Source organism: Ruditapes philippinarum, unplaced genomic scaffold (genome assembly GCF_026571515.1).
Source record: "Ruditapes philippinarum isolate M1 unplaced genomic scaffold, ASM2657151v2 ctg1863_1_1_1_1, whole genome shotgun sequence".
Taxonomy (NCBI): domain Eukaryota; kingdom Metazoa; phylum Mollusca; class Bivalvia; order Venerida; family Veneridae; genus Ruditapes; species Ruditapes philippinarum.
In genome coordinates this window covers 3,690-75,778 of record NW_026858358.1, presented here as the reverse complement: position 1 = coordinate 75,778, position 72,089 = coordinate 3,690, and the positions used below count along the sequence as shown (strand labels likewise).

Here is a 72,089-nt window from a genome sequence, read left to right as displayed (position 1 = left end):
AAAAATGATAAAACACAAGTTATTGTTATCGATTACTCTATAAAGGGCATACTCAAAGTGAACAAATACAACGCTGTTTGTTAACAAAGAGGTACAGTGCCTTTTGTTGTGTATACATTCTAATTTTACCGAATGGATATGTAAAATTATGACTACGTTATTTTAATTCAGCATCTGTTTCATCTAGCCCTAAGAATTCATTTGGATTAAGTTACATTTGTAATTAGCCAAGTGCGTTCATATAACACGAGTACATTATTAAATAGAAAAAGTCACAAAAAGGTATCTAATGTGGGATCATTGCCATTTGCTATAAAAGTTAATTTGATCGTTTTATGAATTTTAAATACAAAACATTTAGCAATAAACCGTTCTAGGAAAGCACAAAATCATTGCAATTAGTGTTCATCAATACTTGCAGTTAATTAATCATTACAGAAACTCGTTTCAGTAAATTTTACAAGAAAAGCATTGATGCAAAGCATCAAAGGGCGACGCCAAAAGAATTTGATCCAGGTTTGCACCTAAATACTTAACAAAAGATGTGTACTTTATAGCTGTACCATTACATGTGACCTGGACTCTAGGCCCAGTTTAAGTTGAAACTTCAACCAAAAAGAATAGACCAAAAAGAATAGACTCTGTCTTGCCAAGATGCAAAGACAATTTATAGTCAATTAACCAATCTTATAATAAGAAAGATTTTTTTCAGATTCATTTTACCAGACACATTAGGATTCCTGAGTCATCAGCATATAATCACAGGCACAGTATCGGACCTGGGAAGAAAAAATATGACCAAATTGAGAAAACAAACTGTGTTCATAAAAACCGAAAAAAAAATGTAAATAATGACCCCCTTTTAAAATATACTTAGAATAATTAACTTAAAGTATATTTTTAAAGGGAGTCATTATTTACATTTTATTTTGGTTTTTGACACTTTTAAGATGAACACAGGTTTTTTATCAATCTGGTCATATTTTTCCGTCCCAGGTCTGATACTCGTGCCTGTGCATATAATAAAAGCTTATTGCTTAGGGTTGCAGACATGTCATTGACATGTATTAGATATAAAAGAGGACCTAAAATGAACATCAGGGGGACACCATAGGTACTCAAAGCAGTAGTAGAATGAGTACCAGCCACATCCACCAGCTGCTGTCTATCAGAGATAAGACTTAAATCATGTAAGAATGTCATTACATATGGCTGATGCTTGAAGTTTCATGAAGAAGAAGAAAAAAAAACTTCTTCATGTGCAGTATAGTGTGATCAACTGCATCAAAAGTCTTTTGTAGATCTAAAAGTATCATGTAATACTGCCTTTGTCTATTTCAAATTTAATGCAATCTGTTAAATGAATCAAACATGTGTCAGTTGAAAAACACTTCTAAACCCTGACTGAAACTGCCTAACCATGACCTGAAACAATGACTTTCAGAAGACCAACTGAGCTATCCGGCCGGCTACACATTTTCTCTTTAATAACGAAACAGTTCTAAACCACAACATATTTCCTCACTATATTGATTTGTGTCCTTGAATTTCTGGTGTATACAGAGCATAGTGAATTGAACTCATGCTTATATGCAGTCAAAGGATGAGAAAAACTTTCAGCTTGAACAGAACTCGAACCTGTGACCCACAGTATAATGTATCGCAGCTGTAGCGATTAAGCTATCTGGCCGCTTACACATTTTCTCCCCTAAATAGTGAACAGTTCTAAACCGTGACAGATACTTTTAGATTTTTTAATTAACAGATAATTAATTCTTAATTAATAAATAAGAAAAAAAACTTTACATACTCATAGTCTTAATTAAAATAACAATTTATATATTATTGTATAATTATTTTTACTAAAAAGGGCTTAGACAGTTATTGGTTGTGCCATTATTTCTAACAGGTCGATTTGAAAATGAACATAACTGTGCTAATACAAGTACAATATCTTTTTTTGTACAGATAAAGAAACTAACCTTTTTTCTATGATAATAAATTTTATGAAGGCTGATTTGTATTTTGCATCAAGGGCACCGGGCGAAAACTTGAAAATGCAACAAACGAAACAGTTTGTGGTAGATTGTATTTTCATGTTTTCATGTTTGCGCCCAGTTACTTTTTGTACTATGTTGGTTTTCATGTGGCACAAATCACCCACTATAAATTTAGTGCACAAATCTATTCAAGGGCAAGTAACAATCTACTCTATGTAAAGTCTGTTGTCGGGTTGACTCAGGAGACCTGGAGGTTGAGACCGGTGTCCCTCCATTACAAATAGATAAGACAGAAGCTGTCTTTTTCAAACTATGCACATGTTAGAAAAAATTTAAAATAACTATTCAGAATATGATTTTTTGAGACTTTATTAATTATATTGCTTGGTCGAAGTTTAAGGTCATTTTCAATCAATACATGTATTATCATTTATAACTTTAAATGAAAGCCTCATCCCTTTAATAATAATGACATAACTGTGACTCTTTAAATTCAGAAATATTATAAGTCTCATCATATCAATATACTTTTAAGATATACATGTATGCACATAACATAAATAATTCCCAGTTTCTATTAAATAAATATGAAATTCTAACATTAACATGAAACCCAAAAGAACACCCTAAACAGCAAAATTATGAAATGTTGCAGGTTCAGTTTTATTAAGCCATGCAAATTAATGGTAAAGTATTCATAAAAGAATAGATGGCCATGTGACAGCAGTAATTGCAGAAAATCGGATAGCTTTCAACATCCGGATACTGGTACACTTTGTAAAAACAACCATTCTGCGCAACAGATAAACGTAATAAGGATAAAACAATAGGATAATCGTTTACAACAGTTCCATTACCTATCCTTATACTCATTTACAGGTGAACTTTCTTCTTGTAGGAGAATTTTGAAAATATATAAATGAATGAATGAAGGATACGGCATCAATGTTGACCACAACGATATTCGAAATCCGGGTTTTAGTATTGTCAAAAAACTAAGGGACAAGCTGTTAAACTTAACCTGCAATTTCGTAAAAATGAGATCACAATGCACATGCTTTTTACATAAAGTTATTGAATACAAATATAACAACATATTTGTTTACTTGATTTTTACGCATCAAAATAAAACTAATTAACACAACATGACATTAACTGCTAATAATAACAGTTCCTTCCATAGGCCAAAATAAAAAGCATTCCATAAGAGACGACGCCGCTCACCGGCGTCGCCAATAACAGGATCATGTCTAGAATAATGGCGTCTCTGTAAGAGGGTAAATAAATCATAATTATCAAGTTACGACAAGCTTAAGAGAATTAAATCTTTAAATGATCAGAAAAGAAAATTTTTAGATATTGATACATATTGATCAAACTATGTAAACCATTACAGATGCAAGAATATGAATGCATTTCCAATCACTACTAATGATCAAACTGTATATTTCCTGCAAATAGAAAATCAATACACAAATATAACAAATATAATTTTATTTACAATTTGTGAAAGTTATTTTCAAATACAAAATAATTGTCAGGGAAAAAAGAATAGTTTTTATCAAACATGTTATATCTCAAAATATCATTATTTATTAAATGAAATATGAAATATTTAGAGGATGAAAGGTGAAGCAACAATATATTTATTGTAAACACAAACAACATGAATTTGAAATCTACAAACACCTATTTTTGTACACATAATAATTAAATGTAACAACTGGCTTAACTTAACTCACTGTTAGATTGTATGCACATGCTAATATGACTGCGATATAATATAAGAAAAAAGCGCACGACATTACGGGACAAAACATTATTAATAGCATATTGGGTAAAATAACACGGATAAAATTATTCTTGGTCGAGCGGTTACAGCGAGCGATTTTTCTGGGTCAATAGGAACTTGAAAACCGAGACACCGGTATAAAAATACAATTCGGAAATAATCTATTATTTTGTTTGCTACCAAACGAAAGATGTTAAGATAGAGGTTATATTCTTCATAAGTGTTTTACATGTACGATCAAATTAAATTTCTCTAATGCGTATTGTTATATATTTACTAAATGTAAAACGTATTCACTATATGCTTGCATTTATGAGTCAGCATATGAATTGGTCTACATTGACACATTTTTCAGAAGCATTTCAAATAAATATATAGCCATTTGGATGTTTTTAATAATATTTCTTTTGAAACTGTAAAGTTCTTTGTGATTTAGTATGAACGTTTATTTGATGAAAAATAATATATCGTATTAGCTGCTTTATATAGAAGTGTAATATCGGACCATGGATCTTAGACTTATCAACGACATTAATGTATATACTGATCGTGGTTTGTTGCCATATTTTACATAAATAGAAATAATGAACGATGTCACTGGTCAAAATATTAATGCTAACACTTACATGAACAAGTTTTAAAATGTAATACAATTTTTAAGAAATCTGATTGTATGAACCACTCATTACAAGCATGCATCATGTTATGAATGTTAAAGAAGTATTGAAAAAATAACACAATGAGAAACAATTAAAAAACGAATAACATAAGCAACTACTTTACATAGTAGAAAAAGAAGATACAAGCAATTTAAAGATAAAAAAGTACATTAAAGAAATAAGACATTAAAGATATATAATGCTCAAATTTGATATATAAAAAAGAGATAAATACAGTCTCTCTTGAAATGTAAAATAAACACTTTCGAAAACACACAGCCAAAATATGTTATGTTTTAAGCTCTAGACAGCAGTCAGGTAATCACAGAATGATTGCATAGTGTCATTAACAACCTGGTAGTTTTTTTAAGAATAGACCAAAAGAATTGACAATTAACTCCCTGAACATAGTTTTGACATTCACTTATTTAAATAAGATATATACTCATGAAGAATTATCCAGATTGCAATTAATTTCTATAAAAAAGTATTTGGCCCAAAGATGAGCATACTATATCATAAAGTATTAAAAACTCTTACGTACTTTACACGTGAAAAAATCGTAAGGATTAAAACAGGAAGCTTAAAACTTACTATTATTTAAAGATTTGGAAAACGTTTTTGATACAATAAATGTTTCAGATGTATCTTATGTGACTAACTTGGTAAAACTAATTATTTCTTAATAGTTGTTCAAATATGTGAGGAAAAACAAGGTGCATGGGCAATTATGGTATATGATAACACATAATTTTGTATATAAATTTTCAGTGGACAGGTAAAATTAAAAATAACTTGGCGTTTTGCAAAAGAAATACTGATCAATATTCCTCATGACCAATGGAAGTTTCCCTTAATATCGTTCACAATGTATCGGTCACGCTGAGTAGGGTAGTCTTTATATAAATTGGGTAGTTTTTATATTGTACATCATAAGCACCCTTTTATAAATTATTGCTCATTCACCATCATTATAGCCAATCTTTTGAAATATTTTACAGTTTTCTAAGGATATAAATGGTAATTATGAAAAGTTTATAGATATCGTAAGTATTTTCAAAAGAAAAGGATGTTAAGTCAGTCTTATTTCAAGGCTTATTTTAATTTTAAAAGTTTACAGATTCGAAATTTTGTTCAGGAAGATTTTGAAAAAAACATTTTAAAGTAGAGTATGTTGAAGTGAAGCAGGTTTGTGCAGCATTTGATGAAGGTCTTGACCAATAACGTGTGTGCAATTTTTCAGATCATATCCTTACCCAGATATTTCTAGAACAACTTTTTTTGTGCAAATTGACCGTAACTGAAAAGCTTTCCAATCAAATTAGACTAAAAATCGCCCAAAAACCAAAAAAAAAAAAAAGGAAATAAGAATGAATGTGATTTTGATTATTTTTCATTGTTATCCTTTGCAGATTTCTTTTTCTTTGGATACTTCAATTGCTTTCATGATACAAATAATTCAAGGTATTCCAAATTGAGTTTTCTATGCAGAAGTATAAATCCTTGTCTATGCTTTTTTGTACCTTAGTCCTTAAATTGATTTTATAATTTGAAAAAACTTTGTAATTAAATCACCCTAAGTCTCCCTCCATCCCCGCCCTTGTACCCTCTCCAAATTGTGTGCAGTGTCCTGCTTGTTAACACATCGGTTTTGTTTCTGGGTTATGTCAAAAAATGGGTTAAGTGAAAAACGCCTTGTCTAGTTGATCTCGATTATTATTTCTATTCAAAACATTATTCTCATTCCGTAATAGTAATCAATATTTTATATTTATTCAGCATTTCGTAACTTCAGTTAAACTGAAAGTACAATGCAATTTTTATACTTAAGAAAAAGTGCAAAATTATTATACATATTATTACTGGCTTAGTGTTAAATGCTGTGTTTTTTATGTATACATGTACATCAATATATTCTTACTTACATGAGTGCTTAATTCCTATCACTATAAAGAAAACTGCATAAGAAGCAAAGATTGCATTATGATTTGTTCAAAGGTTTTTTACAAAACGCACATAATCTTAAAACATATTTGAACAGAAACAAAGGATATAGATGGTAATTATGAGAGGTATCCAGAAATATAGGAAGTAGTTTCGAAAAAAAATATGAATTCAGTGTTATCTTAAAGTGACATACCTTCATATTTAAGCTAATTTTCAGGAAACTTTGGAGAATATATATATAAGTAGAATATTTGTTGTTGATTTTTTTTTTATACAATTGAACATTGCGTTAATGCAAAGATCCCTGACTTATCTAATCAGTGGATATAATAACAATTTCACCAACACCTATTTGTTAAGAAAAGAGCACATGTCAAATATGTTATTCAAGTAAAGGATCAGAGAAAGGATCTATCGATGTAGTTAAGACTAGTGAATTTGGTGGGGAAGGTCATATTTCACATGACCTATATGACCTATAAATGATATTATATAGCAAATATATTACCTTCAGACAAGAAGATCTTTAAAGATTTTATTATAAGTACATGATGAAAATCACAATCGCAACTACTCGGTCCTTTCCGTCAGTCTTCGGATAAGAACCTCGAACACAATAGTATGAATACACAGAACGGATGCGGTATTTCGGTCTAAGCTACGCTAAGAAAGTAAACATGTAAACAAATAGTAATTTAATGCTGGGAGTTGTTGACAAGTTTATTTTAAATATATGTTGTTAAAGTCCTTCTAAAATAAGTGATTTCATAGGTACAAAAGCAAACGATACATTATTTATATATTTATTATTATGGTTGTGTAATGCGAAAGTACAAAAAACCAACCTGTTGACATTTAGTTGGATTTGTTTAAAATTGAACATCAGTGGGCATATTTAAATTACAAATTGTTGTCAGGCATATTTTTAAGTATAAGACTACCGGAACGGACATTATATTATCTCTGTTCCTATTTACATCTGAAACCACGTGGTAGAACTAGTTTCAATCCGTATTGTTTCCGAGGTTATTATAGATAATAGCCGAGGTAGTTCCGAATGTGAAAATGAATGATACCCCCGCCCGATGGGACCAATTTTGACCCCATGACTATAACTTTGACAATCTCTGTAGAGGCTCACTACGCAATGTTTCATGCCAAATATCTAACCTCTAGCCATCCTCTTGTCAATTCAGAGAAAAATTTTCAAGTTTTTACTATATACATACATGTATAAGGAAAACCTATCGTCCCTGGGGCATGGTAATTTTTACACTAGGGGCAAAATTTAAACAATTTTGGTAGAGTACCTATAGATGACATTATATACCAAATATCAAAGCTCTAAGCCCTGAACCTTAAAACAGGAAGATCTTTTTAACTTTGACAATCTCTATAGAGGTTTACTACGCAATATTTCATGCCAAATATCTTACCTCTAGCCAACCTCTTGTCAATTCAGAGAAGAATTTTCAAGTTTTTATTATATACATACATGTATAAGGAAAACCTATCGTCCCTGGGGCAGGGCAATTTTTACACTAGGGGCAAAATTTAAACAATTTTGGTAAGGTACCTATAGATGATATTACATACCAAATATCAAAGCTCTAAGCCTTGAACCTTCAGACACGAAGATCTTTTTAATTTTTTACTATAGAGGTAAATAGTGAAAATCAATGACCTACGGGGCGGGGACAATTTTGACCCTAGGGCTATAATTTAAAAAATCTTTGTAGAGGTTCACTACACAATATTTCATGCTAAATATCTAACCTCTAGCCTTTGTCAATTTTATGAGAGAAGATGAGTTTTTATGGGTTTTTTTTTACTATATACATAAGGAAAACCTATGATTCAGGGGCGGAGCTAATTTTAACAATAGATGCAAAATTTGAATAACTTTGGTAGAGTTCTATAGATGATATCATTTACCAAATATTAAAGCTCTAAGCCTTGTACCTTCAGACAAGTATATATTTTAAGTTTTTTTTCACCCAAGAATCAATCAGGACCAATGGTTTTTCACAAGAAGTTGTTTTAAATTCACTATATAATCCATATAACATCCGCACACGCACACGCACACGCACACACACACGCACACACACACACACACACACACACACATACATACATACATACATACATACATACATACATACATACATACATACAAACATACATACATACAATTAGCAAGTTTTTGTTTTATTTACAGCTCAATAACAAAATGTCATGTGAAATAACTGTTTATATAAAAAAGGTGAAGAAAAGCTTTTACTAATAGTATTCTACACATGAAAATAACACACAGACCTTTTGAAATTCTTATGCGTTTTGATGCAATAAATTGTAACAATATTGGTCACAATCACTGTTTTTATAATTCCATAGTTCAAAGTCGGCAATTATGGTACAAGTCTAGCCATAATTTTGGAATAATCATAGATTTAACTATGTACAATAAATGATATGCAAATCAAAGACAGGATCAAAGAGTATTATCACAAAGATTACGAATAAGAACTTTATATACACACATTTATTTTATGTTAATATGTTTATTTTATATCTACTCAAAAGCTTACTGTGCTATAATTTAAGAGGATGATTTTACAAACAAAAATATATTTTACTCGGTTATTAACCATTTTCAGTCCGGGGGGATTTTTTTAACAATTTAGGATGAATGTTATACAAATGCTTCAAAAATACAAATTCCAATCAGTTATTCAATATAACCTGCAGCAGATGAAATTTTGTAATAGTTTTGGTATAAGTAAAATTGTAAACTGTAACATGCATTGTACAGTATGCCGTTTCGCAACTTTAAAATGTGATTTCACAGATCTATGACAAAACATATATCAAGTACATTGCCAGTGACAAATAAACGATGAATATTGTGAAAATAATTTCCAAATTATTTATAAAACTACAATCACGAGAGAATTATCCCAATTACAGTTTTAGTAATCCTTTGCTTTGTACAATTTAAATGTCTGACAAGGCCTAAAATGTCAATGCACTTTTTAAAATTGAATATCAAAATGTAATACTAAAATGATGAAATCAGTAACATATTTAGATTTTTCTCTGTCTCTAATAATTTTAGGTAAAGATGTAAAATATCCATATCACACTTATTGGTTTCCTCTTCTTCATCTGAAAACAACAAAGCAAAGATGTGAGGAAAAAGATAAAGTAAGTAAAGACTTTTAAAGATATTCTTTTATAAAAATTGCACAAGTAGGTATTTTTAAACAGAAAAGTAAACGGACATTTACAGATAAAATCACACGAGCACGCACCGTTGTTGCAGGTTTTTAACATGCATGACTCAGGGTGCATTTTTGAATAAAGTTGATGAAACTGACGGACCTGATTGTTTTATTATTAAAACAAAACTTTCAAGTGATATCGCGCTAACAGACAAAATTGATTTCTTTATATAAAAAAATAACAACATTTTCTTTAATCTTACGCTAGATAAGCGCAAATACACATCATTTGATTCGTGGATTTACATCAGATGTACATAGCGCTTGTACTAAATTAACTTCACCTCGTTGGTTCGAGCTTTAAATGAGTCTTCGTGCTTTAACAGATATTGATGCACGAAATTATCTAAATTAATACATTCATGAAAGTAAATGGCAGTTTTGAGTTTGAAAAATTAAATTAAATTTAGAAAATAAAGTATAATTTTACCCAAACAATGTAAATTGAAATTAAGCTAAAGTTTATAAATGTAACTTACAACTCTAAATTCTCATACACGACACGCAATTCTGTGGGTTTACGATTATCTGTAAAATGCCAAAATATTTATTATTATAATCGTTAATAAGAAACGGATAAAAACAACACAATCTGTTTCACAGGGTCTTGTCTCTTTTCTAAACAATGTTTACCTTCAACATTATATGTTTACTGTTAGATTCAGTACTTAAGTTAGTTTTTACAATACTCTTTAGACATTTGGCACATTATGCAAGTTTTATTTTCCAGCATCATATACTTCATCATATATTGTATAAGACAATTATGCAATAATCAGAAGCTTAGGTCAACTGCCTTAAAAATATCACTAGAGCAAACTTTGAGGATACTAGTAACAAAACGCTGCAACAGACCGAATAGTGCTTTGTGCAGCTACATGATGAAAGAAGCTTGACATACGTACATAATTTACATTCTTGGCAGCTGGATGTTTTATGTTATCTTTATTTTTTTCCACATTTGAAAGTACTTTAAATATACATATAGAGCTATTTTGTCCATGTCCAGTAGATAAAAATGAGCTAAAGTGTTATACAATTTGCCACGGTCATCTAACCGCTATTATTGGATTAATTTTACACTAATTGGGTTAAAAAGATAAAGGAGCCGAAGATTAACAAAGCACCTGACACTGGTTAGATTTCAACTGCAGCATTTAAGGCAGTTGCTACAACAATCGCCAAGCTCCTATATATGCTCCTAAATGACATATAGGAACATGAAGGTTTATCAATAGAAAGATGCAGAGGTATCATCTTGAACTGCCAACGGAGGGACAGCTATGGTTAAGGATACACATGTTAGGGGGAAACGAGTAATACGGTGAACATTTGCCAAACAGATGGAGGACTTTTACTTTGATCAATAAATCTCTGTTGGCAAAGGGGTTGTCAACGCTATGAGATATCAGAATTGCAGCAACCAGCGTGATCGAATGAATCAACTTAATAAGTTCGAATTATTGAAATCTATGCATCTCTTAGCTTCAGCAGATTAGTTGGTTTTGACGCCTGGCGCTGCTTAAAGTTTAGTCAAATCGGTGGATAGCCAAAATCATTGTTCCTGTTTTGGCGCCATATTACCCAACCAACCAACATACCAACCAAACAAACAAACAAACAAACAAAATCTTGAATCAACGATTAATCGAAATTCGAGTTGATTTGATTTTGCCCATGTTTTTTAAAATTTTATTTACGATACACACACACACACACACACACACACACACACACACACACACACACACATGTTATTTTGGGATTATACAACGTATAAAAAGAAATAGCGCGAACGTGTCCTGTCGATGGTTTCATGGTCGCCGACGTATAAACACATCTGTGGATGTTCAATATTCATAATTTCACCATTGCCATGTTTCTTTGTATCCCAGTATTATATGGACTATAACTTTCACTTACCATCAATTAACTTGTTCAAAAAAACATACCCTGCAACCGAATCTTTTAAATATGTCGTTTATGGCGTTCCTTTGGCAGCCGTATTTTTGTCTATTTTAGAAGTGAAGAATATAAAAGTCATGACATATCCAATACAGTTTGGAACGTACACATTTCCAACAACACCAGAAAAAGGGAAAGGACGTGCACTAAGACTACCCACAAATCATTCAAAGTCCAAGAAGACCAACCTCAGCGTGTGTCTCAGGAAGCCGTCATTCTAGTGACAGCACCATTATAAACTTATTTAATATTGACGAGCGATATAATGTTTTGAAACCAATTAGATCCATAGTATCTTAAAAACATGAAGACAGATATGTATTATGAAAAAGACAGGAAGAAACAAAATATTCTGTTTTAAACTGATTGACTAGTTGTATGTCTGTTCATTCCAAAAAAAAGTAATGGTATTCATTAAGAGCAAACTATCTGATATTGTCAGATTATTTTAATTTCTTCAGTCAGATTGAGATCAAACATTGAATTCTCAAATGACAAAGTATTTTGTGACTTTATTTGATATATATTATCATCATCAAAAATTTAAATAATCCGAAATATTTGATTGAAGGGGCGTCATGTTTTGTGCTCTAAACATTTTTTTTTTATTTTTTAAGTAATTCCAGATATGCGTACGGATATAAAACTTGATTGCTACAAAATGTTAATGAAATTATTTTAACAACAAAGACCTGTTTTGTAATGCAAATCAATAGTCACTGTGGTAAAAAATTTACAAACCTAGTTGTGTATACATTTCTACCTCCGTGGAAGTGTCCTGTCTTGCCAACGACTCATACCCGGCCTGTAAGTCAGTATCTACAATATAGAAGATTGATTAGCATACAAACATGGCATACGTCTAGAAATAGAACGTAAGATACACAACAACAAAAATGTGTTCATGAATTGAGTATGTTATCATTACACGTGTCATCAAACAATTGTTGATGATCATAACTTATGCAAAACAAGAATTTCAGCTTCAGACACTATATGCTTCCCAAATCTTAACAATTGTCAATGAATTCAAATGCCTATCAGTCAATAAATTTAACTACCGAAATTAAGAACATCTGTAAAGAAATGATTATATTCAAAGGCTTGGTATGAATTTTAAAGCATAATAAAGTGAGATAATCGCGATAGTCGCGATAGCAGGCGATAGTCGCGATAGCAGAATACTAAATCAAATGCATTTTATCATTAGTGTTATCAATTTGTATTTTTTGTTATAAAATTAACTTATGTGATAGAATAGTTGTTAACATTTTAGCATTCCTGCGACCTTAAGCTTATCAGATTTTTCAATATGAATTTACTTTTTTAAAAATATCAACCAAATGAGTGGTTAATGATTGGTAAAAATGATGAGTCTATTTCAATTCCTGTATGCATTTGTATAAGGTAAGACAAAATGAATGACCAAATAAGTGTTATTTCAAGTAAGACAAATTTCTTTGATTAGGCTACCGCCACATCAATTTACTTTCACAATGGGACGTAATCTGAGAATGAAACTGAAATATAAGAGATAACGATTTAAATAGAAAATGAAATAAATAACTTACAGATAGTTATATCACAATAACGTTTACTACATTGAAAGCAAAAACAAACAAAAACAAAATTATCGATCTTGATGTGCAATAACAAATGAGAAGACAAAGATATTATCACTAGCATGCTAACATAAGATTTAGTTCAGAAATATATATCAAAATAAATTTGAAGCCAAAAGCACATCTGAAACATTGTGACTGAATACAACGACAGTTATAATAATTTTGTAAGCCATAATGCATGCATTGCCATCGGTTACATTTGTGGAGACAAATACAGAACTATTCAAATCTTTAAAATGTAAGCGAAAACTTAGTGATAAAAATGATCAAAATAGAAATGTACATTCCCAAGAAGCCTATAATGAGCTTGCTTATTCGATTTGTTTCGTACTAAGAGAAATAAAACAAATATATAAAGCTGAAAGTAACGGAGAAAAATCAGTGCAATGTAATTAATGTCATTTTTTACGTCAACGTTTAATGTTTAGATGTGTTCCGTCATAAAATATTTTATTGCAAATTGATAAATTCCTTTTTTAACACTCCTCCTAAATAAAGGGAAATGTGCACGAGATAGTGCTAACACTAAATATATTTTACATCAATATAATATTATGACCTTATTAAGTTGAAGAGAAATTGTTAACATTGTTATCTGTCTTTTCCTTTATAAAACAATTGCCGTTATATTTTCATATACATGGTGTTATTTATGCGAGTTCAATGCTCAGGAGACTTGATTTAAGAACATAACACTGTGTAATACTGTGACACACTATGTCAAACGCAAGGTGTATCACTTTCATATTGTAATTGATTTATAAAATTGACAGATCCATTGGTTATGCTTTTATAAGGTGCATTGTAACGCTTCAACATATATGACATACATATTGTTACAGTTATGCTTTAATAAAACACATATGGTAATGCTTTCATGAAACAAAAAATGTAAAGCCTTCATAAAGGTAAAAACAGCTTCACAATAACTGCTTTGTTCTTTTTCTTACCGTCGTTTCTGCTTCCATTATACCTTGAAAAGAGTATCAAAAATACGATTGCCGGGATATAAAATATTTTGTGATATTATTAGAAACATTATTTAATGTAAAACTATATATAAGCACAAGTCAATATAAACCTGTTGTACACTATTCATGGACATTTTAACACGCTTATTTCATATATTCTTTGGTATTCAGAATATTCCGTAATGGTTTGGCCCAAACTCGTCTGTACATCGTAAAACACAGTAAAAACAACAATATTCCAGTCTAATAGTCAACATTATAGCAACATTATAGCAACAAACATTTGAATATAGATAAGTTTTCCTTTTAGAAGTTTTTTATCGTCAATCTCTAAATGTTGGTATAGTGTACATGTATAACATACATTTTTAGATTTCGAAAACAATAATTATTGTACCTGTAAGATATTTCTTTCTAGATATCGTAGTTCTAACAAATTTTGAAGATGAGTGATACGAATGTCACATTTTATATCATGAATGAATATCACATTTTATGTCATGAATGAATATCACATTTTATGTCCTGAATGAATATAACAATTTATATCATGAATGAATATCACATATTATGTCATAAATGATTCTATTGAATGAAAGTTTAATACGTATCAGATACCTTTCACGGACATGCCGTAATAGAAAAAAGCAAGAAACTCGATGTTAGCGTTTTACAATAATAACTAACACTGACCATTTCTACAACACAATGGCTATAAAATATTTACATAACATCTGAATAAGGACATACTCATTGTCATTCCCGTCTGTTCTGGTCACCAACAATGCACCTCTTCTTCTTTTATAAAACATAATGAAAGATATGACTATGGCAGAGGTCACAACCGCAGTTATAAGTATACCTATAGCCAGACCCAAAACATTGCTGTGAACCATAGCTTTTCTTGATTCTGAATAAGACAAAATGTACAAATTTTGATAGAAAACAAGCAAAAAGTAGGAAGATAATATTTGTTTTCAACCGATCACTGATATGTTCGCTCAAGATAAAATACATTCACTTATTTGTAAAAAGTTAAAATTGATAAAATTATTCGACAAACTTTAGACAATGTCAAATAAACTCATACAATAGGGAGAGAGCTCCACAATTGCTGTTTTGTCTTTAAATATAACCATAGCAAGTGGTTAACAGACAATACCTTTTACAATAAGTGATATACTTTTTGATGTTATCCCACCTATACCATTGTGTGCCGTGCAGGTGTATGTACCGGAATAGTCTGTCGAGACGCTTGTTAAATTGATATCAAAACTTTTTGTTTCGTAAACCACTAAAAGAGAAAATGATAATAGTTACTTCATATATCACTTTGGACATCTTTTAATCTAGCATGACATTGTGAGAAAGACATATTTTACCAGTAAATGTTGAATTTCTCATAATTTGCAAAGGTATCTTAAAATGATTCATATCATTAGGGTTTGACAGAAGGACAAATATATAACGTATACAATATAACAACTAGTAAAGTAACTAAAATCAAGGAAACAGTTGTTGGTTTTTTATTGATAATTCTGATTGATTACATAAAGTGTAGCATTTTGTCAATGATTTACAGATTTCTGTATTATACTCGCCTTGAATTAAACCAGACTGTTTGTACCAAGATAGTGTTGACGGTGGATTACTTTCCACGTGGCATGTCAAGTGAACGTCATCACCGACAAATATATCTTTGTTTTCTTGCTACGATATGTTAACTATTGGTGAATCTATAAACAATTCAGGTTATAGCAAAATAACATATTTAAACACGAAATGCTAATATGCAATAATTTGAAAACATCTGCAAATTTTGCTAATATTAATGGCACAACAAATTTGAAAGGACATCGATCGAACCAGGAGTACTTAGCTCATCAACTTTTCAAACATAACTAATACAATGTGGCGATTATTCGCTTGGACATCACGTGATACTTTTATCCTGTTCAACGTCTCAGTTCTTAGACTCTTAAACAGCTTTGATACATTTCATGGTGATATATGTAATTTAGGCAAATATTATATGAAATCAAAAACCCATATACAATACGTAGAATATAAATAATGTTAAAGAATCTTAATAAATCTCGATCGAAATAGTTTAATAATCATTTCGGTTTGAGACCATAAACACCTGAACAACATTATGAAAACAAAATTACGATTTAAGTGTCTTTGTATCATGAAACGACTATGGTCTCTTGGAATTAGCACGACATTGTTTTCAAGTATTCTATTTTTAATGTTTGCGACACCTAATTGATCGTTATTCCAATGTTATCTTATTGTCGTGGGATCATCTATATAGCTATAAATTAAATTTCTTGTTAGATTGATATGACTGTTGGCAATATTAACTGTAAATCTTGAAATCGATGATTTTCACTGATTTTCACTGTTCGGGAAATAAATTGATCGTTAGTATTACTGACTTAAATATCAAAACCGCCAACGGTGAAACAGATATAAAAAACGAGAATAGATAGTAATGAAATACAACGCACATGTAATATTCAGCTTGTATATGTGTTCTAAATTTAGTTCTGGAAACCCGTCAGTTCTTACTTGACATTTTATCTCTCGCTTATCATCAAATCTTGTAAAATTGAAAGTCCAAATCTGAAAAAGGAAATTTATTCGTTTCAGAAAGAGAACAATTAAATAATATTACTTTACCTTTGGTTATGAATTTTCATGATAGAGCAGTATTCTTATAATGTTATATTAAATTTTCAGGTATAGTTGTTATTATAAAGAATATTATCTTGAACATTCTAAACAGTAGATATAGACAATGTAGAAAATATTGCATGAATGTGCTGTTTTGATGGTTTGTATCAATCGAGATATTTTTGTATAGTTGTATTCATACAAGCCCGTATGACGAGCTGTAATACACCTTTATGCGATCAAAGGTCCGATTCAGTATTGGGACATATTAAACAGTAATTATAGAAAATGAAAAGAATATTGCATGAATGTGATATTATGATGGTTTGTATCAGTCGAGAGAATTGTGTAAAGTCGTATTCGCACTAGCCCGAAGGGCGAGCGGTAAAACAAGGTTATGCAATCAACAATCCCATTCAGTCTGTGAATCGCATAATAAATGTATTTTTGTCATCAATCATAAAATAAGTTATGTTGTTGGACTCTCATACTTAACATAAGTCTCTTTTCCGTTTTTACTCTTTTCTTCCCTTTTTGATGTTTTTGTTACACATTCTTTACTTACAAAGATCCTAAATCACATAGGCTATACACAATTTAGTACTTGCAAGAAACTACTTTTACTGTTACAACTTCTGGATTTATTTCAACATTGTTTAATATAATGTATTTATTCCTAACATGTTTGCGTGTTATAAGCAATATTTACGTCATACTTGTTGAAATATTTATAACTGTTTACCTTAGAAAGACTTTTTATGGAAATTCTGTCTGAACTATTTTCTTGGGTCTGACGACCAAACAAATAAAACAGGAAAGCTATCAAATATGACATGGCATACTTTCTTCTGTTAATAACCCGTACCAAAAGGAAAGGTTTGCCGTAAACTCGCTGCAACTTTGCCGCAAATTCGCTGCAAACCTTTTAGTTCGCCGAAACACTGTGTCAAGTGTTTGCCAGATATCGCCACTAGTGGCAACTCTGTAGCAAACATTTGGCGACTTTGCGGCGAATTCACCAGAATATTAAGTTGTTCGCCAAAAGTTTGCCAGAAACTTTCAGTGGAAAACTAATTTGCCAGAGATTGCCAGAATCTTTCTATCAAAAAAAATATTCGCTGAAAGTTCACCAGAAACCTTTCTATAAAAACAAGTTTGCCAGATAATCGCCACAAACATATCAGTTCTGAAAGTTAATCCAACTTTGTTCAGTAAATAACTATTTTTCCAAGGAATTATATTATTATGCACATATAAAAAAATCCTTCATGTACCTACCTATAACCTACCTACCCACCCACCCTATTTTAATGGGTCGGGAAGTGGAAACAAACATATTTTTATTTTTTGCCTAAGAGTTATCAAATTGAAACATCATATGTATCATGGAGGGTATTGTAGTTCACAATAACAGTTAAAAAATTATAAGGTAGAAGACCCATAATGAAATCGGCAATCTTCGACAATTACCGCCATATCTCGCCATTTATCGTAACGAACTTCGTTTGTTTACGTATAAAGTCGGAATTCTAATAATAGCGGATATCCCCGGTCACGTGGTAGTATTCCCCAAGAAAATGACGTAATTTCCGTAGATATCTAACATGGCGTCTTACAGGCGTGATACGCTCGGTCGATTCAAAAAAAGTGTAAAAAGATGCAGAAAACCCAAGTATTCCGACTTAATTATAGAACATAACTATAGTGCAGGTAACCAGTATTACGGGTCAACCAAACCAGCTCTACAAAACATCAACTCTTCCTAAATCGGTTGATAATGAGGGTTGGAAAGAGGGAAGAAGAATCGTTGAGTTTGGCGTGTTACGGTCAAACCTAAGATTTTGTAAAAAATGTAGACTTGGACCAGTAGGCTACCATTAACTTTTGACAACATGTTAGTTGAATTTAAACAGGGTGTGTCTGGATATTTGTATGTGAAATGTCGAAACACAGAATGCGGTCATGTGAATTGTGTTCCCTATGGAAAAACACATAGACTCTAGTAGTCCAACTAATTGTACTGCGCGACGAGATATTGTGCTATTTTCGTGTCTGGGCAATATCTCGCCTCAACGTACAACATAAAAAGTACCTTTTCTGTGGTGAAATTTGCGCCGGGATTTTGAGCGCAAGCTTTGGACCGTCTAAAATCGTATTAGAATTCATATTTGAATAAATTTGGTACGATACATTTAAAGATTATTCATTTCTACATCAATTTCATGTTTTATTTGTAAAAATATTCCTGACATAACGATTTTGATAGAAAAGTAAACACATGCACCATCAAAATAAAGACATCGCCGCTAATGTCACGTGACAAATACACTGTTGATAACTACACTGGTGTGTATGCAGTACTGCGTTACTGAGAAACGACGAAACACTCTTAGTAAAATATCAAGTTTAATGTTGTATTTAAGACATTTATTTATGCAACAAATTAATAACTATGAAAGGGTGAAAATATTACTTTATTGGAGCAGATGCTCTACTTATTCGATTGTCAGAGCGTTTGTAGAAATATCAGAATCATCATTATCTTTTTAGAAAAGCAACTCTGTAAATGGAATCCTAACTAAACATTTTCTAGTTTATAAAAAAATATTTTGTTCAGCTTTCCCATTAAATATATGACATGGGACCTATTGGTATCTATAGAATTTTTTCCCACGATTATGATGAAAATAGGGATATGTTAAGAGCAGAAACATGAGGTTTATATGTTTAAAGAGCAACGTTCGGATTCCTAGTGCCATAGCGACTACGAGAAGACACCATTCTAAGGAATTTGACAGTCTGTTATTTATATTCAGGTTGATAAACTATTAAACGATACTTTCATTGTTCAAAATAATTTTTATCAATAATAAAACGAATAAATGTCAAACGCGGTGCCTCGACATTACACATGTATGTGCGGAAACAACATTCCATGTATTTTTTTTTAATTTCTTATCCACTCAGGTCCATAACTCTGGCTAGTTTACTCCAAAAAGCTTTCTGAAGATGTTTATAGAAAGAAACACACACACATGCGCACACACACGTAGGTATGAAAGCTGTTTTAAAATGACCGTGGTAGCAGGGGAAAATACTCGGAAATTTATTTCATGCAACAGGTGTCCGCTTCATTTGTTTGTTTTTTGTTTTGCAAAAGACTTTCATAATGTTGGTATTTAAGATTTATCCATACATTTCACTTTTATGCCGTCTAAAAAAATATTTTCTTTTATGAAATACATGCATGGCGAAGTGCGATTAGAAGAATCAACGCGGTTACATAAAAAAAAACGCTGCGCCGCTAATTTCTTTCACAGACAGGGTGTGGAGCTCAAAACGCCTTTAAAAAAATGTATATTTGTCAATCCCAGCACATGTACTGATCATATATATAAAAAAAATTAAAATAAGCCGTTTTGAAAAAAAAATCATATTTCAACGTCTATAATAATACATAAGAAAAAAATGGCCGGGCGGAAAAAATCCGCACGCCTACCGTCAAAAACACCATGTATTTTCTTCCGTTTCCAATATTTTCACATAATCCTTTGGCCCACAGACCCAGAATATATAATTCTACATGATGATGGTCAATTTTAAACTTCAACATCAATATAAACAACGCAACAACCGAAATAAACATCGAGATTATCGCCGTTTTACTCCATTTACAAAATCTTTCGACAAATTCAAACGTGGCACCCCAACTTTGACAAATATACATTTCATTTGGATTTTAAAGGCGTTTTGAGCTCCACATCCCAAATGTCTGTGATTTCTTTGATTCTTGTCCAATCATATATGATTTAAGAGTTATGCAACACGTCTACTCATTTTAAACAATAATATGATACAGATTGTTACTGCTTTGGAATACAAACTTATAAAATCGGTAAGAAATCACGGCGGCTCTTCAGTTCTTTTTTTCAATAATTTCTTCTTCTTGTGAATTTAGATAGAAAACCAGAAAATAGTTCCTAAATATTAAATGTCACAACTCAAAACTTACAAAAATGGTATATCAAAAATGGTACATCTTGCGTAAATTCAGAGCCGGGAAAATATACCGATGAAACTCGGGACCGTAACACATTTAAATTCTTACCACCGTATAAATGTATTATAGAAAATAATTTAAGCATAAGATTATCGTCTTTAAAATGAATCATCAAGTATATTTATAATTATAAATTGAAAAATAAATACATGTAATTACAATCTAAAAATAACTTTTCTTTTCAATTTGGACCGTGTCAGCATGGACAATTGTTTAACTGATTCCGGATAGGAATCACGGCTCCAATTTAATTAAATACTTATCTATGAATCAATCTATGAATCATGTTTTATTTATTTAAAACTTAATCTTATAAATTTTGAGTTGACACAAAGAATTAAAGTAAGGAAGAAACAGGATTGTGCATCAATTATTAATAGTGTCGACATTTCCGAAGTGTAAATTGGTCAGCGTTCCGGTGTCGGCGTTGTGGAATAGTTGACACGTTTCAAATATAAATATACATGGTTGAATATATTTTCTATACCGGGACAAAAACTTTTCTGGAACATCGCTTAAACAACACCCAAATATCAAGGCCATTACGGCATGCTATGATTATAGTCTTTTATTACACGGAGAAATGGTACATGTATACGCAAACAAACGAAGAATGGGCGCTCGGGGTAACGAGTTTTACTTTTCTGAAAACTATTGAGGACTGAAAAATTAACGCAAGAATTTACCATTTGAATTCAAAGAATCTTTCATAGCGTAATGCACGTTTGGAAAACAAAAAATTCCTTAGCAAGGTGTTGCTGTTTTTAATACGCAGCAAGTTGTGACTAACATAATTATGCTAACATAGATAATACTACAGAGTGGTGACAATATAAATTTTGATGAAATACAGTATTTTTTTTATCCTTTACTATACATGTTTATAAAAAAGAGGACTAAATTAAAAGTTTCTCCGCATCATTTTCAAGATTTCAATCAATTAGAAAAAAATAGTTTAAGATTATTTCCTGGCGATTTATTTTAATGTAGCAATAAATATAATTAATAATAACAACATTAAAGAATAATTTACACTTTTTAACAGTTTTTCATATTTTTTTGCCACGAAAAAAAAGAAGAAAAAAAAAAACAACAACATTTACGCACGGTATCGAACAATATCGATTTTTAGCGTACATGTTACATTACTGTAGCAACATCACAATATGGCGGCGTTGGTACACAAATGAGACGGTGAAATGAAACTAACGTGGTTTACTTTCTTCTAAGTTGATAATCTGGCACTTTTTGTGCTGTTAATTTCTTAAAATTGAATTGTTGAATAGATTCTGAATTTAAATTGTCTGCATTTTCACATTTACATCGAAATCCACGTTTCACCACAGAAAGGTCTCCTTTTGGTTTTGACGTTAAAGCGAGATTCTGCCCCAGAACGAAAATATCTCAGAATCAAGCTTTGTCACGTCAATATATTTTGACTAAGACTCTAGTAGATTGAAGACCTGGGAAAGTTGGAATGCCATGTTTCGTTGTCAACACAAAATTAGGAACAGGTAAGTGACTAATGTATTGCATCATACTTTAGATTAAGTACTATATACTGATTATGAATTCATAGATGTAAGGTCTCGTACCAACATGAATATACATTTATCAGTGTTTATCTACTTGTCTTCCAATGATGTCAAACATGTAAAATTATGAGAGAAATTATGCGGACCAAATTTATGTTTCAGATTTATAAATAATTAATTTATTATACAGAATACATGTATCTTGTTTGTGTTGAGCTGTAAAACACTACTCCTTATTGTGAAGGAAGTGGCTAGCCGTACGGGCCCGTACGGCTAGCCAAAAGTTCTAGCCGTACGTGACTCACGTACTCCATATAATTTTGAAAAGTGCCGTACGGCTAGCCAATACAGTGTTTCCTGGCTAGTCGTACGTGACTCACGTACGGCTAGAACTTTTGACTAGCCGTACGGGCCTGTACGGCTAGCCACTTCCTATTGTGAAATTTTTTATATACTTCCCTCTGAACTGTTTTAATTTCCCCAAAGTCACTGAGAAACTTGAAAAACAAATGATAAAACGTTGCTAAATTAAATCTTGCAACAATGCAATTTTTATTAAGACATTACAGAATCCTACATGTACATTATATAAAAGACACAGTTTACACTAGGCTGCCAATACACACAGTCACAGTAATATTCAACATACATGAGGCAGCTAAAAATAGCTCTATATAAATTTATGCAATGTGTTATTATCACGGTTATGTAAATTACAATCCATGTGAAGTTTTTTTTTGGACAAAATATTTGTATACTTAAATGAAATAATTTGTTTCTTTTCATTTTCTTACAGCAATGATTGATAGTGTAGGTGGGCCGGTGAGGGTCAACAATTTGTTGTCAACACTCAATATACCAACAATTGGAAATAAAAACATGAAAAGAAATGGAGAGACGTGTTGAAAATATCATTGAGACAGTGGCTTCTATGTCGACAGAATCTGCTGCGAAAGATCAAGGAAATGGAGTAAGACACATTTACATTGATATTTTCGAAATAACATGTAATTGAATTGTAAGAAATTGAAAACTTGTTTTGTAATTATATGTCTATGCAGCTTATCATGGTATAATCCTATATTGCTGGCACACTCGTGGTTTAGGGAACCAAAGAATATTATACAATCCATATATGAGAAAAGAATTTTTAAACAATGGCTTTGTTGTTTTTGCATGTTACTCTATATTCATGTACATATTTTTTTTTTCAAAATAACATGAATGTGTAATTGTTTTTTAAAAAAAGTATTTATTTCTACATGACAAACTGGGTCAGCCTGGGCTCCTTGCCATTGGTACTTGTTGCTGGGTCATATGGGGGTTGCGTTCATTGAACGCCGCCTTTCCTTGTTGATCTTGTTTATCATATTTTACCTTCATTGGTTTGAGACTAAAATTCTTATTAAATACATGCATTCTTTTTAAGGGATGTGCATCATGAAGAATTAATGGTATCAGAACACAACATCATGGAAGGTCTTATTGACAAGATCTTGGAGGATGTCCTTTGCCAGATGCCTCGCCAGCACTAAAGTGAGTACTGGTAGTTTGTTTTCTGTATTTTGTTTATTTACGAAAGTAAAGGACTATGCAAAACTGACTGGTGTTGTTGAACTGTTTGTGTTATGTCAGTTGCTTCAATATATGAATATCTCTCCATATACTGTTTGTACATATGTATTTTTTTTTTATTCAAGGTCTATTCTTCAGTCAGATGCTACAGTTACAAATGACATTGAATGGTCAGATTTATACAATTGTGATGAACAATCCTCAACAATACATCAAACAAAAATGCCTATTAAACTGTAAGTTGAAATCTATGAGGTTTTTTTATATATATTTATAATCATGGTGTAGCAATTAAATGATAATACTGTGATAATTTTGTAATGCTATTTGGGGATGTCTTCAATAGAAACAATTTGATGTATCTTCATGTGATGAATAATCGATATGCAGTCCGAATTATTTCATAAAAGTGATTACTAAAATTGGTCAGGAAAAAGTCGTGCAATCAGCATTAATAATTAACAAAACTTATTCTAGTATGAACATTGTGTTACATTAATTATAAATAAGTTATTGTCAATTCATTGGTGTAGTTTCTCAATATTTGTCAATATTACGTTTAAAGATGAATTTTAAATTACAGAAAATATTTTTGAAATATTTTTACAATTACAGTTCTCACAGACATTCAAAGGTTGAAAACAAATCAGAAGTGGTCCACATCTTGAAAAACCTCACAGCAGATTAAGACTTTCCCCGAAATTTCCCTGTAAAACCCACAGTGGTATGTCCAGTGCAGTAGATACTGCCTGGCACAAAAGAGGATTGGACAGTTTAACATGTAAGTAAAATAAGATTATTTTTATGCCCCCACAATGTGGGAGCATATAGCGTTGCACTTGTCAGTCCGTCCAAAACTCTTGTGAACGCAACTCCTCTTAAACCAGATGGCAGATTTTGCTTAAACTTCCAGAGATGAACAACCTTAATGTGTAGATGGTAGTAAAGGAAGGAATATTTGCTGCAACCAAATTTAACAGAATTATGGCCCTTTGTTGATTTTTTCACTATATACTATGTAGAAATTTTGTGAACGCAACTCCTCTTTAACCGGATGGCAGATTTTGCTTAAACTTCCAGGGATTAACAAACTTAATGTGTAGATGGTAATACAGGAAGGAATTTATGCTGCAACCAAATTTAACAGAATTATGGCCCTTTGTTGATTTTTAGTTTTCAACTTGTGGCACATGTAGTCCAAAAACTATTTGACCTAGAGTCATAAGATTGACAGAACAGTGGCGTGTGGGGGCATCCGTGTCCTATTGACATATTTCTAGTTTTTCTCAGTTATCATGTCAGTAATGATTTAGAATTTGTCAGAAAAGTATCTGTGTATATTTTAACCACTGTTATTGATGTATAATTGAAAAAGTGAGTTTTGCATACAAGTAAGACTGGTTAGTCAACATTGTTCTTTCAAACAGTGGCATTTGGAAGAAAAATCCTAATGGTTATTTGAATGACCCTGGTTTTAACTTTGAGCTCTGACCTGGCTGTCATGTTCACAGCATGCATCATTTTTGTGTCGCCTCTACGGAGTAGTGGCGACATATAGGGATCATTTCTCCGTCGTCTGTCTGTCCGTCCGTCACAAAACTTGTCCGGACTACTCCTCATAAACTACTGGTGCAATTTCATCCAAACTTTACAGGAATTACAGTACCAAGTCTAGTTGTGCATTTTGTCAGCATTTTCCGGTTCAATGATTTTTGTCAGAGTTATGGCCCTTTAATAATTTTTATTTTTAAAGTTTGTCTGGACTATTTCTCTTATACCACTAATGCAATTTCAATGAAACTTTACAGGATTGATCTGTAGCTTAGGTCCTTGTGCATATTGCACGGGTTTTCCGGTTGAATGATTTTTGGCCGAGTTATGGCCCTTTGATAAAAAGGTGTTTTTTTTTCTGTGTGTTGCCAGATACACAAAAGCTTGTCCAGACTACTCCTCATAAACTTCTGGTGCAATTTCATCCAAACTTTACAGGAATGATCAGTACCAAGTCTAGTTGTGCATATTGTCAGCATTTTCCGGTTCAATGATTTTTGTCAGAGGTATGGCCTTTTTTTAAGATTGTCCGGACTACATCTCTTATACCACAAATGCAATTTCAATGAAACTTTACAGGATTGATCTGTTGCTCAAGTCCTTGCACATATTGCACAGGTTTTCCGGTTGAATGATATTTTGGCAAGTTTGATGAAAAGGTGTTGCCAGATACACAAAAGCTTGTCCGAACTACTCCTCAAAAACTACTGGTGCAATTTCATCTAAACTTTAAAGGAATGATCAGTACCAAGTCTAGTTGTGCACTGTCTGTCTGTCTGTCCGTCTGTCACTAAACTTGTCCCAACATGAAATTGGCCATCATGAGGCCACACATGTGATCACTGATCGCTCTTGTTTGTTATTTTGGTGTGTTTTTAACATAATACCTTGATTTCTTAACTAAGTTAGATAAACTTATAATATATGAGCCACTTGTCATTTGTAAATAAATCTAGGTTTTGCAATGCAAATACATGTTCATCCCAACAGATCAAAATCAAGCCAGCACCAGTGTATTGACCAATAAATAATAATTGCCTTTGGTGTTTATTTTCTTCATTTGTAGGTGGGCTTTACTAATAGATTGCTGCCACTTTATTTCAAGGTGGGGTTTTGGGGTATCATTCACCTTCAGTGATAGTTCTAGTTTTATCCAGTATAAACATGGTAACATGTAAATGAAAAATAAACCTTGTTTTTTTTTCAGTGTACTACATCAATAAACTAAATATGGAGAGTAGCTTAGTCACCAAAGCAGTCAACACCAAAATACACACAATGGCCAGGGCACTGAAACTTGGAAGAGTGAAAGAGTAAAGTAGTGCGTTTTTAGCTTACAAAGTGACATTGCGAGCTTTTGTCTATCTTTCGTCCGTAAACTTGATCTTTAAACAACATCTCATAAATTGCCAAGCCAATTTCATGCAAACTTACGATATTTTCTAGTCAGTTTTTGTTTTGCTTGCAATCGTTATATGACATGACTAAAGACATTTAGTTTAAATCTTAAGTTATTATGTTTATGTTTGTATAAGACCCAAATATATTGTTAAGATTCTTTTTTACAAATTTGAAAGCCATTATTGCTCTAGTCTGTTTTTGTTTTGCTTGCAATCGTTATATGACATGACTAAAGACATTTAGTTTTAATCTTTAAAAATTATGTCTATATTTGTATAAGACCCAAAAATATTGTTAAGATTCATTTTTACAATTTTGAAAGCCATTATTGCTCTAGTCTGTTTTTGTTTTGCTTGCAATCGTTATATGACATGACTAAAGACATTTAGTTTAAATCTTTAGTTATTATGTCTATGAGGGGCGTCCGTGGCCGAGTGGTTAAGGTCATTGACTTCAAACCACTTGCCCCTCACCACTGTGGGTTGGAATCCCGACAGGGACTTTGGATTCTTTCATGTGAGGAAGCTATCCAGCTAGCTTAACTGAACGTCGGTGGTTCTACTCAGATACCCGTTCGTGCCTGAAATAATGCAAGGAAGGGCACCTGAACGTCACGATATGACCTATACTGTGTCGATGTGACGTAAAAACCCAAAACAAACAAACAAATAATTATGTCTATGAAATTCGTTGTTTGTATAAGACCCAAATATATTGTTGTGATTAAATTTAACAATTTTGAAAGCCATAAGTGTTCGTGTCAGATATTGTTTTGCTCACAATCATAATGTTATATGACATGAGTTTAAATCTGAAGGTATTATGTCCATGAAATATGTTGTTTGTATAAGACCAAAATATATTTTTGAGATTCATTTTTACAATTTTGAAAGCCATTATTGGTCTAGTTTGTTTTTGCATAACACATAACGCTATTGTTAGTATTTATTGTTATTAATAGTGATTTGTCTAAGTGGATGTCGAAGTATGTATGTTATTCCATGCCAGTTCATGTTTGAATGAAACTTTTTGTCCAGATAGAAGATTTCAAACTGTAACTTTTCTGATTTTTAGCTTTTACAACAATATTATATTTCCCATTTTTGGTGCTAAGAAATACTGCAACATGTGCTGAATAATAGCTATTGTCAAACATTGTTTTTATGCTCCCCGAAAAATTTCGGGGGAGCATATAGTCATCGGGTTGTCCGTCCGTCTGTCTGTACGTACATACGAACCCGAATTCGTGTCCAGCCCATAACTTTGTTATTTCAAGTTGGATTTTAAAACTATTTCACAGAAATGATCACCATATTGAGACGACGTGTCGCCCGCAACATTTGGGTCGCTACCTTGAAGGTCAAGGTCACACCATGACCTTGAACAAAAATCATGTCCGGCCCATAACTTCGTTATTTGAAGTCGGATTTTAAAGCTATTTAAAAGTAATGATCACCATATTGAGACGATGTGTCGTGCGCAACATTTGGGTCGTTACCTTGAAGGTCAAGGTCACAGCATGACCTTGAACAAAAATTGTGTCCGGCCCATATCTTGGTTATTTGATGTCGGATTTTACAACTATTTCACAGAAATGATCACCATATTAAGACGATGTGTCGCACACACCATTTGGGTCAATACCTTGAAGGTCAAGGTCGCAACATGACATTGAAGCAAAATCGTGTCCGGCCCATAAATTTGTTATTTGAAGTCGGATTTTACAACTATTTCACCGAAATTATCACCATATTGAGATGATGTGTCACACGCAACATTTGGGTCATTACCTTGAAGGTCAAGATCACAGCATGACCTTGAAGCAAAAATATGCCTGGCCCATAACGTCGTTATTTAAAGTGGGATTTTACAACTATTTTGGAATTATCACACTTTGAACTTTGTCTGGGACATAACCCTGAAACTTCAAAAGATATACTTTTCTGTGTCCAAATCCTAGTCGGGGAGGATCACCCCGGTTCAACCGGCTCTTGTTTTAATTGATTATTAAGTAATATGAACAATTCATGACAGCATCATAACTTAAGAGTGAAAATTTATGAAAGTCAAATATGTATAGAATCAGTTGCTAATAAAATGTGTGTAAAATTTATCTCTTTTTTTAACTCGGGGGAATTAATTTCTTTATTTTACAAATTTATCAAATTTCATTTTATTCTACTGATATGTTTGTAATATTTCTTTTATTTTCTATTGAAAAAATGTGTTAAACCAATATGTATTTGTTTTCTTATAATTCAGCTAGTTTTAATTATTCCAATGTTTGAAAAAATTGTTCGCCAGAACTTTACCAAAATGTTCGCCAAAATATCGCCATAACATATTTGCTGAAACTGGCAAATATGCAAATGAAGTTTGCCGCAGTGTTACCAAAAGCTTCTGGCGGACCTCCGCAAACTTACTATGCAAATGAAGTTTGCTGCAAATTTGCCGCAAACTTTTGGCGAACATCTGCAAACTTTTACCATGCAAATGAGATTTGCAGTAAATTTGCCGCAAACAGAAGCTACCTCCCCCTATAGTTAGCGGCAAATTTGCCGCTAACCTCATTAGTTGCGGCAAGTTTGCCGCAAACCTCATTTGCATGGTAAATAATTGCTGAAAGCAGTTTACTGCACACTCACCTCAATGTTTGCGGCAAACTTGCCGCAATGTTCACCAGAGAGCCTTTTTTTTTGGTAAGGGAAGGAACTCCGCTGTGGTTTTTTGACATGACTGGATTAAACTTTTTTTTTCAAATTTAAGTAACTAATATTCAATTGATGAAAGTCTAGCTAAGCTACTTGTTTGCAAAATTTCGTTGACTCCTTTTTCAATTAATCTAATTGTGAAAAAAACTTATAATAGTAGTGTTGCGACGCTTTTCACTCATAAAGGCTAGGAATAGCGATTTTTATTTATTTATTTAAATTTCTTTATTGTTCTTTTTCACATCTTTCCATTTTAAGTCTCCAGGCTGATCATGTAAGAAATTCAAATTTTATGTTTCTATGAATTTAGACCCCATCGGAGTTCCTTTCATATATTATTTTTAATGTTTCACCTACCACTGTAAGTGCCCATCCATGTGTTCCATTTTTTCGCTCGTATGTTTTATCAACCAACGTTCGTGCAACATTTTCAACTCCACTCATACCAATAGAACTATTTGGATTTGATTCTGCTACAGTATACTTTAATTCAATTCTTGTGTTGCCATTGTCTTGATTTTGTTTCAACATTTCTTCAACATGTATGTCTTTTGGTGGAACTATCAAAAAGGTAAATAAATGTTATGTCCAACAATAGAGAACTGACAAAGCTGGTGGATAGACTTTATTGTTTTTGTTCGTCGACAGCAGTGATAAATGAAAGTCATCATTCCCGTTCTTAAGAAATTCAACAATACAAAGAAGTCAAAGTATGGCAAATAATCAAAAGTACATATTTAGCAGATGTATTCTTATAACGCTTATAACTAAACAATAAATGTGACATTACTTTGGTGCATTTTTATGACACCATTTAAAAGAATTCACGTGTGGACAACAAAAACCAATAAGTAGGATATAAGAAAATATAAAAATATTCAATGATGTATTTCTATCACTTTTAAGTAATGATATCAACAAGTTCTCTTTTTATCATCTACGAATTGAATACAACGGGCCATAGTTGGACTAACTATTCAAATTAACTTTATAAAACATGTGTATTTTATGTCCTTGAACCTGTTAGTATTATGACAACGTCTTAACTGTTTTGTTTATTTAATCTACCTTAAATCGTTAAACTTTATAAAACACATAAATTGTTTTCTATTTTGCTAGCAGATATATTTTCATTTCGTAAAATTTAATCAATTTATCTTTATTCCGGGTTGAATGTGAGGCGAAACTTACACAATACATTAACTCTCTTCTCTCTGCATATTCCATTACCAATAGTACTGCAGCACATTACCTTAACCTGATTATGAAGCCGGGTAAAATGTTTCGTTATCGACGTGGTTATTGTATACATGTTTCTAGCCCCTGTTTCAATTTTGTTCATAGTGTCGGGTTCGTTTTGACCATCTATATACAAAGTCGAGTTCAGTGGTGGTCTGCCATTAATTGCAATACAGTGAAATTCACATTGTGTTCCTTCTATTATCTCGTTGAAACTGATTTCAACCTTATCTGGGGTATCTGAAAAATTAAAATACACATAATATCTCAGTATTACTAGTTTGTGAACCTTAATTAAATGCATAATATAGCTTGATTATCTCTTACATTATAACGATAACAATTTTATTGGACCAATGAAATGTTATGCATATCAAAATGGTAGAGAAACAACCTATTTAACTATCATGTATTTACCTGGTATAGGAGTTTGCAGAACAAAGATACACTTGTTCGTGCTAGCGTAATTAAATATTTTTACAATCATATAAGCCGTGACTCGACATTTCCAACACAGTTGTCAAATTTGACATTTTTTATTTTTCAAAGCTTCTCAAAATGCAATCTTTTCTAAATCATTGTCTCTTAATTATATACACTTATTATTTAGTGTCCATTAAATTAAACAATGATACCCACTTGCTGTAATATCTTCCTTATTCTGTTCGCATTAAAGTGTTAATTCTGGTTAATATAGTGTACATCAGTCCCTACATGTTACTCTATATATGGATAAAGAGAAATACTTGAAAAATATCTTGACACTGGAAATAAAATAACAATCGAAAGAATAAATGTGATTATTGTTTAATTACTTAAAGTAAGTATACCCTGAAAGTGTTCCTCATTGCAAGGACAATAAATCAAGTGTCAAAATGAAATGAGATTTGTCAACTCATAAATTTCTTTGAAATTCTCTTACTTATATACTTAAAATACAATTGAGCGAGTATCTGTCAGGGGCTGAAGGTTAAAAAAAAGTTTAACTGCGGAATAGTGTCATCATTGCACGTAGGGCACAAAATGGGCGCAATTTAATGAAACACTTGCCATTTGTTACAAGCGTAACACTAAGTAACACCTACGTAACGCATGTAAATTCAGTAACATTTGTAACAAGTTTGTTTCTTAAATTTCTTATCTGTGAAATTTTCATTTCACTCAAAACTCTTGTAACATTTGTAACAATGCTGTAACAACTATGTAACAACCTAGTAACATCTATGTAACCATATTAACTCCGTTTTCTGGTCATTTTAGTGTTTTTGCTGTAACACTTTTCATTTCATTCTCAACCTTTGTAACATTTGTAACAATGCTGTAACAACTATGTAACAACCTTGTAACATCTATGTAACCTTATTTATTCCGATTTCTGACCAATTGAAGGCTTGTGCTGTAACACTTGTAACGACCTGTAACATTTGTAACAATTATCTGTGAAATTTTCATTTCATTCTCAACTCTCGTAACACTTGTAACAATGCTGTAACAACCTTGTAACAACTTTGTAACATCTATGTAACCTTATTAATTCCGATTTCTGGCCATTTTCAAGGCTTGTGCTGTAACACTTGTAACAACCTGTAACATTTGTAACAATTATCTGTGAAATTTTCATTTCATTCTCAACCTTTGTAACATTTGTAACAATGCTGTAACAACTATGTAACAACCTTGTAACATCTATGTAACCTTATTAATTCCGATTTCTGACCAATTTGAAGGCTTGTGCTGTAACACTTGTAACAACCTGTAACATTTGTAACAATTATCTGTGAAATTTTCATTTCACTCCAAACTCTCGTAACACTTGTAACAATGCTGTAACAACTATGTAACAACCTTGTAACATCTATGTAACCTTATTAATTCCGTTTTTTTTGACCATTTTTAAGGCTTGTGCTGTAACACTTGTAACAACCTGTAACATTTGTAACAATAATGTGTGAGGATGAAGCAGAATCTATAGAAATCGAAAGAGCTTATCGTTCTGGGATTCGGAAAGGGAGTAAACCCAAAAATATTGTGGTTACCTTCAAAGACTTTAAAACCAAACAGTTTGTAAAATCGTTTAAGGAAAATGTTGACTCAAAGGCCACCGGATTATACATGCATGATCAATACCCTTCAGATGTTGTTGCACAAAGAAAGAGACTCATCCCAATTATGAAAAAGGCAAGAGATGATAAAAAGGAAGCATATATTAAGTATAATAAACTCATAATTGATGGAAAAATATATACGGATGGAAAATATGGTAGTGTTGCGTAGCATATTGAGGGGAGTGATTTATCATTTGCTGTGTGGAACTGCAATGGATTAACTAAGTATAAAATGGACGATAAAGAGTTCTGTAACCTGATTGAACATTACGATGTCATTTTCTTGCTAGAGACGTGGACTAACCAGGATAGTATAGTAGATTTCGATGGTTACAAATCTCACAATTTTTATCGCAAATTCCAGCATAAAAAGGCACGTAGATGTAGTGGTGGTATAGTGTTGTACTGTCGAGAATCAATTGCAAAAGGCATAACAGTAGTTCGTAATCACTTTGACACAATCATTTGGATTAAAATAGACAAAGACTTTTTTAGGATAGAAAGTGATATTTTTATTTGTGCAACATACATATGGGGACAAGATTCACCGGCGTATAATGTTGTCAATAGCAATCTATTTGAAATTATTGAAAGCGATATACATTATTATCAGACTTTAGGAACTGTACTGATTGCGGGAGATATGAATAGTAGAGTTGGTAGAAAAGCAGACTATATTTTATACGATAGAATAAATTCAGTCATGGATAGACAGGATTATGTTCCGGACATTCCAATCGAACGGTCGACAATGGACACTCATCATAACTCTAACGGTATCCAGCTTCTAGACATGTGCAAAGCCACTGATTTACGGATTTGTAACGGGCGTTTTAAAGACACAGAATCGTATACATTCTGCGGATACAATGGGAGCTCCGTTATAGACTATTTATTATGTAAGCAAGAGGATTACAGATTAATCCAGACATTTCACATATCTGATTTCAACATGTTCTCAGATCATGCAATCATTTGCTTCAGTATTGCCATAAACAGTTATAATACATCATGTGTTGAACAAAGTACATCAAACTTAATTAGATGGGACCCAGATAAGCGTGAAGCCTTTAGACGAGGTCTGATATCTAAATTGCCCCAGTTTAATAATGTTTTGGGCACATTAGAAACTGTAAACCAGTCTACAGTAGATAATGCTGTAGGGGAATTTGTTAATCTAATAAACTGTGTGGCGAAGCCAATATTCTCAAAGGAAATAAAAAACTGTCCTTCAAAACCGAAGCAATTTGCAAGCAAAGCCGTTATAAAACCCGCGGAATGGTTTGATATAACGTGTAGAGAATCAAAACGGGATTATATTGAAGCATTGCGTTGTTTTAATGAATTTAAAACTGATGAAAACAGGATTAATCTTATATGTAAAAAACGTTTGTATAAAAAGATTGTGAAATCAAAACGTAATAAATATAAACATGTCAAAATGAAAGAAATCGAGGATTTAAAAAAGGAAAAAACAAAAGGACTTTTGGAAATACTTTTCAAAGAAAAAAGATATGAAAGGGGGTAGTATATCTGTTGAACAATTTCATGAGTACTTCAAGAATCTTTCACAAGAAATAAATATTACTTTTTGATGAAAACAGCGAGCAATTTTGTAGTGAAAACCTGACTGCGGACAACCCTATGTTTGAGGAGCTGGATGTTGTTATTACAAGCTCTGAAGTATATCGAGCGATCAAAGGTCTTAAGCGTGGAAAGGCGGCATCGAGTGATGAAATTATAAATGAATATTTAATTGAAGGGAGTGATATTCTCACGTCACACTTGGTTGACTTATTTAACAAGATATTCTCCAGTGGCTATTTTCCTTCTGCCTGGATGGATGGGATAATAATACCGCTTTTCAAGAAAGGCGACGAAAATGACGTGAATAACTATAGGGGAATTACATTAATCAGTGTTCTAGCAAAATTGTTTACTTCTATTCTAAATGCTAGATTATCTCAGTGGTGTTTTACGCATGATGTTATTTCAGACTCACAATTTGGATTTAAAAAGGGGTTTTCCACTACAGATGCGATTTTCTGTTTAAATAGTATAATAGAAAGTAGTTTTAATAATGGGAAAAGACTTTATGCTACATTTATAGATATGAAAAAGTGTTTTGACAGCGTTTACAGAAATGCTTTATGGTTTAAAATGTATAAACTTGGAATAAATGGTAAAATGCTACGGATTATAAGATCAATGTATGAATACGTGAGATGCCGTGTCAGGCACTGTAACCAATATTCGGATTTCATGGACTTAATCGTTGGTCTAAAACAAGGAGAAATCTGTTCACCTCTTTTCTGGTCTATGTTTATTGAAGACCTAGAATTATTCCTAGGATCTAGACCAGGAAGTGGTCTTAATTATGGCGATATAACACTAATCCTTTTCCTATATGCAGACGATATGGTGCTATTATCGGATAACATCGAGGATCTTCAACTGAGTTTAAATGACTTAAACACATATTGTAATCGATGGGGTTTGAAAGTAAACACGGAAAAATCCAAAGTGATGGTATTTCGAAAGTGTGGTAGATTACAAAATGATGAGAAATGGACATACGATGGAATTACATTAGAAACAGTCGAGAACTATAACTATCTAGGTGTCGTATTTGGTTCAAATGGTGGATTCAATCTTAATTCCCAAATGTTAGTGGGTAAAGCGCTTAAAGCAATGAATACATTATTAGTTAATACGAAAGAGTTCGAGTTTTCCCCAAAAACTATGTGTAGTTTATTCGATTCGTTTGTAACCTCGATTTTAAATTATTCAGCTGAGGTGTGGGGTTTTACCAAATGTAAAGAGATGGAGCGTATACACTTGAAGTTCTGCAAACGAGTATTAAATGTTAAGATATCTACAAGTAATGCTGGTGTATATGGTGAATTAGGACGATTCCCGCTGTATATCAATCGCTACATTAAAGTGCTTAAATTTTGGTTTAAAGTGTTAAAAACTAGTAATTGTGTTTTAAAAACGGTGTATTCAATTATGCTGGAAAACGTACAAAAGAATAAAACTAATTGGTTGTCAAATGTAAAATCAATGTTATATACGTTTGGTTATGGGTATGTTTGGGAAAACCCTTTAAATTGTAATGAAGTCACATTTATTATACAATTTAAACAGCGTTTGTTAGACTGTTTCACTCAAGAATGGAAAAGTAGCTTAGAGAACAATAGAGTGTTAACTGTATATAAGCATATTAAACATGACTTCAAATATGAGAGTTACCTGAGTTCTGTTAAAAACAAATTATTTAGACAACTTATTACAAAATTTAGATTATCTGCTCACAAATTACGCATCGAAACAGGAAGGTATGGACAAAACAGAATTGAAAGAACTGAAAGACGTTGTGAATATATGTAATTCTTCTGATATTGAAGATGAGTTCCATTTTGTTATTATGTGTCCCAAGTATAAATGGATTAGGAAACGTTACATAGACAATTATTATTATGAACGACCTAGCATGTTTAAATTTCTTGAATTAATGTCAGTCACAAACATAGATGTTTTAAACAAATTAGCATGTTATCTTAATTGCGCTTTAAAAATTAGATCCAACGAACTGATATAATTTGATGTTTGTATAACCTTCACTAGTGACATTTGTTAAAAAAAAAAACAACATTAAATACGTTATATTCAGAAATTGCCAGAGTTACTGTGTCGATTTGTACTCACGAATTGCATAAGTTTCTGTTACACATAAAATGTTATTCAGAAAGTTTATTTATCTCTCTCTGTACTCATGCTGTAATTGATTGACTTTTGTATTATATGTATTGTATTTATATAGACGAGGAGCGTAGAGCTCAAGTCTACAATAAAGATTTTGTTCTGTTCTGTTCTGTTCTGTGAAATTTTCATTTCATTCTCAACCTTCGTAACATTTGTTACAACTACGTAACAACCTTGTAACATCTATGTAACCTTATTTATTCCGATTTTTGGTCATTTTAAGGCTTGTTCTGTAACATTTGTAACAACCTGCAACATTTGTAACAATAATCTGTGAAATTTTTATTTCACTCCAAATTCTTGTAACATTTGTAACAATGCTGTAACAATGCTGTAACAATCTTGTAACATCTATGTAACCTTATTTATTCCGTTTTCTGACAATTTTTAAGGCTTGTGCTGTAACACTTGTAACAACCTGTAACATTTGTAACAATTATCTGTGAAATTTGAATTTCATTCTCAACGTTCGTAACATTTGTAACAATGCTGTAACAACTACGTAACAACCTTGTAACATCTATGTAACCTTATTAATTCCGATTTTTGGTCATTTTCAAGGCTTGTTCTGTAACATTTGTAACAACCTGTAACATTTGTAACAATTATCTGTGAAATTTTCATTTCACTCCAAATTCTTGTAACATTTGTAACAATGCTGTAACAATGCTGTAACAACCTTGTAACATCTATGTAACCTTATTAATACCGTTTTCTGACCATTTTTAAGGCTTGTGCTGTAACATTCGTAACAACCTGTAACATTTGTAACAATTATCTGTGAAATTTTCATTTCATTCTCAACGTTCGTAACATTTGTAACAATGCTGTAACAACTACGTAACAACCTTGTAACATCTATGTAACCTTATTAATTCCGATTTTTGGTCATTTTCAAGGCTTGTTCTGTAACATTTGTAACAACCTGTAACATTTGTAACAATTATCTGTGAAATTTTCATTTCACTCCAAATTCTTGTAACATTTGTAACAATGCTGTAACAATGCTGTAACAATGCTGTAACAACCTTGTAACATCTATGTAACCTTATCAATTCCGTTTTCTGACCATTTTTAAGGCTTGTGCTGTAACACTTGTAACAACCTGTAACATTTGTAACAATTATCTGTGAAATTTTCATTTCATTGTCAACGTTCGTAACATTTGTAACAATGCTGTAACAACTACGTAACAACCTTGTAACATCTATGTAACCTTATTAATTCCGATTTTTGGTCATTTTCAAGGCTTGTTCTGTAACATATGTAACAACCTGTAACATTTGTAACAATTATCTGTGAAATTTTCATTTTACTCCAAATTCTTGTAACATTTGTAAAAATGCTGTAACAATGCTGTAACAATGCTGTAGCAACCTTGTAACATCTATGCAACCTTATTTATTCCGTTTTCTGACCATTTTTAAGGCTTGTGCTGTAACACTTGTAACAACCTGTAACATTTGTAACAATTATCTGTGAATTTTTTATTTCATTCTCAACCTTCGTAACATTTGTAACAATGCTGTAACAACTACGTAACAACCTTGTAACATCTATGCAACCTTATTAATTCCGATTTTGGTCATTTTCAAGGCTTGTTCTGTAACATTTGTAACAACCTGTAACATTTGTAACAATTATTTTTGACCATTAATGTAACCTTATTAATTCCGTTTTCTGACCATTTTTAAGGCTTGTGCTGTAACACTTGTAACAACCTGTAACATTTGTAACAATTATCTGTGAAATTTTCATTTCACTCCAAACTCTCGTAACACTTGTAACAATGCTGTAACAACTACGTAACAACCTTGTAACATCTAGGTAACCTTATTAATTCCGTTTTCTGACCATTTTTAAGGCTTGTGCTGTAACACTTGTAACAACCTGTAACAATTGTAACAATTATCTGTGAAATTTTCATTTCACTCCAAATTCTTGTAACATTTGTAACAACCTGTAACAATTGTAACAATTATCTGTGAAATTTTCATTTCACTCCAAATTCTTGTAACATTTGTAACATTGCTGTAACAATGCTGTAACAACCTTGTAACATCTATGTAACCTTATTTATTCCGTTTTCTGACCATTTTTAAGGCTTGTGCTGTAACACTTGTAACAACCTGTAACATTTGTAACAATTATCTGTGAAATTTTTATTTCATTCTTAACCTTCGTAACATTTGTAACAATGCTGTAACAACTACGTAACAACCTTGTAACATCTATGTAACCTTATTAATTCCGATTTTCGGTCATTTTCAAGGCTTGTTCTGTAACACTTGTAACAACCTGTAAAATTTGTGAAATTTTCATTTCACTCCAAATTCTTGTAACATTTGTAACAATGCTGTAACAATGCTGTAACAACCTTGTAACATCTATGTAACCTTATTTATTCCGTTTTCTGACCATTTTTAAGGCTTGTGCTGTAACACTTGTAACAACCTGTAACATTTGTAACAATTATCTGTGAAATTTTCATTTCACTCCAAATTCTTGTAACTTTTGTAACAATGCTGTAACAATGTTGTAACAACCTTGTAACATCTATGTAACCTTATTAATTCCGAATTTTGGCCTTTTTCAAGGCTTGTGCTGTAACACTTGTAACAACTTGTAACATTTGTAAAAATAATGTGTGGAAATTTTATTTCACTCCAAACTCTCGTAACACTTGTAACAATGCTGTAACAACTATGTAACAACCTTGTAACATATATGTAACCTTATTAATTCCGTTTTTTGACCATTTTTAAGGCTTGTGCTGTAACACTTGTAACAACTTGTAACTCAACTCTCGTAACATTTCATTAATGCTGTAACAACTATGTATCAACCTTGTAATGCCTTTGTAACCTTATTAATTCCGATTTCTAACCATTTTAAAGTCGTGTGCTGTTAAAAGATTTCCGCAAAATAAAAGGCAGCCGAAAATGCACTCGCAAAATACACCATAATTTGCCGATGATTTTAGGTGCCTAGTATAGTTATGGTAAATTAGTAATTTGACCGGAAGTTAAAATACCATTATCACATTCTGCTACTTTTATGAGAAATCATTTCACATTCATCAGAACTTTTTTCAGCTAACAGTTGACTTATCGCTTTCCATTAAACCAATTCATTCGCAGCCATTTTACGCTTTCGCAAAACCTCGCCGGTTCAGTCTCGAATTAGTATCACGTTCTTCAGTTTAAGTCTTTAAAACTGAATCCTGCTTAAGCCGACGCTAGAAAGTGTACACGGTATGTTGCACGTACATGTTCAGTCCGTGAACAACTCATCAAAACAGGGCCTGCAACATAATTTATTTTGCCTATTTGGACGATTGCTTCTGTCAAAAATTCAACGTGTTGTAGGGTTACTATTTACTCAAAATGGAGGGATTGTAATGTTATACAAATGTAAATTATATTATAATTAAATATTGAGGCTCGTGTTAGAAATTTTAAAATGACATTAAATGTATCATGTTGCAATGAAAAAATATGATGAATGAAAATAAGAAAAAAATATGTGGGGGGAAAAGAACATTTTAACGATGAAGAAACTGTATAAACACAGGGATACATAACAACGCAACATACAAAACACATGAACGTTCAATACATTATATATGTCGGTATATTACTCTCAAAGTAATTGCAATTTGTTTAAGTATCTTATAATTCATGAACCAAAACAGTTAACATTTTTTTAAATGACTGAAATTTAATGTTTTGTATTATATTTTTTACAACTTCTGTTTAACTAAGTTAAGCACTTTTTAGGGTCATTGCATTATCTCAGAGATATAAATCGCGACAGAACGATGGTAAACTGTCATCAATGTAATATATATGTAGTACTGTTATTTGTTTTGCTCTTGGTTTGGGTATTATGTCGCAACAACAGTGTAAAAGTCATATGACAACTTGGTGGAGAAAGATTGGCGTTCTGTAGCCCTGTCATCATTCTACTTAGTTTAAACATATTTATTTAAGCTCGTTGCGAACCTAGTTTTTATCACTTAAATTAAACTGCCATGCTTATTTTTTTCACTTTAGGCATAGTTTAAAAGATTGACTATATTAATGGAAATTAAATACTGCCTAAAGTATAAAATGACTGTCACTCTCCTTTATAAATTGGACATTTTTTTTTCAGAGAATTTATGTGAATTGTGGGGGTTATTAGTTACTCAAATGATGTTTATTATAAAACTGAAAGCACAAATGACAAAATGTAAAGTTAATTTTATTTTTCACCTAAAAACGCACCTTTTACTCTTGGATGGACATAGTGTCACTTTAATCACTTTCGAGTCCGCTTCTTAGACCTAAACAGTACTGGTGACATATAAAGAAACAGTGTCCAGACCCCGGTAGGGCTCGAGAATTTAGAGGCAGACACCTTAACCACTTGGCCATCGTTTTCCTTCTTAACATCATACCTAATATAATCTTGCGGTAGCCCTGAAATCATCGTACTGTAACACTATTATCTTTGTACTGTAGTAAAGTTAATCTCTTACTTTTGCACTGTCATCATCGTACTATACCACTGTCATCATCGCACTAAAGCATTGTCATCATCGTACTATACCACTATCATCATCGCACTGTATAAATGTCATCATCGCACTGAAGCACTGTGATAATACTATTATAGCACTGTCATCGTCGTACTACAGCACAGTCACCATATTACTATCACATTGCCATTATCGTACTGAAGCAATGTCATCATCGTACTAAAGCACTGTCATCCTTGTACTACGGCACTGTCATCATCATACTATCACACTGTCATAATAGTGCTACAGCACTCTATCATCGTACTATAGCAATGTCATCATCGTACTAAAGCACTATCATCCTTGTACTATAGCACTGTCATCATCATACTGCATAACTGGCGTCATCGTACTATACCACTGTCATCAACATACTATAGCACTGTCAACAGTATAATAACACAGCTATCTTCGTACTGTAGCACTGTCATCATAGTGTTATAGCACTATCATCATCGTGCTATAGGACTTTCATCAGTGTACTATATCACTGTCATCATCGCACAATAGCACTGTCAACAGTATCATAACATTGTCATCATCGTACTATAGCACTGTCATCATCGTATTATAGCACCGTCATCATCGCACAATAGCAATGTCAACAGTATCATAACATTGTCATCACCGTACTATAGCAATGCCATCAGCGTACTATAGCACTGTCATCATCGTGTTATACCACTGTCATCATCGTACTATAGCACTGTCATAATCTTAATATAGCACTGTCATAATCTTAGTATAGCACTGTCATAATCTTACTATAGCACTATCATAATATACTATAGGACCGTCATAATCTTACTATAGCACTATCATAATCTTACTATAGCACTGTCATAATCTTTCTATTGCACTGTCATAATCTTACTATAGCACTGTCATAATCTTACTATAGCACTATCATAATCTTGCTATAGCACTGTCATAATCTTACTATAGCACTGTCATATTCTTTCTATAGCACTATCATAATTTTACTATAGAACTGATATAATCTTTGTATCGCACAATCATAATCTTACTATAACAATATCATAATATTACTATAGCACTATTATAATCTTACTATAGCACTGTCATAATCTTACTATAGCACTGTCATTATCTTACTATAACAATATCATAATTTTACTATAGCACTATCATAATCTTACTATATAATAGCACTGTCATAATCTTACTATAGCACTATCATAATCTTACTATAGCACTGTCATAATCTTACTATACCACTGTCATAATCTTACTATAGCACTATCATAATCTTACTATAGCACTATCATAATCTTAGTTTAACCTGTCATAATCTTTCTATACCACTGTCATAATCTTACTATAGCACTGTCATAATCTTAATAAAGCACTGTCATAATCTTACTATAGCACTGTCATAATCTTACTATAGCTCTATCATAATCTTACTATAGCACTATCATAATCTTACTATAGCACTGTCATAATCTTACTATAGCACTGTCATAATCTTACTATAGCACTGTCATAATCTTACTATAGCACTATCATAATCTTTCTATAGCACTGTCATAATCTTTCTATAGCACTGTCATAATCTTTCTATAGCACTGTCATAATCTTTCTATGACACTGTCATCATTCTACTATAACACTGTCATAATCTTACTACATTGTATAGCACTGTCATAATCTTACTATAGCACTGTCATAATCTTACTATAGCACTGTCATAATCTTAATAAAGCACTGTCATAATCTTAATAAAGCACTGTCATAATCTTACTATAGCACTGTCATAATCTTACTATAGCACTGTCATAATCTTACTATAGCACTGTCATAATCTTACTATAGCACTGTCATAATCTTAATAAAGCACTGTCATAATCTTACTATAGCACTGTCATAATCTTACTATAGCTCTATCATAATCTTACTATAGCACTGTCATAATCTTTCTATACCACTGTCAAAATCTTACCATAGCACTATCATAATCTTAATATAGCACTGTCATAATCTTACTATAGTACTGTGATAATCTTACTATAGCACTGTCATCATCTTACTATATCATTGTCATAATCTTACTATAGCACTATCATAATCTTACTATAGCACTGTCATAATCTTTCTATAGCACTGTCATTATCTTACTATATCACTATAATAATCTTACTATAGCACTGTCATAATCTTATTACAGCACTGTCGCATTATCGTTATGTAGTACAGTCGAACTATCATCACAATACTTTCATCATTATACTGATATCATCGTCATGTTAAACCGTCATCATTGTACTTTAGTGCTATCAGGATCGTACTGTAGTACTGTAATTATCCTACTAATTACTTTAGCATGGCGCTGGCGTACAGTCACGATATATCCGTTTTACTGTTCACTCTTTACCGTCGTTATTTACTATCGTATTATCATCACATATTGTCATACCTGTCAATAAATTTTGGAATATTAATACAATGTATATGGCAATGGCGCCATTCATTGAGAAAGGCGTGACTACTGTACAAACAAAATTAATTCAATATGCTGGTTTCACAGATTAAGTACAATTATTTATATAACAAAATATAATTATGAAAATGTAAAATGTACAGTGAATTCTGATATTGATTCGGAATTTCTTGAAATTAATTGAGTCGGAATTTCTTGAAATTAATTAGCATTTTCCAATGTAAAACAGAAATCGCTGGTGTGAATGAAATTTATATTTCCCGACATATTCATCAAATAAGTTGTAAGAGAATGTATACGTAGAGGACATGAAAGGATCATTAATCAATTATAAAAGATAATACACAAAAGAGATAGAAGTACTGATTGGCTGGATATATTACGTACATTATAGTTTTATGTTATTTAAATACATCAATTAATATTGAATATACATTTGTATACTTAATATTGAAAAAAAATCGCAAAAGCTTAAAGTGTACAATCATCAAATCCGCATAGCAGAGTTGGTTTAATGTTTACCTATGATATTAGAGAAGTCTATGGTATTTGTTTTTGTTTTTGTGTTTTTGTTTTTTTAATGGAAATGATCGATTTCTTGCAAACATGTTCACACTTTGTCTCGTTTTGTATGTATTATACGGAATTTAAATGACATTTATTAGTTCCCTACCGGTTTAACCGGAGGGGAACTTCCGGTTTCCCCGCCGTCCGTCTGTCCGTATTATTACCAACTTTGTCATCCGTTCAGCATAATAGCGTAGTGGCAAGGTGTCGATCCGTCAGTGTAGAGACCCTGGTACAAATCCTTGAAAGGGCATTCTTTTGTTTTCCTTTCATTTTTTTATGTATTTTATTAGTCCCCTACCGGTTTACCGGAGGGGACTTTAGGTTTACCCTCCGTCCGTCTGTCCGTCTGTCTGTCCGTCCGTCCGTCAGTCCGTCCGTCCACAAAACTGGATCCCGCGATAACACAAAAAGTACTGAAAATATTTTAATGAAACTTGGTATATGGATAGATGGCAGTATGGAGATTATGCACGTCTTTTTCTTTGCTTCCTATGTTGAAAATTCTGGTTGCTATGGCAACAAATAGACTGAAAATATGGCAAATTTTACACATAACCTGGATCCCGCGATAACGCAAAAAGTACTGAAATTTTTTTTTATGAAACTTGATATATGGATAGATGGCAGTATGGAGATTATGCACGTCTTTTTCTTTTTTTCCTATGCTGAAAATTCTGGTTGCTATGGCAACAAATAGACTGAAAATATGGCAGATTTTACACATAACCTGGATCCAGTGATAACGCAAAAAGTATTGAAAATATTTTTATGAAACTTGACATATGGGTAGATGGCAGTATGGAAATTATGCACATCCTTTTCTTATCTTCCTGTGTTGAAAATTCTGGTTGCTATGGCAACAAATAGACTGAATTTCAAGATTACTGATTCTAGTTTTTAAGTTTTTTCACTATAAGTTCTTTATTTCTTAAGGTATTTTCTTCAAACTTTAAAAATAAGTTGCTAGTCATCAACCACATCATATGTGACAAAGTTTACAACTCTAGCACAAAATTTATTAGAATTACCTCCCTTGAACTTAAAATTTTCATGAAAAAAAACATTATTTTTTTAATAACTTCTTTTTTTCTGAACGTATCTACTTCAAACTTCATATAAATGTTTCTTATTATCACTCAACATTTGTGAGTGTTCAATACTCTAGCAAGACTATTTCCAGAATTATGCCCCTTTTGAACTTAGACTTTTTTTTGAGAAATTGGTAATTTTTACTCCAACTTCTTCAATCATGATAGAATTTTCTTCAAACTCCCACATCATTATAATATGACAAGGTTTATAAATCTAGCATCCATATTTCAAGAATTATCTCCTCCTTAAACTTTTAATTTTTCCTATTTGTTCTTTTAACTTTCATTTACTTCAATTTCAAAATAAATATTCAATATTCATACCTTCATTACTAATTGTTCTTTGTTACACTCACATCATGTATGACATCGTTATCTCCTTTTTTTTTTAAATTTTGCTTTTAAAATGTTATATTTTGATAACAGGGATGTTTAAAAAATAACTTTAGACTGTCCTTCAGTCTGTCTGTCTGTCTGTTCACTGTGATCACTTTTAAAGAACTTTTTCAACAAATTTACTTAAAATAGAAACATAAGTGAATGGCCCTTCAGAATGTTGCTTGGGCTCTTACCGGTAGGGGACTTATGGATTGCTTGCAATACTATGATAATTGCTTGTTACTAACAGGATTTCACTTCCTCGTGAATTTCGTACACACAAGGTTATCGTAGAACATTTAGTTTTACATGGATTCGCATTCAACAGACGGAGTTTAAGTCAACACAGCCGATAATACGGGTGATAAATGACCAAAGGAAGAAAAAAGATATATACAAATGAGCCAAAATTGTTAAAGTTGTGACGAAAGAAATTCATGATTTCAAAAATAATAAAATTAATAATACTGTTCAATGTGTCCAATGACTGTTAAACAATCAAATTCATTCAATTTGCTTAACCGTTATAAGTTTCAGTTGTGTAAAACAGTTATTTAATTACAGGTAGCAAAACTTATGTGACAAACAAACAAAAAACAAATGAAAAAAGAAACAGCGCACAATTGCAGATTTGAACTCGAAAAACCAGAACTCTTACACCACTACGCTACTAGGGTGTACCTTTTCATACACACTTTTATTCTTCTATGTTATAAATAAAATGCAAAATGTAATAATTGAATGACTTGCACAACCAATTATACGTTATCGTGTTTGACTTATATTACTGCGAAAGAGGTATTAGTAAATAAATAAACGACTGACTGACTGACTGACTGACTGACTGACTGACTGAATAAATAAATAAATAAATAGTGATCAAAATAATAATAATCATCATCATCATCATCATCACAGCAGTATTAACAAAGCAGCAGAAATTTCGTAGTTTAGAAGGAAAGTGAAGCATGTCATTTTCAACAGTCGAAATCCCTCGTCATCTCGTCATCTTTGTACCAAAAATCACATCCCGAGATATTTTTAAAAAGTAATATGTATCGATCTTTTATCTAGTATGACATATTTCAACTGTTTGAGTAGGAATAGATCACGTGTAATTTCTTTTAAGCCTATGACCCAAGTCCTTCAGTATTATATATATTAAAAATTAATCAAGTGATTAATAGCACATTGGGCCAGTTAGTTTTTGGTTATTTTCTTTTTTTGTAAAAGATACCCTGTAACACAGATACGTTTATACAATATTTCTACGAGAGTCTAGTAATGATTTTAAAAATTATTCTTACACTAAGGTTATGTTATTTTGTTTTTTTATATATATCAAATACTTTCATGGTTTTCAGAAAACACTTGCTTACTTCTGTTTCATGTGTGTACAAGACCATTTCAGTCATTCTGCATGAGATATTGAATATTGAAATGATGTTGTTGTTGTCCGTTAAATAATATGCATAAGAAATGAGTGACGCGTTTTCACGTTCTTTAGGATACGTCTAAATTTTTTCAATGTGTGATATGTGCATTTTGGTAACAGTATTATTTCAGTACTTTGATTAAATTAACACTAAAATCTATATGCGTAAGAAGCATTTTCTGCAGATGCAGCAGTTTTAATTCGTATTTTATGATGTAATAATGTGCAAATAATAACACTGAGATTTTTCTAGCATTAGACCTGTGTATTTTTTTCCATTCGTCACACATTTCCTGGCGTGAAAGAAGTCGATGTCTGGTCTACATTTCTATTCTTTTTACACTCCTTTACAAAAATGGTAGATTATATATTTGGTAGCTATAGTTTTGACGTTCCTCGTTTCTTTCTATGACAGACGAAAAACTCGGTAGAAAAAACATTCAAAATGAATAAGTGTGTTCATTTAGAAGTCGGTGCATGTTATAAACATATTATTTGAAGGTTTTTGTTTGATTTTATTGACAGACAGACAGACATCTTTATTCACTCAAGCACATTTACACGTACAATATGAGGATTTTCTAATATAATGAGTATAATACAATAGTATTCTAGCAGTAAACATACATTATTTTGCACAATATTTTTTATGTAAACAATATGGTCAATTATTACAGTGTGTTTTCTTAGGGGGTGGGGGTAGATTCGGATATTCTTAATTCTGATTAAGTTAACAGTTGATCTTGATAAGAAAAACAAACAAAACAAAAATAACGTTTCGTGCCATTTTATATCTCATTACAACGTACGTGGCAAACTGGTTGGATTTAGTTCTAGACGAATATGTCTCGTTTGTAAATACATGTATATCGCACATAGTTCACATAATCAATGTATGCATAAAAGAAAAACCACACGCACACATGCACGCACGTACGCACGCACGCACCAACACACACACTATAAGAGCAACTTTTCTTTGTATATTTGGTTGATAGGTGTACATGGGGTATAGATGGATACCGAAAATAAGCTACTTTAGCGAAAATAAGATTGCGGCTACGAAAATGATATTTATTTTTTAAATAGTACATTTATCTGTTGAAATAATTATGTAAAATATATATTAATGCATTCATTGAATGATTTTACAGCAAATTAAAATTTCAGAATAAAAAAAAATATTTAAAAAAGTGAAGTTTGAGCCGAAAATACTATATATCGAACGAAAATAACTCAAATTGCCGCGTAACGCGAAAATAAGATTGGGTCTATGACAATAAGATTTCTTTTTGATATAATGTATTAAAAACGTATTTTTTGTTTCTAAATAATTGATTTGCATGAATGAAATAATAAATTTCAGAACTAAAAAAATATTTAAAAAAGTGAAGTTTGAGCCGAAAATACTATATATCGAACGAAAATAACTCAAATTGCCTCGTAAAGCGAAAATAAGATTGGGTCTACGACAATAAGATTTCTTTTTGATATAATGTATTAAAAACGTATTTTTTGTTTCTAAATAATTGATTTTCATGAATGAAATAATAAATTTCAGAACTAAAAATATATTTAAAAAGTGAAGTTTGAACCGAAAATATTATCGTATGAAAATGGCTTGAATTGCCGTGTAAATCGAAAATACGATCGGGTCTACGAAAATAAGATTTATTTTTGAATATAATGTATCAGAAACTATTTTTGCTGTTATTAAATAATTTGTTTGAATGAAATAATAAAGAATAAAATGTTTTGTAATGAAATATTAGACGTTTGTGCGGCAAATATGGTAAATATTCCAAATTTGGTATTGTAAGAACGCATGAACAAGAGGGCATCTACGAAAATATATATATATATGATTTACATGGTTCATAACTTATATTAAAATAGTATTTACTTCACTGATTTTTCCAAATAAGTTTTAAGAATGAAATGTTCTCTTATAAGACAAAAAATGTTTGTGGTGAAAAGTATCCAAATAAAAAAGAACTATTGCAAAAATAACCTGAAATAACGACTACGAAAATAAAATCTAGATCTATATAAGAATATGTACCGTACGAAAATAAAATCACAACAGTACTCTACGAAAATAAAATATGTAAGGAAATAAAAGCTGTATGAAAAAATGTTCATACGTACCAAAATATAAGATCTTTCTGTAAATAGTTAATACATGTATGAAAATATTATATATTTATGAAAGTACTACATGACTGTACGAAAATAAGATCTGTAAAAATTAAAAGTCAAAACCTGTATGAATTGATATTCGTACAAAAATAATAGTAATTGAGAATATGATCTGTATGGAAATACTATATGTACGAAAATAAGATCCAATTGAAAATATACGAAAAAAAGTGGAATGATCAAGAGATGGTGATGGTCTAAAGGGTCTTTTTCACAGCAATAGAAGGCTCAAGAATTAGCTACTGCAAGGCAACTGCTAGCAAGAGGCCCGCATAAAATTGTCACCTTTTGGACTGGCAATTATTTGTCTAAGTAATAAAACTCTAAGAAATATAGTAAAAGCATCCATATTCTACAGCCAACCGTTTAAACGCAAAAATAAGATCTGTATGAAAATATTGTCTGTATTCGACTAGATTTTTTACAAATGTAAGATCTGTGAAAATGAAAGTTGCATGAAAATAATATCCTTACGAGAATAAGATACATTTGAAAATAATATATGTAAAAAAAATATTAGCTGTATGAAAATACTATATATATGAAAATAAGGTCCTATAAAAATGCGATCCATACGAAAAAAATAAGATCTGTAAGAAAATAATACGCACAAATATAAGATTTATATAAAAATAAGATCTGTATGAAATAATGTCTGTTTTCTACTAAGATTTTTACGAAAAATAGAAAGAAAAAAGATCTGTATATGAAAATAATGTATTTATAAAATAAGATCTTTAACGAAAATAAGATCTGTGTAAAAATATATATACAGTATATTTTTTGATAACAAAATCTGTAAAAATATAAGATATCTATATGAAAATTTGATATGATTGGTGACTATGATAAATCGCAAATAAACACCTTTAATGATGGGCTTTAATAAGTGTGTGTCAATTACGATAAGTGCGAAAATTCAATAATCCAATCATCGTATTAGCGCATTGATTGCTGCCGACAGTCATGTGCACGTGTCATGCGTTGTGTCATTTTTTTCCTTCCCTCAAATAGAAATATCTTGTTTATGCATTATCTAATTAAAGCACTTAAAGCAATAAAGTTATATACTTTTCTTTTACTTAATATAGATATTATTTTCATATTAGAATCTTCACGTATTTTTAATTATGTTTTATAATTTGGTAAAAATCATTTCCATATTGATATCTTATTTTCATATAAATATCTTATTGTTTACAGATTTTGATTTCTTTTTCGTATCAGATATTATGTTCATACTAATACATTTGTATTATTTTCGTATAGATATTATTTTTGTAAGGATTTTATTTTCATGCAAATTTCATATTCACAGATCTTATAAAAATATTTGTAAAAATCTTAGTCGAAAACATAATTTTCATACAGTTATATACATCTTATTTTGGCATAGATCATATTTTCAATTGGAGCTTATTTTCGTACAAATATCAATTCATATATACGGATTTTAATTGTTTGCAGATCTTATTTTCGTATAGATCATCAATTGGATCTTATTTTCGTACATGTAGTAGTAAAATCATTTAATGAATGCATAAATATATATTTTATATAATTATTTCAACAGATAAATGCACTATTTAAAAAAATAAATCTTATTTTCGTAGCCGCGATCTTATTTTCGCGAAAATAACTTATTTTCGGTATCCATCTATACCGGTGTACATGTATATATTTATCCTAAATGTATGAATCTCTTGTTCCATTGGGCTTTAAAATAATTTATTTCTAATAACGATTGTTTTAGACGATATAAATAATACATATTGATCATTAGTCATTACTTTGATTATACACACGTATTATTCAGGAAAACGTATAACTGGCTTGTATCAATAGCTTAAATTAAGCATTCATTCATTCATTCATTCATTCATTCATTCATTCATTCATTCATTCATTCATTCATTCATTCATTCATTCATTCATTCATTCATTCATTCATATTCATTCTTTCCATTCATTCTTCATTCATTCATCATTCATTCATTCCTATTCATCATTTTTATCTTTTTCGTTTTATTTCATTTATTTTGTTTTATCACGGCTTTTATTTTCTAAAGTGGTTTTATATATTAAGTTCATGTATCTATCTATTTATTATTTTATTACTTTTTTTTTGGAAAGGCCAACATCATTTCATGCATTTGCTTTATTCGTTTTTTATTAGTAGATTTTGTTTTATAATATTATATTCATGATTTTTTTTTAAATATTTTACATTACATTAAAACAAAAAAAATCTGTCGTATCTTTTCATTCGAAACCAAATTGTCTTCCCACCCGCTGAGTGTCATGTGTAATATTACCGCCTTTAATTCAGTCTTAGCCAATAGAATGTATGGCCCTACTTTGCACTTATCATAACGATGGGGGCGGGTTAACGTGTGACTGTGGCGTGCACTCGCGGAGAAGGACAGGGCAGGTCAAGTCATTTATACATGTAACAAACCTTGGATTTGGCGCTAACGCGGAAAGTATGGACTTGATCCCTGGCCATTATTGTCGTACCCCCTTACCACCAACGAACGAAGAATAGGATTCGGGAAAGACTCAGCATAAAAAAGACCCCCCGATGTGACTACCCTAGTGGACCGGAATGGATGCTTTAATTCTGGGACAGATGGTTTAACCGGCGCCGAGATAAATAAACTAAAACTGATGACTATGTTACAAATATATAGCTTATAATTCAAACGTATTTTTTAAACTTTTATAAGATATTTTAAAATAGTGTAAGCCTGTATACAGAGTTCAAAGATCTTTTGAAAAAATTATGATTTGACATGCAAGTTCTTACAAATCTGAAACTCACAGAAAAAAAAAAACAAAATAAATCTAGTTAATGAGATTTACAAAATAAATTAAGTTAGATTAATTTTATTAATGAAAAAATACAGACATATGGTAATTATTTCGTAAAATTTGTCTTGTAGTATTTTTCGGTTTATTATTATTATTATTATTATTATTATTATTATTATTATTATTATTATTATTATTATTATTATTATTGTTTTAAAAACATGTCACAAAGCCGCGATATATTACAAAGAATTATATTCAAAAGAGATATATACAGTAACACAAAATATATTATAAGAATTATATTCAAAAGATATATACAGTAACACAAAATACTCCCTTCTATTAAGGATTTTAAATAGTGTTAAAGATATCTATATTTCAGGAATTTGTGATTCACAGGAATTGTAATTCAAAAAGATTAGTACCTTAAAATGATAATTATGTGAGATGAAAAAAAAGAAGAAAGGTTCGGAAGTGATTATAACACGTCTTAAAGTAAATAAATTTTTAAATGAAATAATAATTCGTGTTAGTTTTAACTACTAACAGCAAAACATTCCGCAGTTCACTAGTTACTGTTTATTAATAAATATGCATGTAGACACATTCCTTTATACATGCATCAAATACCATGCACAATGTATTCATGTTACGTACAGAGTCTAGTGTTCTATAATCATCTTTATTAATCAATGAACAAATCATCTGGAATTGGTGTATTACACAATCGAATAAAGCAATTATTGTACAGTTCGTGCATATATAGAAGGCAAGACAAATATAGAATAACATAAAAACTATATTTTTCCTAAACGCTACGCTATATTATTATCTTTCAGAAAATCATTCTTTTATCCCAGCCTTATTTGCCATTGTCATATGTTGCACACTTAATTATTGCTAATTGGACCTTGAATCCTATGCGTGGCGTTTCCTGTCATAAAATTCGGTCATCGACAGACGTTGCCCCTCGAAGCTATCACCTCCGTATCACCCAGGCGCTTATATATATTACCCTGTGTCAATACGAACGCATGATACAAAAAGCTGCATGATGCATACGTCTGACCCAATAAACAGTATATGAAAACGATTTTCTTCAAAATTTTAAACAGAAAATGACTTTTATTAAGCGTCTCATTTGTTGTCTGAAATAAATACATGTTAGTAGAAGTTAACATTAGAGATAGGTAACTACATTAAGAGGAATTGTAGCAATTGAATTACGAACATACACAATCTTATATCTTCATTATTTGCAGAACGTAACACCACTAAAATAGAGACAGGCCGCTATGATAATATTGATGTCCATGTTGTTTTTGACTTAAATCTGTTGAAGATTGATATGAATAAATTGCTACCTTTTCCCTGTATATACATGTATTTTATAAAAAAAAATACGAGGGTTTGTTCCCCGTGAAAATTTTGCCCATTTTTTAATGCAAAAAATTTTTCCAAATATTAAGGTTTTTTAACAACAAAAACCATTTTTAAAAAAAAAGTACTGAAAATTTTCATATTAAGCTTGGTTTCGGGGCGCCCGTGATAATTTTTATTTTTTTAAATACTGTTAATTACAAATACAAATAGAAGGTTTGCACAATTCACTTGCTTCCTTTGCGTATTTTTTAAATTTTAAAATTTTATTTAAAATAAACTTAAAAAAACGAAAAAAAGATAAAAAATAAATTTTCTCATTAAAATGGGAAAAATTTTAATGGGCTTGAAGAATTTCCCCGCCATGAAATCATCAGGTTTCAAAACATTTTTTGGGAAATTTATTTTCAAAAAATATACCCCAAAAGACATTTAGCAACATATCCTAATTGTTAAAAAATAAAGGAATCGGGTTTTGCGCAAAATTTGTTTTAATTTTTAAAAAATAGGGTTTTTAAAAACAAAAAAAAAAACAAATTCTTTCCTGCAAAATTTCTTTTAAAAATTTGTCCGAATTGGGGGAAAGTTTTTTCTCCAAAAAGATAAATTAATTTTTAAAATTTTCAAACCAAATGTTTACTAAAAAGAAAAAACAAAATCTTTTATTTTAAGTTTTTTGTGGCTTAAATTTTAGTTAAATGTTTTTAAAAAATGGTAAATATTTTTTTTATTATATTTAAAAAATGTCTTTTTTCACGTAAATAGAAAAAAAAATCAAATAAAACTTTTAGTAAAAAAATAAAATTTAAAAAACATCAATTAATTACCAACATCACAATTTTTATGATTATGTTTTAATTGGAAAAATTTTTTATTTTTTTTAAGTTACCAGTTTTTATTTTATAATCTAAAACTATTGTAAAGACTTTTTAACAAACCCAAATTTTGAATAAATTTTTCCAAATTTTTTTTTGTAATTTTAAATATTTTTATTGTATATTTTTAAGATTATAAATAAAGTTTTTTAAAATATAAAAGAAATATTTGTTTTGATAGGAAAATGGGAAAAATTTTATAATTAATAAAAAAAAAATAAAATATAAATTTTATTTTAAAAAAAAAAAAAAAAAAAAACAACAAATTTTATTTTTTATCATATTAAAAAGATTACCTTAAAGATCGAAAAATGTTGTTTTTTTAATTGGGCCCATTTTTTATGTGATTTATTCCCAAAATTGAAAATTGATTAAATTAATATTGATTTATTGATTTGTACTGGTGTGTGTATATAATATGGATATGGAATAAATTTAAAGTAGAGTGCATTAGAACCATATGTCAATTCCAAAAATGCACACCACAAATTAAGTTTTTTTTAAACCCCAACGGTTTAAAAACCCGGGGATTTTTTTTTGTTAATTCATAATTTGCACATTTCATTAAAAAAAAGAAATCCAATAATCTTTTCGATTTTTTGAAATTTGTTCGAAAACCAAAATTATTCATTCAATAATATTTTATTTTAAATATCATAGAACTATCTTCATGTTTGTTTTTCGGGATTTTAATTTTGGAAAAATAAAAAACATTCCAATAAAGCGAGCTATTCAAACGTTATGTTTATGTTTTTTCATATTTTTTAATGAAATATGCCAAAATGTAAGTAAAAATAAAAATAAAAACTGTTTGAAAACCAACACCATTAGCAGACAACAAATTTGCCAAAGAGATGATGATATGAAAAGGGGGGGTTGTTTAATGAATTTTTTATGATGGAATGAGTTGTAAAAAAGATATTGAAACATGAACTTTAATAGATTTTTTATGATTATTGATTGATGATATGATGATGATGTGTGTAATTTTAAAAAATTTTTTAAAATAATAATAATTTTTAGTTTTAATTAATAATAATAATAATAATTTTAAAAAAATAAAAATATTAATTTTTAATTTAAAAAATAATTAATAAAATTATTTTTAAAAATGGGGGTTGATAATGAATTTTAATATAATGATCTGGTGAATATAATGAGAATTGTATTAATATGTTTAAATAATTTAATATCAGAGAATATTTTAATTCGCCAAAATTTTATACGAGAGGGCAAATTGGTATAGACATATTTGGCCCCGGATTGGGATTTTAAAAAATATGAGAGTTATGATTTGATGATATTTTATCCCCCCTAAAATAATTAAATACGGAAACATAGACCCCAAAAAATGTAAATTGCCCCGGCAAAACTTTCGTATGACGACGAAATTTTTTAACCAATTCATTATAGGGAAATTTTTTTTTAAGAACGCACTTTAAACCGAAATGTTTTTATTAAAATTTCAATATTTCTAGAAAAAATATATATAAACTAAAGCCCAAAAAATACTCAATCAAGTTCTTTAAAGAAAAATTTTAATCAAGCCCCATAGGTTTCAAAAAAAAGAAAAAAAAAGCAAAAAAATTTCAACATGAAAAAACAAAAAGGGAAAAACAAAAATATATTATTTAATTTAAGGGTACAATTAGAAGTCAATTTATACCTTTTTTAAAATTTAATTTAATTTTTATTTCAAGTTTTAAAAGCCCAAAATACAAAAGTTAAACAATAGTTTTTGGGTTAGTTCGTTTGTTAATGGGGGGAAAACTAATATCCCCTTTTTCAGATTTTGGGAAAAAGAACAGTTTTTAAATTCCAGTTGTTTTGCGGATACTAACATAAAAAAAAAACATCCACTCTTTGCTTTTAGCTTTACAATCAAAACAGAAAAATAAAGTAAAAATTTAAAAAAATTCAAAGGGAGTTTTCGTTCACGAAAAATCGTTGTCAAAATTTGAAAACGCCTTCCCCGGTTATAATTTAATACTTTGAAAAGAAGCCAATATAATGACCCCCAAGGACACCGTAAGTTATGAAAAAATTTTTAATTTTTGTATAGTGGGGTGTATGAATTTTAAAACCCGGTATTTTTGTGTTTCCTGTTTTTCATTTGGGTTCCAAAAAGGCCTTTTCCTAACCAAAGTAAAAAAATTTTATAAAAAATTTTTAATGGGTTTTTCAACATAATCATGCATCCTTGCAAGCATGATCCATTGCAAACTCCCAAAGTACTTTTTGGTTTAAATGAAAAATATAATATCTTACATTATGATTCCCCCTTTAAATTTAAATAAAAAGAAGATATTCAATAAAAAAGGAAAGGGAAAAAAAATTCAAAAATCTTGTTTTTTCCCAAATTCATGGAAAAAAACGAAAAGAGTTTAGAAAAAAATATTTTAATTTTATGTGAAATTTTTGAAAATGGGGAGTAAAACAAAAAACTAAAATAGAATGATTTTCAAATTCTAAAAAGTACGTCTCGGGTATTGGCCCCTAAAATTAAATAATGACAAATTTTTCCCTATTTCGTAATCAAATGTCTTAAAAAAATTGGCGGACAATGGTAAAAAATAAAGTTCGTATATGTAAACCCTTTCGCTAAAAAAAACTCCCTAAATACAAGGAACTAATTCGCAAATATGCTTAAAAGGGAACCCGGGATATAAGGAAAGGTTTTGAATGCCCCCATGAGTTCGTTATAAGGGAGTTTACGGGTATCTGTTTTAAAAAATTTATTCCATCTTTTGCGTTTCTTGCTTTTTTACGTACTGTGCTAGGACGGTCCCCGTGTATCAAAACATTGAATAAGGGGGTTTAACCTGTGATATAAAAATTAAAAAGGAGAACGGTAGTCTTTCCCCGCTGCAAAACCAAAAGTAGGGCTTTTTTATGAATTTCAATTTTTTTTTTGACAATTTTAATCCTTTGCCGAAGATGATATATAAATGAACTTATGAAATATGAAATGATGCATTTATAATGAACCCATAGGTTCATTTCACCCCAAAAAAATATGTCAAAGGTGAGGGGCCCGAGGTAAGACAGTCGTTTTTTTTGGGAAAGCTAGTTTGGGGGGTTGCAAAAATTTGGGAAAATGGACACATTTTACAATAAAAACCCCAAAAGATAAATCATTCTAGTGTTCCCGTGGTATACATTTTTTTCCACAAGGCACATGAAAATACATTTTGTGTCAGTTGAAGGAACATTGGTTTGGATTGTTACCCCATCGCTAGTTTGTTTTTAGAGAGAATACCTGTGCATTTTTGCAAAGAGGGTACCGATATGGATATGACCGTGTGAAAGTTGTGAAATAATTCGTAGAAATGTTTTAAAAAAGGCGGCATCAAAAAAAATTCTATGCAACACTTTTTCGTCCCATTACATGGAAATCAGTGTATCGCCCCGGAGAAAAAGGGAATGTGTGGTTCCAAAAACGGGGAAACCACGGGTAAAATTTTAAAAAATGGTCAAAAATCAAAATAAACGGGTTTTTACATACAGGGCATTTTAAAAAATCCCTTTGGACTCTGGCTCTTCTGTTCGCATCTTTTTTTTATGCGTGAAAAATACCCGGGGAATGCCCACTACCCTTCGGGTTAAAAAAAACCCGAAAAAAATAAATATATTTACAAGAAACTTTTTCTTCAAAAAATTAAAAATAAACGCCCTAACGTCCCCCGGGAAAACGCTAAAAATACAAAAAAAATGATATTAAAATAAATAATAAAAATTTAAAAATAAATATTCAATGTCCCCGGATCATTTAAACACAAAAAAGTTCTTGTTGTAAACAAGTCAGGTAGTCGACCATTTGCAATTTATCATGATTTTCTAATGAACTCAAAACGACATAGACATAGAACCGCGAATGACTAAAAATTATTGCAAAAATTTAAAAACGCCCAATTCATGAGATCTTAAAATGATCATATGATTTTTAAAATTTGCATCAAGTGAATAAAAATTTTAACTCCTGTACTGATCGGGCCCTACCTTTTACTATAAAAAATCGGGGGGAAATCTAAAAATTATTACAAATAAAACCCAAAAATAAAAAAAATATTTTTTTTAAAATTCCATTGTCCGTTCAAAATTTGGTTATGTAAACCCAAATGAAAGGCTTTTAAACATGCCAAACAGACCTGGAACTGTTGGGGTTTTTGGGTTTTTGGGTTACTAACGTCCTTTTTTATTCTCCCTTTTTATTTTTACCCGTCTTTGGCCGTCGTGTCAGTTTAAAAACGAGTAAACTGTTTTTGGTCGAGTTATTGCCCTTTTTTTTAACTAAAAAATTTTTTAATTATGAGAACGGGGAAATCCACAATCTGTTGGCAAAATTTAATAATTCTAGTTTTAAACCCCAACGCATTTTTTCCCCAATTTACGCTTTTGGGAAAAACTCCCAGCTAAAAAATTGTTTGTTTAACAATTTTGTGCCGGGAATGGTTTTTAGAATTTCGAAAAAATTCAAAACATAATTATAAATTCCCAGTTGTAAAACTTTTCCCAAACAATAATGTGACATTTTTCTTGTCTTTTCTATGGTCTTTAAAGAGCACATGTTTGTAAAAGGAAATATAAAGTTCACGTAAAAAAAAACTTATTTTAAAGATGAAAAAGGACAACCTCTGGGATTCAGCAAACCCAAAATTTTTTAATGAACCAAAGAAAAAAGAGCAACAGTTTAAAAAAGGGTTTTTTGGGTTTTTGTTGTCACAACAATATAAAAATTTTTAACCCAAAAGCCCGGAAAGAAAAAGGGGAAATTGCAAAAGGGCCCTAAAATGCCCTAGAAAATAGTAGGAAAATTTTGGTTTTAGTAAGGGCCCAGACGGCATAAAAAACAGAAACGAGACAAATACATGCTTTTTTCTGCGGGCCAAAAAGCCTATTTTGTTTTTTTTTCTCGCCCTGTAAAGAAATAAAAATATGGGACATAAATATTTTCAAAAAAACTGCAATAGGCGCCTTATTTTTTCTTTTAAAACTTAACGTTTAAATAATATGTCTGTATTTCACAATTAACATGCAAAGGGTCTTTTTACATAGCTCTTTCAAAGGGTATATAAATGAAACCCAGTAAAGTAAAAAAATTTCCAAAAAAAACAAACCCAAAAATTATGGGGTTTTTTTTCCATTATTTTTAATGCTTTCGAAGAAATTGATTTACTTAAAAAAAAAAACTAACTGGGAAATTTTAAAAAGTTACGTAAGCATGATATTGAAAAAATTAAAATTTGTTAAATGTTCCTCAGACCCGCTTCATCTATAAATCTGTTTGAATAGCAAAATTAATTTTTTTAAAAATTTAATTTTAAAAACTTGATCAAACAAACCTTATTCCCATACTTTTAAATGTATGTGGAAACTACTTTTTAATCTTTAGTCTTAGTTACAAAATACTTTATTTTTTTAATGAATTTAACGCTTTTTTTTCTACATTTAATGTTATGATTTTGTCCGTGCCCGATCAGACTTTACAGAACAAAAGTTACATATTTCAAAACCATTTTTAAATGCTTGCAAGATCTATGGAAAGGGAAAATTTAAAAAATTTTTGAACTTCTATGTTTTAAAATTCTCCCCAAAAACACTATCAAAATGAACTTGGTACTATCATTATTAAATAAAGCGGGAAAAAAGTTTGGGACAATTTTTGTTTTACACAAGCCTCGATTTTTCTATTCCCAAATCTGTTTGCGTTCGGGCCCTTATTTTGGAAAAAACGTCATCAGGGAGGTTTTCTCTGTAAGATTCCTAGCTGTAATGGCGTGAAAAAATTTTGTATTCAATTTTTAAAGTTTCTTCGATAGCCCTTTTCCGGGCTAGTTTAAAGAAAAGTTTTTAGAAAAAAAGGGAAAATTTTACAGATTTAATTTTTACCAAAAGTTTAAAGGGTTTTTAAAAAGTGTTACAAGGGGTAAGCCTTTAAAATGGACAGAAATCGGAATTAATAAGGTTACATAGATGTTACAGGGTTGTCACAGCATTGTTTCAGCATTGTTACAAAAATTTTGAGAATTGAGAATGAAACCCAAAAATTTTTCACATGATTGTTTTCAAAAAGTTACAGGTTGGTACAAGGTTACAGGCCCTTTGCCCTTTTTAAAAGGACAGAAACGGAATAAATAGGTTTAAATAGATGTTACAAAGGTTGTTACGTAGTTGTTACAAACATGTTACAAAAAGGGTTTGAGAGTAGAAAAATTGGGAAAAGGGGAAAATTTTACAAAGTAATTTTTTACAAATGTTACAGGGGTTTTTTACCCAAATGTTACAGCCACCAAGCCCCTTTCAAATGGTTTTTGAAAAAGGGGAAATTTCTAAGGTTACATAAAATTTACAAAGGTTTTTAAAAGGATTTTTTCAGCATTGTTACAAAAGTTTACAAGAATTTGGAGTGAAATGAAAATTTCAAAAGTAATTGTTACAAATGTTACAGGTTGTTAAAAATTTACAGAACAAGCCCTTTAATATGACCAAAAAAACGGGGAAATTTAAAAAGGTTTCATTTGATGTTACAAGGGTTTTTACGTAGTTGTTTAAAAATTGTTACAAAAAGTTACGAAGGTTTTAGAATGAAATGAAAATTTCACAATAATTGTTACAAAACCCTTTCAGGTTTTTACAAGTGTTTTGAGGCCCCCAAGACTTAAAAAAGGTCAAAAAACGGGAAATTTAATTAAAAGGGTTTCATAAAATGTTACAAGGGTTTACGCCTTTTTTCAGCATTGTTACAAAAGTTACAAGAATTTTTTTGTTTAAAAAAAATTTCACAAAATAATTGGGTTAAAAAATGTTACAGGTTGTTCAAGTGTTACAGAAAAAAAGCCTTTTAAAATGACCAAAAATCGGAAAAATTTAAAAAGGTTAAAATGGATGTTACCCAAAGGTTTTTTTACGTGTTGTTTCAGCATTGTTTTTCAAAAGTTACGAAGGTTGAAAAATGAAAAAGAAAATTTTACGATAAATTTTTACAATTGTTACAAAGGTTTTTTTCAAAATGTTTTCAGCACAAGCCTTTAAAAAAGGTTTAGAAAAAGGAAATTTTAAGGTTAAAATAGATTTTCAAAAAGGGTTTTTAAGCATTGTTCAGGGAAATTTTTACAAATGTTACGAAGGAAAAAGAATTTTTAAAAAAAATTTCACAAAAATTGTTACAAAGTTACAGGGGTTTTTAAAAAGTGGGTTTCAGAACAAGCCTTGAAAATGACCAAAAATCGGAATTAATAAGGTTTCATGGATGTTTTCAAAATTGTTAGTAGTTGTTTTCAAACATTGTTAAAAAATGTTACGAAGGATGAGAATGAAATGGGAAAAATTTTACCCGATTTAAATTTTTTACAAATTTTTACAGGTTGTTACAAATGTTTTGCACAAGCCTTAAAAAATTTGGGCAGAAAACGGAATTTTAAAAAGGTTACATAGTTGTTACAAGGTTTTACAAATTGTTTCAAAACATTTTTACAAAAAGTTACAAGAAATTTTGGAAATGAAATGAAAAAAATTTTACGATTTAAAATTGGGTTTCAAATGTTTCAGGTTTTTTCAAATGTTACAGAAAAAACCTTTTAAAAAAGACCAAAAATTTGGAATTAATAAAGGGTTTCATGGGTGTTACAAAGGGTTTTTTTACGTAGTTGTTACAGCATTTTCAAATAAAACGAAAAAGGGTTTAGAATTTAAAAGAAATTTCACAGATAATTGTTACAATTGTTTAAAAGGTTTTTACAAAATGTTACAGCACAAGCCCCTTAAAAAAAGGTCAGAAAAAGGAAATTAAAAAGGGTTTCAAGATGTTTTCAAGGTTTGTTTTCAGCATTGTTACACATTGTTACCAAAAGTTACGAAGGATTTAAAAATGAAATAAAAATTTCACAGATAATTGTTTACAAATGTTTAAAAGGTTTTACAAATGTTAAGAAAAAGCCTTTAAAATGACCAAAAAACGGGAATTTAAATTAAATTTCATGGATGTTTTCAAAAGGGTTTTTACGGGAGTTGTTCAGCCCTTGTTAAAAATGTTTTGAAAGGGGGAATGAAATGAAAAATTCAAAGATAATATGTTTACAATTGTTACAGGTTGTTACAAGTTGTTACAGCACAAGCCTTAAAAATGGTCAGAAAAAACGGAATAATAAGGTTTTCATAGATGTTACAAGGTTGTTACAAGCATTGGGTTACGAGCATTGTACAAATGCTTACAAGAATTTGGAGTGAAATGAAAATTTCACAGATAAAATTGTTACAAATGTTACAGGTTGTTTTACAAATGTTACAGAACAAAGCCTTGAAAATGACCAAAAAATCGCGAATTAAATAAGGTTACATAGATGTTACAAGGTTTGGGTTACAGGGATTGTTACAGCATTGTTACAAATGTCGAGAATCGAGATTGCAAATTGAAAAAAATTTCACAAGATAATTGTTCCCAAATTGTTACCAGGTTGTTTAACAATGTGTTACAGCACAAGCCTTAAAAAATGCTCAGAAAACGGAATAAATAAGATTACATATGGATGTTACAAAGGGTTTGTTACAGCATTTTACAAATATGTTTACGAAGGGTTTGAGAATGAAATGAAAATTTCACAGATAAATTTGTTACAAATGTTAAAAGGTTTGTTACAAGTGTTACAGCACAAAGCCTTAAAAAATGGTCAGAAAACGGAATTTAAATAAGGTTACATAGATGTTACAAGGTTGTTACGTAGTTGTTAAAGCATTTGTTACAAATGTTACGAAGGTTGAGAATGAAATGAAAATTTCACAGATAATTGTTACAAATGGCTTACAGGTTGTTACAAGTGTTAACAGAACAAGCCTTGGAAAATGAACAAAAAATCGGAATTAATAAAAGGTTTCCATGGATTGTTACAAGGTTGTTACGTTAGTTGTTACAGCATTTGCTTACAAATGTTCGAAGTATAAGAATGAAATAAAAAATTTCACAGATAATTGTTAACAATGTTACAGGTTGTTACAAGTGTTACAGAACAAAGCCTTGAAAAATGACCAAAAAATCGGGATTTATTAAGGTTACATGGATGTTACAAGGTTGTTTACTTAGTTGTTTACAGCCATTGTACAAATGTTACGAAGGATAAGAATGATATAAAATTTCACAGATAATTGTTACAAAAAAATGTTACAGGTTGTTACAAGTGTTACAGACAAAGCCTTGAAAATGACCAAAAATCGGAATTAATAAGGTTACATGGATGTTTACCCAAAGGTTTGTTACGTATTGTTACAGCATTGTTACAAATGTTACGAAGGATGGAGAATTGAAATGAAAAAATTTCACAGATTTAATTGTTACAATTGTTACAGGTTGTTTTACAAGTGTTACAGCACAACCTTTAAAAATGGTCAGAAAACGGAATTAATAAGGTTACATAGTTTTTACAAGGTTTGTTACAAACATTGTTGCAGCATTGTTACAAATTGTTAAAAAAGAATTTGGAAAGTTGAAATTGAAAATTTCACAGATAATTGTTACAAATGTTTACAGCGTTGTTACAAAAATGTTACAGAAACAGCCCCTTGAAAATGACCAAAAATCGGGAATTAATAAGGTTACATGGATTGTTACAAGTTGTTACGTAGTTGTTACAGCCATTGTTACAAATAATACGAAGGATGAGAATGAAATGAAAATTCAACAGATAATTGTTTAACAATTGTTACAGGTTGTTTACAAGTGTTAACAGCCACAAGCCTTAAAAATGGTCAGAAAACGGAAATTATAAGGTTACATAGATGTTACAAGGTTTGTTTACCAGCATTGTTACCAGCATTGTTACAAATGTTACGAAGGATAAGAATGAAATAAAAATTTCAGCAGATAATTGTTAAAAATGTTACAGGTTGTTAACAAATGTTACAGAACAAGCCTTGAAAATGACCAAAAATCGGGGAATTTAATAAGGTTACATGGAATGTTACACAAGGTTTTTACGTAGTTGTTACAGGCATTGTTACAAATGTTAAGAAAGGATTGAGAATGAAATGAAAATTTTCACAAGATTTAATTTGTTACAATTTTTACAGGTTGTTACAAGTGTTAACAGCACAAGCCTTAAAAATGGTCAGAAAACGGAATTAATAAGGGGTTACATAGATGTTAACAAAGGTTGTTACAGCATTGTTACAGCATTGTTACAAATGTTAAAAGAATTTGGAAGTGAAATGAAAATTTCACAGATAATTGTTACAAATGTTACAGGTTGTTACAAATGTTACAGGAAAAAAGCCTTTTAAAAAGACCAAAAAACGGAATTAATAAGGTTTCATAGGGGTTACAAGGTTTTTTACAGCATTGTTTTCAGCATTGTTACAAATGGTTTTCGGGGAAAACGAATTGAAAAAAAAATTTTCACAGAAATTGTTACAATTGTTACAGGTTGGGTTTCAAGTTTTTACAGCACAAGCCTTTAAAAAAGCTCAAAAACGGAATAAATAAGATTACATAGATTTTTACAATTTTTTACAGCATTGTTCAAAAGTTACGAAGGGTTTTAGGGAAAGAATGAAAAATTTTTACAGATAATTGTTACAAAAAGTTAAAGGGTTTTTCAAAGGGTTTTTTGCACAAGCCCTTAAAAAAGGTCCCGAAAACGGGAAAAAATAAGGTTTCATTTGGGTTTTTAAAGGTTTTTTACGTATTTGTTACGCATTGTTACAAATGTTACGAAGGTTTGAGAATGAAATGAAAAAATTTCACAGATAAAATTGTTTACAAATGTTACAGGTTGTTACAAGTGTTACAGAAAAGCCTTGAAAAATGACAACAAAAAATCGGAATTAAATAAGGTTACATGGATGTTCTACATAGGTTTGTTACGTAGTTGTTACAGCATGGTTAAAATGTTACGAAGGATAAAGAATGAAATAAAAATTTCACAGATAATGTTTACAAATGTTACAGGTTGTTACAAGTGTTTACAGGACAAGCCTTTGAACAATGACGAAAAAATAGGAATTATAAGGTTACATGTTGTTACAAGGTTGTTAACGTAGTTGTTTTAAAGCAAATTGTTACAATGTTCACGAAGGATAAGAATGATATAAATATTTCACATGATAATTGTGGTTACCCCAAATGTTACAGGTTGTTACAAGTGTTTACAGGAAAAAGCCTTGAAAATGACCAAAAATCGGGAATTTAATAAGGTTACATGGATGTTACAAGGTTGTTACGTATGTTGTTACAGCATTTGTTACAAATGTTACGAAGGATGAGAATGAAATGAAATTTCACAGATAATTGGGGTTACAAATGTTACAGGTTGTTACAAGTGTTACAGCACAAGCCCTTAAAAATGGTTTGAAAACGGGGAATTAATAAAGGGTTACATAGATGTTTAAAGCCTTGTTACAGCATTGTTAAGCATTGTTACAAATTGTTACTAAGAATTTGGAGTGAAATGAAAATTTCACAGATAATGTTACAAATGTTACAGGTTGTTACAAATGTTTAACAGAAAAAGCCTTGAAAAATGACCAAAAATCGGAATTAATAAGGTTATCATGTTGTTACAGGTTTGTTAACAGCATTGTTACAGCAATTGTTACAAAATGTTTACGAGAATTGAGATTGAAATGAAATTTCACAGATAATGTGTTACAGATTTGTTTCAGGTTGTTACAAGTGTTACAGCCCACAAGACTTAAAAATAGTCAGGAAAACGGGAAGAAATAAGGTTAACATAGATGTTTACAAGGTTTGTTACGTAGTTGTTACAGCATTGTTACAATGTTACGAAGGTTGAGAATTGAAATGAAAATTTCACAGATAATTGTTACAAAATGTTAAGGTTTTTTACAAGTGTTACAGCACAAGACTTTTAAAAAATAGGTCAGAAAAACGGAAATTAAATAAAGTTACATAGATGTTACAAGGTTGTTACGGCCGATTAGTTTTACAGCATTGTTACAAATGTTTTACGAAGGTTTAGAATGAAATGAAAATTTCACACGAAAAATTTTTTTTAAAAAAAATGTTTAAAAGGTTTTTTAACAAGTGGGTTTTTAAAAAATGGCCTTAAAAAAGGCCAAATATCGGGAAATTTAAAAAGGTTTACATAGATTTTTTACAAGCGGGTTTTTACAATTAGGGTTTTTTAAAAAAGCAAAAGGGTTAAAAAGTTACGCCAAAAATTTGGGGGTTTTTTAAAAAGAAACCAAATTTTTTTGAACTTTTTACCAATTTATTTTTTAAAAAACACTTTTAAATATAGGAATTTTAAAATGTTAAAAGCCTTTATAAAGTGTTACATTTTGGTGTTTTTGTTTTTTGTTTTCTTTTTGAAGTTATTTTTTTTGTAACAATTAATTTAGAGAGTTTCATTAAATTTGGGCCCAAATTTTTTGCCCTACGTGCGTTTTGTATTATTCTGTCCTTTCAAAAATGGTGATCTGGCTTTTCAAAAACTTCAAAATTGTTTAATTAAAAAAACTCCTTTTTTTTTACCTTTTGGGTTCATAGATGATTTGGGTTCATTTTTGGAAAAAATTTTGCACCGTTTAATTTTTTCATTTTTCCAAATTTTTTTTTCCCATCTTCTTTTTCCAAATTAACTGTTCAAAAATCTTTGGAAACCTTCACTAATTTTGCCCAAATTACAACCCTTCTTTTGCTTTTTTTATATTGGGCTTTTGGTATTTTGAGGGTTTTTTTTAAAACCTTGGTTTGGGGTTTTAAATTTTCACAAAATTTTTAATAATAATTTTTTTTCAAAAACCTTTGGTTTTTTTTTGGTTCCGGGGTTTGTCATTTTTTTGAAAACCTTTCCAAAAAGGGAAATTTTGGGGATTCCCGGGAAAAAACTTTTAAAAAAAGTTGGGAAATCTTTGGGTTGGGGAAAATTTTTCTTTGTGAAATTTGGGTAGAGGGAATTCAGGTCATTTTTTTAATTTGGGTTTTCCAACGTTTTTTTAAAATATTGTCTGTCAAAACCTTTTTTTTGTAAATTAAAAGAAATCCTATTAAAAATTTGGTTTTAAAAATTTCGAACCCCCATTTAAAAAGTATTAAATTTAGAAACAAAAAATGAATTTAATTTTTACAGCGATTTTGTTTTACAGCGGGGAAAATTAAAGGGGGGAAAATTAACAGAAAAAAAGATATGGACGCAGGGCCCAATGGAAAGGGGAACCAAAAGGGCCAAAACATTTAATTTTTCACCTTTATTTCAAAAGATGGATTAAAGGCCTTTAAAAACGTTTTTCATTTTTAAAATGGTTTTGAAACAAAAGGGAAATTTTTCCCGTTTTACAGTGTTGTTAAAAAATCAAACAAGGATTTGGTGTAATTGGGGTTAATACAAGTTTATTAAAATTGGGAGGCCCAAAAGAAAAGGGGTTTTCTAACGATGATTTTTAATGCATTTCCCTACCAATTACATTTTTTAAAAAATCTCCAACGCAAGGAAAAATTTCCCTTCCCAAAAAAAATGGGTACGGCATATATAAGAAAAAGGTGGTTATGGGCCCAACATTTGGAGGGGGAACCTTTTTTAAAGGGATTTTCGCTTTTAAAATTTTTGGGACTTTTAATTTAATTTGCCCCGGGTTTTACTACTTTTTGGGCCTTTTAAAAGGGAAAAATTTAATTTTTTGGGTTTTCCCAAAGGAAAACCATGCGTGGTCTATGGGGAATCAGTTTTCTATAAGGCAATATTAAAACTTTGATTTATGCGATTTTCCCGGCATGTCAATAATTCTGGCTCTGGCTTTTTTTTGCCTCTTAACGGATCTTTAAATTATTGGGTACGGCTTATGACGCCCAGCGTGTCAATGGAAACCAGGGGATCAATAATGGCAATATTGAAAAAAGTTGGTTGAATGGAAAGTTTACAAAGTATCGGGTTAAAAATTTGAAAAAGATTTATAAATTAAAATTTGAAACCACAAACGTACTAACTTCCAGTATTTGTAATTTGTTAATTTGCAGTTGAAGTTTAACAATTGGACTTATTTTTTAAACGTGTTTTTATATCTCTATGTCATTCATATTTAATTGGATGCCAAGTAATCCTGCTGGCAGAACATGAGATGTCTGTTTTGTATCAGAATCATGCTTCTGTATTTAAAACATTACATATCTATTGTACTAGCATGTTTTGTTTAGGAGGTTGATAATATTGTTGTTATAAATTGTTTTCAGATGGTCGGAGGAAAACGATTTGAATTAGAGCCTTGGCGCAAAACAAGAGATTGGAACGAAAAAGTAATGATGCGTGTTATATTTTGATAAAAGTTCATTTAGATATTTATTTAAAAAAAATCATTTCAATAAAGATTCAATATTCAAAAGGTTTATTTTGATTGAAATTTTCCATATTTTCACTCTTTTGGGTAGCAGGACGTGTTAAATAAAGTATATAACTCTATTGGATGTATCTTGATAAAAGTCATGGTACTTTCTATTCGAAAGAAAGAATGATGTTTGTAGAAAGGCATTACAGTAATCATAAGAAACAGTGCAACAAACTTATACAAGTTTTGATTTTTTTTTTAGTTTATTCCGTCATTTTTTTTTTACTATACATTCTTTAACATAGATAAAATATCCACGGTCTTAGCTTTAAGTATTGTCATATCTTTAAATATGGATACGTATTTACGGTCTTACCTTTAAATATTGTCTCATTTTCAAATATGGATATGTATTCACGGTCTTAGCTTTAAGTATTGTTAAATATTTCTTAGCTTTAGCTGTGGATACGTATTCACGGTCTTAGCAGCAATTATCGCTATCCTATAAAAGTAACCTTATTCAGTTATAAAAGCAACATTGTCACTTTATCTTAAAAACAAAACTGTTACATGTTATTAATTTCCTTATTGTTTACAAACATAACATCCCAGCTAGATAAATTTTGAAGTTCTTATCTTCTTTAGATTATTTTAGTCGAATTCTGATTTCATTTGAATTTATCATTCATTATATATCAAAGAACTTACTTTTTGAATTATTTCAGTTTCTTAAACGAGCTTACAGAAGATGTTAGTGTCATTTAAACCTTTCCGGATTTGAACATCTCGGAGGGCTCGAATCTTGATGATCGGTCCAGTTGGAGCCGGCAAGTCAAGTTTTATAACACTATCAACTCCATATTCAGAGGTCGTATTTAACACAGAGGGCAGGCAGTGGCAGCGCAGAACAAAGTTTAACGACCGCTGTATGGTTTCTTTTTTCTAGTCCTTATGCACCATCTCTAATTTCATAAAAGTTCAAATATATATGTACATTAACTCACCCACTCATACACTCACTGTTGACAATAAGTGTCGTGTTGTCTCTTGCATTGTTACTAAGAGTACCTATCATGTAGAAAACCCCGTTTAGTTATTAAATAGATAAATACAGAATCCCTAAAGAAAGCCCAACACGGCAAAAGATTAAGATTAAACCTTAATTTTTTAAGCTGTATGTTTCTTTCTGTTTCAGTACACTCCTTATTTCGTGAGAGTTCGATCCGGGGCTAATTTGAACTTTAAACTGTGTGACACACGTGGGTTAGAAGAATCGCAGGGGCTAGATGTTCTTGAATGTAACTGCTTACTGGAAGGAAATGTACCTGAATATTATCAGGTAATTAGAGAAAACTGTAATATCATAAAGTATGTTCAGTGAATATCACTGATCTTGTTTAATTTACTTTACTATTTAAATGAAATATAAATAAATTTGACATATCCAGCATGAAAGTATTTAAGATTAAATTTTCTGAAGAATAAAAGCAGAGATGTTGAGATTGTAGGTGAAATGCTATTTATGTTTGTCAAAGTATCAGTAATACTTCCCAACTCTCTGTTCCAAATGCGCTTTGCAGTTTTTACATTTTTTTGTTCATTAAGTAAATACGACATTTAATTGTGTAAACGATGTGAATTAAACACAAGCTACCAAGAAGTTCGGTTATATTTTTGGAAATGGTTAGGGTTATAGTTAAATGCTTACATTTTAAAATCATTAAATAATCAATCTCATTTAAATTATATCGTTTTCGCAGCGTTACTCTTAGCAACCCAGCAAAGGGTAGTGAAACGACAGTAAGGATGATTTTAATAAGATTGTTAAATAAACATTATTCATTTGAATGATATGACTGCGATTATGCTCAACAGCGGCAGCGCAGCCGATAAGTTAACGCGTTGGATAAGTTACCTAAAGATTGCTTGTATCATAGTTTGGGGACCTTTCTGTTGAAAAAGTGTCAGAGTTAAATCGTATACATATACATGCACAGTGCGGTAACTGGAGTGCAGGTATCAGTTACCCGCACTCCAGATCATGCCCGTTGATTGGCTCATTTTTGCTGGGGTTTACATATTGTGACGGCAGAGAAAGGGAAAGCGGCAGAAATATCATATTCAGATGCTCGATCATTAGTTACTTTTTCCCGGGGTTTACAATTGTGACAACAGGGAACGTGTTTTTATGTTTGACTATGATACAAAAGAGAAAGAACACCAAAACACTCGGCAATCTGATTTATACTCGGGGCTACGCCCCCTCGTACAAATCAGATAGCCTCGTGTTTCGGTGCTCTTTCTATTACTTAAACCCGTTGATTTCGTGAGCAAGAGACTTTACACTAATTGGTTGGTTCTACTATAGAAATAAGTATCAACTGACCGTAGCATTTAAATAAATTTAATTCAATACATATTTTCCACGTCATGTTTTTTTTTATTAAACATTCTAAATTGTAGTTCAATCCAGCAGCGCCCATTTCCGCAGACCATGACGGTTATATATCAAAACCAACTCTTGAAGATAAAGTGCATTGTGTGGTTTTTGTTCTAGATTCTACTACACTTGAAGTTTTGCCAGCCAAAATTCTACAAAAAATGAAAAGTTTCCAAACACTTATGAACCAAAAAGGTATTTTATGTCCTATGCCAAAATACATTTTATTTACACATTTATTTTTCCGTGTAAACACAAGTTTGGCTAACAAACTGAATAGATTTAAATTGAGTAAAATATTGAAGATGATAATGTATCACGTGATTTCAAATGTAATATCACCATAGCACTAAGTATAAAGATTGCTTACATGGAATACCCGGTACCGACAACATGTGATTAAACATTTGCTAAAAAGCTTCTTCTTTTTTTTTAAATAGTTACAGTACATTTTCGAAAGCCATGCACACTTGTCAGTGGTGGCCGCTTTATTGCTGAGTACACAGTGCTATCGTTTGCAAGCTGGTGCTAAATTCAAACAAACCACAGCTAGTACTCTAAGAAACTGACAATATTCACAAACACTTGGGGTTTGGAGCTCAAAACGCCTTTAAAATCCAAATAAAATGCATATTTGTCAATCCCAGCACATGTACTGATCATATATATCAAAAAAACTTAATATAAGCCGTTTTGAAAAAAAATCATATTTCAACATCTATAATAATACACAAGATAAAAATGTTAACC

The 72,089-nt window shown here is 30.9% G+C and overlaps 1 protein-coding gene and 3 long non-coding RNA genes across 4 annotated transcripts; 2 read left to right on the top strand and 2 right to left on the bottom strand.

Moving 5' to 3' along the window:
* Positions 1 to 13,466: 13,466 nt before the first annotated feature.
* Positions 13,467 to 15,539, bottom strand: LOC132752950 (uncharacterized). The gene is made up of 3 exons (XR_009628879.1): positions 15,406 to 15,539; positions 14,994 to 15,153; positions 13,467 to 14,245 (listed from the first exon to the last, which is right to left on the bottom strand). It is a non-coding gene; the product is annotated as an uncharacterized LOC132752950 (long non-coding RNA).
* Positions 15,540 to 15,857: 318 nt separating this feature from the next.
* On the bottom strand, positions 15,858 to 31,208 carry LOC132752949 (uncharacterized). Its single transcript, XM_060743364.1, has 4 exons — positions 30,947 to 31,208; positions 30,113 to 30,315; positions 16,757 to 16,871; positions 15,858 to 15,979 (listed from the first exon to the last, which is right to left on the bottom strand). Exons 1-4 carry the CDS (start codon positions 31,095 to 31,097, stop codon positions 15,954 to 15,956), a joined length of 495 nt encoding a protein of 164 aa, XP_060599347.1. The 5' UTR covers positions 31,098 to 31,208; the 3' UTR covers positions 15,858 to 15,953.
* LOC132752948 (uncharacterized) lies at positions 22,423 to 24,328 on the top strand. Its single transcript, XR_009628878.1, has 4 exons — positions 22,423 to 22,496; positions 23,314 to 23,487; positions 23,947 to 24,053; positions 24,218 to 24,328. It is a non-coding gene; the product is annotated as an uncharacterized LOC132752948 (long non-coding RNA).
* A 38,484-nt stretch (positions 31,209 to 69,692) lies between the features above and the next one.
* Positions 69,693 to 71,543, top strand: LOC132752947 (uncharacterized). The gene is made up of 3 exons (XR_009628877.1): positions 69,693 to 69,825; positions 70,095 to 70,238; positions 71,363 to 71,543. It is a non-coding gene; the product is annotated as an uncharacterized LOC132752947 (long non-coding RNA).
* The last annotated feature ends 546 nt before the right edge of the window (positions 71,544 to 72,089 follow it).

What these genes read in the sequence shown, in the direction of transcription:
- LOC132752949 (XM_060743364.1), bottom strand. Translation starts at nt 31,097, where the DNA reads ATGAACAAAATTGAAACAGGGGCTAGAAACATGTATACAATAACCACG. An exon ending in GAAGAGAGTTAATGTATTGT is followed by an intron (nt 30,316 to 30,946) that starts GTAAGTTTCGCC and finishes CCTTTTTGATAG; the next exon opens with TTCCACCAAAAGACATACAT. An exon ending in ATACAAGCTGAATATTACAT is followed by an intron (nt 15,980 to 16,756) that starts GTGCGTTGTATT and finishes AATTGTTTATAG; the next exon opens with ATTCACCAATAGTTAACATA.